The sequence below is a fragment of the Nicotiana attenuata genome, chromosome 1 (genome assembly GCF_001879085.1).
Source record: "Nicotiana attenuata strain UT chromosome 1, NIATTr2, whole genome shotgun sequence".
NCBI lineage: Eukaryota > Viridiplantae > Streptophyta > Magnoliopsida > Solanales > Solanaceae > Nicotiana > Nicotiana attenuata.
This window is the reverse complement of record NC_031989.1, coordinates 9,116,793-9,188,881: the sequence shown is the minus strand read 5'-3', so window position 1 is coordinate 9,188,881 and position 72,089 is coordinate 9,116,793. Positions and strand designations below refer to the sequence as shown.

General features: G+C 39.9%; 2 protein-coding genes across 2 annotated transcripts; one reads left to right on the top strand and one right to left on the bottom strand.

Moving 5' to 3' along the window:
- On the bottom strand, nucleotides 13,487-15,477 carry LOC109232860. The gene is made up of 4 exons (XM_019398546.1): nucleotides 15,344-15,477; nucleotides 15,015-15,253; nucleotides 14,616-14,855; nucleotides 13,487-14,514 (listed from the first exon to the last, which is right to left on the bottom strand). The coding sequence occupies exons 1-4, from the start codon at nucleotides 15,475-15,477 to the stop codon at nucleotides 13,487-13,489; spliced, it is 1,641 nt and encodes a 546-aa protein (XP_019254091.1).
- Nucleotides 31,730-40,281, top strand: LOC109235963. The gene is made up of 4 exons (XM_019402221.1): nucleotides 31,730-32,319; nucleotides 35,367-35,605; nucleotides 39,365-39,554; nucleotides 39,704-40,281. Exons 1-4 carry the CDS (start codon nucleotides 31,891-31,893, stop codon nucleotides 39,920-39,922), a joined length of 1,077 nt encoding a protein of 358 aa, XP_019257766.1. The 5' UTR covers nucleotides 31,730-31,890; the 3' UTR covers nucleotides 39,923-40,281.

Here is a 72,089-nt window from a genome sequence, read left to right as displayed (position 1 = left end):
TCAAATGATTCAAAACGAAGAAGTCACTTTTCTTTGATCATCATCATAAATAAATAAATCCAATGTAATAATGAAAGACATAATTGAATTCGCGTAAGAAGAAAAAATATTAAAGTGTGGCCAGCAATATATTATTACAAGGACGTCATAAAAGAAAAGAACGTGAGTAAGGTTAAAAATGTCCTTTCAATATACTCTTAATACTCTAAGTTTATCAAAACTGATTTTTTTTTAATTTTCATTAAAAATCCAGCAAACTTTGGTTGTAGGTTTGACGGCAACTATGATTTTTTTTAAAAATGCAATCATATTTGGAGGTGCATTTGTTGAAGTTTCAGCTAATTTTCTTTTTAGTCTAATGCAACTTTTTGAGATTCATGTTTACCCTCAAAATCGGATAACAATTAAATTTGTAAGTGGTTTTAAAGATACATGGATTAATTCAATACAAAGCGATAAATTGAATTAGACTGAACAAGTAAAGATATAGTAAATTTGAACCACGCGAGGAGAATGATCCTACCCTTAGCGTAACGTTCACCCTCGATCCGGGCTCATAGTGGCCAATATTGATGAACAAGAAAAAGAGCTTTGATAACAGTAAAGTAATAATGTATTGCTTTGAAATGTGTGTTACAACGTGTGTCATGAATTATCATATACCCCCTTTATATAGTAGGGGAGTCCTACTCCAGGTACAACTCTATAAATGGTAAAAAATCTTTTGATTAACCGATTACCGTTCTTCATTGATACGTGTCGAGATCCCCACCGTGATATCCGGCCGGTCACTGATATTACGACCTTCTGTTGGCCGTGCTTGGTTGCCCGACAATGTTCTTCGAAGTCGTTCAAGGCTAGGACTAATCCCCAATATTCTCGGGAGTGGGCGTCATGCCCCCGAATTCTGACTCAATGAGACCTTTGCCTTGATTTCGGTCCCTTGTCATCATGTCTCGAGTTTGGCTTACCTTGTCGGAGACCAGGGTGTACCATGAGCCCGGTTTTACTAGTATACAGATAGTCCCCTCGTTTCTCAGAGAGTAAATGACGATAAACGACATGAGCTCTCGATTCCTACTTCGATACGTCGTGACAGAAACGACAAAACGCTCGAAACGTCTCGTCAGTCATGTCATAATAGCATTAAATGCATGTCAGTCGCCGGTCGGTTGTCCCTAGAGGGGAAAGTCGTTGAACTCCTATAAATACCCCCTCTTTTGTTCTTTTTTCACTTCATGTAAACCTTCTACCCTCGTACCCTCAGGATTTCATTATTCTCTATCATTTTTACCTCCGTCACTCAAGGTTCTTCAGTACTTTGCACAAAATTTTACTCATCTCCTACTCAAGCCAACAAGTCTGATCCTTCAACTTTCAATCTTTCTCCATCTTTTCAAAGCTTTTCCTTCGTAAAAATGGCAAAAACCTCAAAATCTGTTCCTCAAAATGATGCTCCTTCTTCTTCGCGGCCGACCATTGAGGTCGAGGAGACCGCTCCTGAAGTGGTTGTTGAAGAACCGGCGGAAGATCCCCCTTTGAAAATGTTCATTCCCGGGGGTTGTTCGGTCACAGAGGACTTCAAGGTTGAGAAGCCTTCTTCGGTACAAGGTCAGGGTGAGGAGGCCTCTAGATATATTTGCTCAATTACCGAAGAGGTCCTCCCCTCGGTCCAAAAATACTGCAACTGGGCCGACAAGGACATAGTGGTCCCCGACTTCGAAGAGGCCATTACTACCCATGTCGCGGGATATCTAAGTGTTTACACTTATCCCTTTACATTGGGCCCGGTGGACCCGGTTATCTTAGACTTCTACAGAAGGTGTAACATATGCCTTGGCCAGATTCATCCATATCTTTGGAGGACTGTGATCCTACTCTGATTCTTTGTGAACAAAGTCGATTGGTGTTCGTTCACCATCGATCATCTACTCCACTTGTACAATCTCTGAATCTTCTGAGGGGGACTGATAAAGCTTGTACGCTGAGCCCGCAAAGCCCCATTTTCGAGCATCGACGAGGATCGGGATCGGGGCTGGCAAGGGCGCTTTATCCGAGTGAGGGCCTCCAACCTGGTACCTGCCGAGTGGAGGCTGTTCCCTGAAAGGTGGAACATATCACGTAAGTATGACTCCCTTTAAGCGTTAATTTCATTCTTTACCATCCCTTTTCTTATCGGTGTTTATTGTGGTGCAGCCCTTGCTCGGGTTCCAAATGTTATTCCTCGACTCAAGGAGTGGGTCGAGGGTATTGTGTCGCAGATGCCCTATTCCGAGCGCTCGTGGCACAAACTTTCTAAAGGCCGTTGGGAGGCCCGTTCCCATGGTAAGTTTCCTTTCTAGAGCGAGTCACATTGAACTTCTTCCCCTAGCATTGAGTTCTTACTTCTTTTATTTCCTTTTGTAGGTTTGCCTAAGACCGTCGAGCTTAGGCCTCTGGTTGGAGACGAGGGCTTGCTTGTTGAGTCTCCCGCTCCGAGACAGGCCGGAGAAAAGAAAAAGAGGAGCGCTCCAAGTTCCCCAGGCTTGGACAAAAAGAAAACAAAAAAGAGGATGGTCCGTAAACCAAAGGAAACCTCCAGCTCCGAGTGCTTGACTCGGACTCACTCCTCTAGCTCAGGGACGAGCCCGAGGAAGATGATCTCTTTCTGGCCCATGAGCCGTCTGTGCCCGAGGAATGGGCGACAGCCGAAGGGGAAACGACGGAGGCTAATCCCTCTCAATTTCGTGAGGTCGACGCAGCAGTTAGGGTCGAGAATCCTCAAGATGCCGGTTTTGCCCCGCTCGGTGTTATAGACATTACGAGATCGCCTTCATTCACAGAATCAATGTTTGATGAAGCCCGAACGACGAAGGAGTGATCTAACGATGGGGTCCATGGAGCGAATGTTCCCCTTTGAAGCTTTTTTGACGGCGTAGACTCATCCGCCCCTGAGGACTTTACTGGTTTGGGCGACTTAGAGGTAGCGAGGAAGAATCCATCCTCTGAGATCGGCGGGCCTGAGCTCGAGCTCGAGGTTGGTTAACCGATTTTCGGCACCGAGCACGGATTCCGATCGGAAGCGGTCCATCATTATCACCGTTTCGAAGGACGCTCAAATTCTTTTCTCCCCTGTTGGGGTAGCTAGTTACCTCCGGTGACTGGCAACCGACGAAGACCAGGAAAAAATGAACGAGGTGGATGCGCCTTGCATGTTCAACGAAGCACAACAGGCACTGAACCGGGTAAGGTGTTTCCAAACTTTTTATTTTTCAGCTTTAGTTCTTGATGATTCTAATATTTCTACTCATATTTGCAGGCTTCAGTTCTTCAACATGAAACCTTCCTCCGGTATCGGGATGAACTGAGCCAGCTTGAGGCCGAAGCCAAAGAGCTTGCTGAGAAGAGAGTCATGTACAAACTTCTCAACGAGCAACGTGAAGGAGAGGTCAAGAGCCTTCAAGCCGAGTTGGATGCGGCTTAGAAAGAACACGCCGACCTGCTGAAATAGGTAAAAATCTTTAAAGTTAGTGATGAGGAGCTAGACACGGTGACTAATGGTCAGAACCCGCAGGTCCAATAGAAGATTGACCAGATCAACCAACTACGAGCCGAGATGGACGTGATCAAGGTCGAGGCCGAGAAGTGGAAAGGCAAGATGGACCGTCTGGCCTCGGAAAAGGAGACTACCCAAGAGCAACTGGCCTCGGCTGAGGCCCAACTTCGAGCGCTGAGGGAGAAAGCTGAGGCCCGATCCCAAAAAGTCGAGGACCTCCAGTCTTAATTAGGCTCGGCTATTGCCGATTGGGATACCCTTGCCAAGGAGTTTAAAGCACCCAAGTCAGTGGCTGACATAACCAGGGCTGATGCCGATGAGATGGTGGCCCAGTACAAAGCTGATGCTGAGGCAGCCCAGGATTGCCTGAAAGACATCGTTGAATATGTGAAGTGGCAGTCCCAAAGGGAGGCCCTCGAGCAGGTTCATGCCCTGGGGTTTGATTTATCGGTCGAGATCGAAATTGCTAAGGGGCTCGAGGCCGAGGCCAAGAAGTTGGCATATCCCGAGGACGAAGAGGACTCCGAGGGTTCCGGCGGATCCGGGGGAGGAAAGGACCCCGATGGTCCTGGTGATGAGGCGGGCTCCGGCAAGGACCAGGCTGCTTAAGTGCTTTGTTTTTTGAACTTCAGTATTTTTTGTTGAGGCCGTTTGGCCTTTGTAAAGATCTTTTGATATATATACAAGGCTTTTTTCCTTCGACAAATTTCAAGATTTTTTGCTTTTTTCTTTATGCTCGCAAAGATTTTGAATGCCTTAGCGCGTAATAATTAGGTCTTGTTCGGAGGTTCAAACAAGGCTCGCTCTCGATATTATTTCGCTCAAGATACGTGGGGGCTTGGTATGACCGGAAGCTTTCCCTGAAGTATTTACTTAGAATTATTAGATTATAATTTTGCCGAAAGTAGCCTTTGAACCGATTTAGAAATTTTTAAAGGCCTTATGTTTTGGTTACGGGTCTCAGACGTCTCCGAGCCGTTCTAGGACGACCGTAGCCTTTCAAGTTCAGGTGTTGCCCGATGGGCTTCTTACCCCGTGTCATCCGGGCTTGCCAAGGACAATAGTCCCCAAATGGGGATGGTCGTAGCCTTTAAAGTTCGGGCATTTCCCAATAGATTTTGTGCTCCCGGGCTTCGATAGCCTAGGCCGTCCGAAAGCCTTGGATCCCTTGGATCCGGATAGAGGTGGTCCTTGGGCTTAGTGTCTTTTAGGGAACAGAATGTAGTACATTTTAGAGACAAAATATTTATCTGCATGGTAAGAACTTTCTTTTATTTCTGTGCGCAATATACAAGGTTGCAAACATGTACAAACTTCGTCTTATGGCTTGGGTGGTCTATATGGGCACAGTTCATTTAACCTTTTGACCCTAACAGTAAATCCTATCCATCGAGACTAAACTTGTTCGAGTACAAAGTTTCTTTCCGTACTAAAATCATTATCTAAGGGTGATGGCGCCCAGTATTCGAGGCTGATCGCAGAGAGAGCTCGGATACTGTTGATGTGATCCTCGACTCCGGTTCATAACCGGTATTCAATCCTAAGTTAGCGTGATCCACTGTTGCCTCGTTAAAAACCTTGCTGGAAAACCCATTTAGGACAAAACCGTTTCAAAGGAAAAAGAGTGCAACGCGTGCCTTCAACCTAAAAGTCGTAACGTTCCTTGATTGTTACCTGTAAGTGTTAGTCCAATATGTAAAGAAAAGAAATGAATGGGGTCGTACCTCTGCAGTAGTATCATTTTAAGTGGGTCACGTAGTAGTTGTTCGGTAGTCGATCATCGTTAATTGCTTCGAGTTTGTACGATCCTTTGCCGGTGATCTCGATAATTCGATATGGACCTTCCCAATTCGGCCCCAGTTTTCCTTCGTTCGGGTTCCGGGTGTTCAATGTCACCTTCCTTAGTACCAAGTCCCTAATGCTGAAGTGTCGGAGGTTGGCTCTCCGATTGTAATACCTTTTGATCTGTTGCTTTTGGGAGGCCATCTGGACGAAGGCGGCCTCGCGCCTTTCGTCTAACAGCTCCAAGCTCGTATTCATGGCCTCATCGTTTAACTCTTCGGTCGCATTTCGAAACCTAAGACTCGGTTCTCCTACTTCGACTGGTATTAGAGCTTCGGCGCCGTAAACCAACGAGAACGGGGTGGCCCCGGTACTGGATTTTGAGGTCGTACGATATGCCCATAGGACTTCGGGCAAGATTTCCTTCCATTTTTCTTTGGTGTCGGTCAACCTCTTTTTGAGGTTTGGAGTATAGTTTTGTTCGTGGAATCCGCTTGCCCGTTCGCACTAGGGTGATAGGATCCTTTTGATCTTATGGTCCTCGAAAAACTTGCTCACTTTGCTGCCGATGAACTGCTTCCTATTGTCGCATACGATCTCGGCTGGCATTCCGAACCGGCATATTATATGGTCCCAAATGAAATCAATAACTTCCTTCTCCCTGACTTTCTCAAATGCTTAGGATTCCACCCATTTAGAAAAATAGTCAGTCATAAATAATATAAATTGAGCCTTACGGGGTGCCCATGGCAGGGGGCCGACAATGTCCATCCCCCATTTCATGAACAGCCAGGGTGACAAGATCGAATGCAGCAGCTCCCCGGGTTGATGAATCATCGGAGCATGCATCTGACATCCGTCGCATTTTCGTACAAACTCCTTAGCGTCCCTTTCTATGTCAATTCAGTAGTAGCCGACTCTGATTACTTTTCGAACTATGATTCGGTGCCCGAATGATTTCTACAGGTTCCTTTGTGGACTTCCCTCTGAACATACTCGGTATCTCCCGGTCCTAGAATATTGCGAGTGGGCCATCGAATGTTCTCCTGAATAGGGTATCGTCTTCAGACAAGCTGAATAGGGCCGCCTTTGTATGCAGAGCCCTCGATTCTTTAGGATTCGAGGGCAGTTTTCTGGTTTTCAGATACTCTATATATTTGTTTCTCCAGTCCAGGTCAAGCTTGTTGAGTTTATCTCGGCGTGACCTTGTTCTACTACCGATCACATGAGTTGTACGACCGTCCCCGAGTTGAATTCATCGTCATCGACCAAAGATCCTAAATTAGCAAGAGCATCGGCCTCGCTGTTTTGTTCTTGAGGTACATGCTGCAGAGTCCACTCCTTGACTTCAAATGCTCCATTGAATTGGTTCACCATAAGGAGAGAGTCGCATTTAGCTTCGATCACATCTGCCCCTAGGCTTTTAGCCAGTTCGAGACCTGCAATCATGGCCTCATACTCGGCCTCGTTGTTATTCAATTTTACAGTCCTAATAGATTGTCTAACTACATTACTTGTCGGTGGTTTCAACATGATGCCAAGTCCGGACCCCTTTGCGTTCGAGGCACCGTCCGTAAAGAAGGTCCAGATTCCCGAGGAAGTACTCGAGTTTAACAACAACTCCTTTTCGACCTCGGGTATCAGGGTCGGTGTGAAGTTGGCCACAAAGTCCACAAAAATTTAAGATTTGATGGCGGTTCGGGGTCGATATCGATATCGTACCCGCTAATTTCCACATCCCATTTGGCAAATCATCCCGAGAGCTCGGGTTTTGCATTATGTTTCTTAACGGGTAAGTAGTCATGACACATATGGGATGGCATTAAAAATACGGTTTTAGTTTCCTACAGGCGCTTAGCAAAGCGAGCACCAATTTTTCTAAGTGAGGATACCTAGTTTCGACCTCTCCTAGAGTTCTACTAACATAATAGATAGGAAATTGTATACCTTCTTCTTCCCGGACCAGGACTCCACTTACCGCCACCTCGGATACTGCTAAGTACAGGTACAATTATTTGTCTGCCTTCGGAGAATGAAGCAAAGGTGGGCTCAAGAGGTGCTTCTTGAGTTCCTCCAGGGCTTGTTGGCACTCGGGGTCCATGAGAAGTTATTCTTCTTCTTCAACAGTGATAAGAATCGATGGCTTTTGTCGGAGGACCTCGAGATGAACTGACCCAAAGCGGCTATGCGTCCGGTTAACCTTTGTACGGCCTTGACATTTTCCACTACGGTAATATCCTCTATGGCCTTGATTTTATCAGGATTGATCTCGATCCCCCAGTTGGACACCATGAATCCGAGAAATTTTCTGGATTCGACTCCGAATGCATATTTTTCCAGGTTCAGCTTCATATTGTACTTCTTCAATATGTTGAAGGTTTCCTGCAAATGCTTCAAATGGTCCTCTGCTCGCGGGGACTTAACCAACATATTGTCAATATAAACCTCCATCGATTTTCCTATCTGTTCTTCGAACATCCGATTTACTAGGCGTTGGTAAGTGGCACCATATTTTTTAGTCCGAATGGCATTACGTTTTAGCAGTAGGTGCCATACTTAGTGATGAAGGACATTTTTTCCTTTTTGCCCGGGTCCATCCGAATTTGGTTGTACTTGAAATAGGTGTCGAAAAAACTGAGGATCTCGTGGCCGGTCGTCGCATCGATCATGCGATCAATGTTGGGAAAAGGGAGAGAGTCCTTGGGACATGACTTATTCAAATCCTTATAGTCTACACACATTCTTAATTTATTCCCTTTTTAGGGACTACCACTACATTTGCTCACCAATCTGGGTACTTAACCTTCCGTATGGACCCTATTTTAAGGAGTTCAGATACCTCGTCTTTGATGAATGCATGCTTGACTTCGGACTGAGGTCTCCTTTTTTTGTTTGATTGGATGGAACTTCGGGTCCAGGCTCAGCTTGTGAGTGGTTATTTTCGGGGGGATCCCTGTCATATCAAGGTGGGACCAAGCGAAATAATCTACATTAGCTATAAGGAATTTAATGAGCTTTTTCCTGAGCTCGAGACAACCCCGGGCCCAGGTATACCTTATGATCGGGAAAATGCTCGATCAATATGACCTGCTCCAGTTCTTCGACCGTTGATTTGGTGGCGTCAGAGTCATCGGGGGCTATAAAAGACCTAGGAACCCCGTAGTCGTCGTCTTTACCGTCCCCTGCTTCTCCAGTTGGGTCGGGGCCGGTGTTCGTAAATGCTATTTGGCTTTTTCCTTGGCCCCGAACCCAGACCTTTTGTTGTTGAAAGTGCGGATATCGAGATCACCTCTTCGACCGCGAATATTTCCTTTATGGCCGGTTGTTCTCCATAGATTGTTTTAATCCCTCTTGGCATTGGGAATTTCAACACATGGTGTAGAGTTAAGGGTACTGCCTCATGTTGTGGATCCACGGCCTCCCGACAGAGAATTGTACCTCATATCTCCTTCGATCACATAGAACTTGGTTTCTTGAATGGTTCGGGTGGCCTTCATCAGTAATGTTATCTCCCCTTTAGTAGTCTCACATTCCAAGTTGAATCCATTTAGAACTCAAACTGTAGGCACGATTTTATCTTGTAGACCGAGTTGTTCCATGACCCTCGATCTGATGATGTTGGCCGAGCTACCTGGATCAATTAACACACGCTTAACTCGAGATTTATTTATGAGTACAGATATTACCAATGCATCATTGTGGGGTTGCACGATGCCTTCAGCGTCCTCGTCGTTGAAAGACAAGGTTCCCTCTGGCACGTAATCTCGAGTCCTTTTTTCCCTTGTGATGGATACTTTGGTGCGCTTTAGCATAGGCCCCTGGGGAACGTCGACCCCACCGATAATCATGTTAATGACGTGCTGAGGTTCCTCCTACACGATCTATTTATTAGAATCCCTATTCATGAAATGATTCTTGGCTCAATCGCTTAGGAAATCTCGGAGATGTTTGTTGTAACACCTCCTTTTTTCGAGGAATAAGGGAGTTTTTCCAATTAAAGTGATATTGTTCGAAATAGAATTATTTATTTAATTAGAGTCACCACTTAGGATAATTATTTTGATGTCCCAAGGCACCGGTTTATTTTAAAATTCCAAATCGAGGAAATGGACTCTATTTTTACGGTTCGCGAACACAGAAGACCGGGTAAGGAATTCTGTTAACGCGAGAGAAGGTGTGAGGCACTCCGAGTTTCGTGGTTTTAGCACGGTCGCTTAACTATTAATAATTGGCCCAATTATGTGATTTAATACATATTTAAAACCTATTGTGCATTTTACGTTTTAATCGCTTTTAATTATATATTTAACCGCCTTTAGTATGGCAATTTATTTGAAAAAGTCATGATGCCGCGCACTTATTTGTTCTTGTACATATTGTGAATCGCATCACGTGAAACGCACCTGCGATTTATAACATATTTATTTTATTATTATTTGAAGTTATGATCGACTCACGTGAAACGCGCACTCGTATTGGGGATTATGTATCATGACAATGCCACGGAGCCGTACCTATAGTCACGATAATTTATTATAGTGCGCCTAAAGCATGGTACAAATGTTTATAAGTTGTTTATTCCCTAATTTGGAGATTGTGTGTGTGAAAGGCCCGTGATTATGAAGTACTTTACCTAAAGAGAATTAATGCTCATGTTCTGCATATCTAATAGTAACTAAGGCAAGAATTTGATAAGGTACTTGTATTTTATTAGCCTACTCCTAAAGTGCACATTGGATTTGGATAATTTTGGACTTGTTGCACTAATTAGGGAAGGAAAAATATTTGTGTCTAAGATTGAATTAGTTCTAAGGATTCCAATAAATATAACGTGCAGAAAGGTATTATTCGAGCTACCCGTTACAGTGACGAGTCTAGTGAGCTGGCCCAATTATTTTCAGGCCTGCAATAGATGGATTTAAAATCCAAAGTCGATAAAGACCTTCTTAATTGGGCCAGTTCATGACCAGGTCCAAAACCAGAAGAAAATACTTGCAAACATCAGCTATACAAAAACTAAACTTGCAGATTTTGAATAATGTTGGAAGATAAGCATTATTACAAACAAAAAAAAAAACAAATTCGACTGAATCATCATGTCACCATTTTAGTGTTACAAGATACATCTCAATTATAAACAAGACAAACTAATTTCAATTAATTCGAAAACTGCACGAAAAAGTTACTTTCATGCTGATCTTAACTTCAAAAAGAAGAAATCTGAGCCTTGTGTAAATGCCCAGAAATACAGTATTTAACCAGAATGAACTATTACATAAATAGCCATTTTTTGCTCCTTGAAACCCATGAATCACGCCTATTATCAGTCAGGATTCGACGCTCAACATCAATGCCTCCCAATATTTAACTCCTAAAAGTGAAAACCATGCGTACAAATCATACAATATTTCGGTTCTTGATTCATTATTTCATAGTTAAACAGCATTTTAGGATCTGGGCATGAAGACCGCAAGCATGTCATGTTATTTAAGTCCGCATTATTAGAATTGAAAAGAAAAAGATAAGAAAATAGTAAGATCAGGAAAAAAGGGAGACATCTATTGACGATGAAATATTAATTCCATTTCATTTAATTGAAGATATGAGGGTTTACATAAAGATCAAATACAATAAAGTAAACACATTCAAGTTACACCTTGGAATAACTCGTAATGTATAAGAGATGGCAAGACTGAACTACCGTGCCTCCCGTCCGACAGGGAATGGGGTAGCTTTCCAATTCTAAAGCTTATCATCCGGTCCGATATATAACACCCCAGCATTGCTCGTGCCTTCCCCTAGCTGGACCGTGTGAGACTCATACAGCATTTGTTTCATGTCTGCACAAATATCATCAATCTCTTCGGCCATGAAGGCCTCTTATTCTTCTTCCACATATTTGTGTTTGACAAATGATCGGGCGAGATGTGGAATGGGCTGGGGCAAGACCCACCCTTTTTCTTTGCGCTCTTTAGCCCATGTTCGGTCGGCCTTTGTAGACCTGAAACCCACACCGAAAAACTTTTCATTGGCAATTGAAGTAATAGGCTCTGTGATGCCTTGTAGAGATACTCTGAGCCCCTTTCCGGGATTGTACCCATGTCTAATCATTTGAGTGGCGACCATGACCGAGGCATTAGGCAATCAAGGTTGAGGTAATAGGGCCCCTTCTTCGCATTGTTCAGCAACCACAATCTCGAAGGCCTGGTAGACAATATGCTCAATGTCTTCCCTAGCTTCAAGGCACGGGACTGAAGGTTCCCTGTAAATGGATTGGTCATCTTCCCCATGTACGACAATCTCTTGGTTTTCATAGTCAAATTTAACCATTTTTTTTATCAAAGTCCACTAGGCCTTATGTCTAGGGTTAGTTTTCATAAATATAAAGTAAAGTACAACAATGGAGGGGACATAAACCTTACCTCCCAAAGGTTGGATGTACACTTGATCATCCAAAATGACAACCAAATGGACCTAAAATTCTATATGAAGTTAGACCTATGGAGAAACTCCAGTTGCCTATCCAACATTGATAGACTACTGGGTATACAAAAACATGGTAAAGGAAACCTAGGTCAACTGTACAAAAATGCACAAGTGATCCTAATTCTACTAAACAAATGAGTTGGAAGTTCATCTTCCATATACAACAAGATCTACATCTTCTAAAGAGTAGAGACTTTCTATGGAGTATGACAAAAAAGTGATCATGGTCCAGACATTCTTCAACTTTGCTTTGACAGTGAGACTAAAGAAAGCCTAGTTGAAGAAGGTTAACAAAAAGGACCTAAGTAGGTGGCCATACATGCTGATTCTGCCTGGAGCTTCCGACAGAAAAGAGTGAGCATTTTCCTGCTGCCATCATCCAAGAAATCTTGGAAGTTACAGGATGTGCAAGTGGTTTATGGCTTCTTGGATTGTTGCTGCAGCATGTGAGCTTCTTTTGCTGGAAACTGGTGGCTTTATTCTGTTGAGTACATAGGTCTGGACCCCTATTATTGCCCTATGGAAGCTCTGCATAAATGGCAGCCGACTACATGTGAAGCTGCTGCTGATGACTATACTGAGTGATGAAACCTTGGGTGTGTGCTTGCTTAGTTTCTGAGTTGTCTAACCTTGACCTTCATTGTTGTTCCTGTTGTTGTTGTTGTGTCTAAAGGCTTGTGACCCCTGATGAAGCTTGTGAGTCCTGTGTGTCATGTGTGGTTGTAGGTGAGCCAGGTTAAAAGTGCCCTTATGATAGGCCCAGGAGAATTGTTGCATGATGCTAATACCACACCTTGTAACTGCAACAATACTCTGAACCTATCCATAGTATCTGCAAAAAGAAACAAACTTGTTAGTGAAAAGGAATCTACTCTCAGGTTCTTGTGTGTTCTGAGAGTAGTGTGAGAAGTTAGTTTCAGGATGATGAAGGTGTGTTGGTAGTTAGAAAGAGAAATCTGTAGGTTAGCATTTTGGAGAGCTGGTGGATTCTGGCAGTATTTCAGTTCTTGTGTGGCAGTGAGCATGGAGAATGTACTGCCATTCAAGGCCATTGTTTCCCTCACCTATTTGAGCTTGAAAGGTAGTACTGCCCCCCCCCCCCCAGGTTCTTGTGGGTTCTGGGTGATAGTTGTGTTGATTGTGGGAGGTGAAGTATAGCTCCTGCTGTGTGATGATTTTGGAGGTGGTAGTATAGATCATGGATGTAGTGATGTTCCTGCTTCTTCTGCTTTTGTTTATAAGGTTCAAAGTGGTGAATTGGTTGAGGCAATTAGTATATTTCCAGTAGGATGAACACCATAAGTATTGATACCACCCACTGAAGGTATGTCAATTAGCTTAACAAGCCTTCACCGGAAGTACCTGCAAAAAAGAAACCAAAGTTAGGGAAAAGCTAGGTGTCCCTGCTTCTGTAATTGCAATGGTGTTTTGGATTAGTGGGAAGAAGGAAAGGCATTTTGTGAATGGGTGGTGTCATGTGGTGTATGGTGTGAGGGTAGGAAAGCTGGAAGTTTTTATGGTGAGGGAGGTTGGGAAATTGCTGGTGGAATGATGGTTGTGTGTTTTGGAGAGGTTGGTGTAGTGTTGGCCGGTTCTGGGAATTTTCTGTGTGAGGTGTTTGATCTATGTTGTGTGTGTGATGGGGTTGTGATGGGTTGTGTGGGATTCTATGCTGGAGTGAAATCAGGAAAGGGTTCCTGCAAAACTGTTGTTGTAGACTGTTGCTGGAGTGAAGTCAGAAAAGAGGTGGTTATTGGTGTAGACTGCTGCTGTAATATTCTCCTTCATGGTGACAGATTGGTGCTCTATCATGTTCATAGTGTTCTTAACTTGGACTAATGGACTGTTTGACTGTTGGGAAGGTTGTAGTGGACTCCTGAATTTAGCCATAGCCATTAAAGGAATTGGATGTGGAAGCATTATAAGTGGACATTTGGAGCCTATTTGTGGTTTTGTGCCTGAAAGCAGGGTATCTAACTGATCAAGTCTGATCTGCCCTCTAATGTGTGGTGGCAGTTCCTGCACACAGTTGAAGTGTGACATGTGTTCAAGTTCATGGCTCAGTTTTGATAATGAATCAGCTGGGAAATTGGCTTCCCTATAGACATGAGAGCATTTGAATTCCTCAAAGTGCTGACTGAGATCCTTCAACTTTTGTATGAACATCTGAAGAGACCAAGGAGGTTCAGAAGTGCTATTGATCCAAGTAATCAACAATGCAGAATCAACTTCTAAATGTTCTTTGGTATAACCATTTTCCAAACACCACTGGACACCAATAATTGCAGCTTCAGTTTCTGCTTGATTATTAGTTCCTTCACCAAGGGGGGTGGCCATAGCATGAATGAAGTTACCATGTTGATCCCTTATGATGGTGCCAGCTCTAATTTTCCCCAGATTACTGAGAGCAGTACCATCACTAGTGATTTTCACAAAGTTGTCCTGCGGTGTCCTCCATACTACCTTGGTAATAGAGATGGTTTGCTGCAGATTTTTAGTCATTGAATAGAGACCAATCCACTTAGATGGCCAGTTGAAGTGAGGATAGCAGGACCTTAGCAGGAGATGAATATCAGAGTCAATGGAATACAGGACTCTGATCATAGAAGAGGCTCTACCACCATATTTGGCATTACATCTGTTCTTCCATAGATTCCAATAGATGATGGTAGGAGTTGTATCTAGGAGCAGTTGCTGCACTACATTCTTGCCTTTATGTAGACACCATTTCATAAGAACAAGGTGTAGAGGAAGTTGGTCAAAATGGAGGCCTGTGATGCCAATATTTCTTCCAAATAGCTCGCAAAGTGACCTGTGCTAAAAATATGATTAACAGTTTCAGCTTGAGGCCTACTGCAACATGCACATCTTGTGACTGTAGGATTGCCAAAGGCAACAACCCTATCATCAGTTGGTATTTTATTTCTGATGGCTCTCCAAAGACAGAAGGACCATTTGAAAGGAAGCTTTTTATGCCATGTCTTCTTGTTAGAGAGCAGATGTTGTTTCTTTCTTCTTATGGTTTCCCAGGCTGAGGCACAGGTGAAATTTCCTGAAACATTGGGGGTCCAAATGGCTTTATCAGGAATCTGTGGGTTATGGTAAATGGGGATTTGCAGAATGTGGGCTATCATGTGTGATGGAGCTGTTTCATTAAGTTTTTGAACATTTCATTGCCATGTATCCCAAAATTGTGAGACTTTGATCTTGCCAGGTTTGCCTCCTTCAGTTCTATGAGCAGTTAAAGGTGCAGTACCTAGCCAATTATCCCACCAGAAGCTCACCTCACCAGAATGAAGCCTCCACCTGATGTGTTGTTCTGCCTCCTTTTTGTTTGTCATGAGGCTTTTCCAAGCCTGTGATTGGCCAGTATCCCACTTTTTAGAGATTGGGTGGGATCTCTGATAGTACTTGGCCATAAGAAAGTTGCTCCACGATGAAGGTTTGCACCTAAAGTTCCACCATTGTTTGTATTCCATGGACTTGCAGACATCTTGAATAGATCTTACCCCAATGCCACCTTAATTAAATGGATATGACAGCTTACCCCAGGATGCCCAATGATATTTGTGTTTGTCCTTCTCCAAACCCCAAAAGAAATTAGCAGCCAACTTCTCAATCTGTTTCATTACTGTCTTAGGAGGGGAGACAGCAGAAAGTAAGTGAACAGGCATTGATTGCAGAACATACTTTACCAAATTGACTTTTCACCATAGGATAGGAGTCTTCCTTGCCAACCTCTGATTCTGCTGACCACTTTTGATATGAGACCATTGAAGTGGATGATTCTTTTCCTACCTATGTAGAGAGGGCAACCAAGATAGGTAAGAGGAGAATTTTTTTCTCGTGAATCCTGTGATTCTGGTAACATTGTAGTGGAAGACACAAGAGGGAACCACGAAATGGCTTTTGCTGCTGTTAATCTTCTGGCCAGAGGTATCTTCATAGTCTCTAAGAATGGTCATTATTCTATTGAGGGAATTCTTTGTACCAGATGTGAAAATGATTACATCATCAGCAAATCTAAGATGGTTGATTTGAGGACCCCTTCTTTCCATGTAGAATCCATTGAATAGCTCATCATGTGTTAAGTTATTCAGCATTCTGGATAACAATTCAGCACCCAGAATGAAGAGAGCAGGAGACAGGGGATCACCTTGTTTAAGAACCCTTGTGGATTTGAAAAAACCTTGTCTGGTACCATTCACAATCACAGAGTACTAGTTGTTGGACATAATTCTCCAAATCATACCAATGATGACTTCACAGAATCCCATTCTTCTGAGCATAATACAGGTGTATTTGGTGGAGAGTTGAAAGAACATCTCCGGTAGCATGAATCCATGGCCTTCCCAAGAGGAAATTTTATGAAGTGTCCATGTCCAAAACCTGGAAAGTCACCTCTAAGTCCGCCGGGCCAATAGTCAAAATCAGATCGATTTCCCCTATTGTGTTTCTCTTGACCCCATCAAAGGCCCGTACACAGATGTTGTTAGCTTAGATTCTTTCCGTCCCAAATTCCATTCTTTGAGTGTTGAGAGAGGGCAAATATCGACCCCGGAACCACCATCTAGCATGACTCTCTTCACATAATAGCCCTCACATTTGATGGTCATGTGAAGGGATTTGTTGTGGGTGGCTCCCTTTGGGGCAAATCATCGCGGCTGAAATAAATCCTATTGACCTCAAAGAATCGCTTAGCCATTCTCTCCAATTGTTCAACTGAAGTGTCCACTAGGACATATGCTTCATTCAAAGTTTTCAAGAGTACCTTCTGGTGTTCATTCGAACTTAGCAATAGAGATAAAAGCGAGACCTTGGAAGGAGTCTTCTGGAGTTGGTCAACTATTGCATATTCTGAAGTTTTCATTTTTCGAAAAAATTCTTCTGCTTCCTCATCGCTCACAGGCTTCTTAGGTGGAAACCGTTTATCCTTATTCAGTTTTGACTTCTTTAACTCTTCTGGGTTGTGGTACTTCCCATATCGATTCATTTCATTCACTTCTCCCATAATCTCTTTCCCTTGTAGGTAACCACTGTTCTGTTGTAATTCCAGGGGACTGCGGTGGGGTCTCTCATAGGGCTCTGTGGTGCGCAATTGATAACCACGGGCTTAGTCAGCCTTGGTGGAATTACCGGCCCCCGCGCCACATAAGTCCCTTTTGGCATATACAATCACGGCACATTCAGCGTAGGCTTCTTTTGCTTGAATTTTTTGGGAGTGTTCAAAATGAGCTGTTCTTTTCTTGGGGCCTTAGGAACATAGAGAATCACGTTCTTAGCAGGTGCTGCCCTAGTCTTTGTTTTTATAGATTGAGGAACCAGACTGATTTTCTTCTCAGTTTTGACTTATTTTACCGCTGCTTTGGGTCTTGCCTCAAAATCGGCGATGGCGATGATGTCTTTCAATGCTGGATTAAATTCCTTTTTGTCACAATTAATTCCAATGACTTGCCCATTTTTGTGAGCTGGTAATGGATTGTTAGTCACATTTGGGACTTCCTCGTCCCTTAGAACAACTCTTTTTTGTTCTATCAAGCTTTCAACCGCCCTTTTGAGGGTCCAACAGTCCTCTGTATCATGACCCTCTGCTCTCGAATGGTAAGCACGCCTGGTACTGGGCCGGTATGATGGGGATTCAGGATTTTGCCGGTTGGGGGGTACAAGTTGCAACAGACCCAGTTGGATTAGCTTTAGGAACATGCTGGAGTAGGATTCACCAATATGGGTGAAATTGTTTCTCCTAGGAGGCTCACGGGGGCGTGGATTATGTTGGTGGTTGTTTTGTGGTGGACGGGGGTTATACGGAGCTTGGTAGGGAGGGTTATTTCTGGGAGGTGGAGCTCGGGCTTGGTTGTAGTGATATTGCGATCGCGTGTAGGGATGGGCATTTATCACCGCATAGTGAGGCAGTGCTACAGCATGGGCTACATCTTGGTGTGGATAGTAGTTGTCGCGCCCCCTTTTTTCCCCTCCTCTCGGAGGGAGGTCCGGGTTTCGACATTTTCATGGGGTGTGATAACTCGTTTCCTTTTGGGAATTGGGTATTTGAAGAGTTGCCACCTAACGGATTACGGTGCGTTAGGCACCTAGAGTGATTAACTCTTGGATTGGTTTACATTACCAGAGATTAGGTTAAGGGCTCGAAATAACCTCGAGGGGAAGGTGTTAGGCACCCCTCTTGGTCCATAACTGTGGGTCCCGACCGAACTTATATTCACAAATTAGTCCATATAAATAAATAGTTGAATCAAATAGGTTACAAGTAAAGCATGTTGGGTAACTCACATAATAGGATAAAGATTTTTGAATAAGTTGTAAACAAAGGTTTTGAATAGAAAAAGACTTTCGGTAAAGGAGGAGTCCTAGGTTGGTTAGCCTATAGGATCATCCCACACAATGTCCGGTAAACACTCCTCGATGAGGGGCTACACGTGACATTAGCGTGTAGTCTTCATATCCCATATCTACCCTTCCCATCCTCTTAGGGGTCATGCAAAGCGAGTGTTTGGTCAGCGATCTCTATTGCGTGTTGTTACACGTCCCTTCTTAATGATCTTGGAGGGATTTAAGACCTCTACCTACAGGTGACTCTAGACAGACCCCTAAGGTTTAAAAGGTAAAAATACTAAGGCGACAAGTAATAACACATAGGACTCTTAGCATGCAGGAACAGGAAGGAGCAAATAAGAGGCTCAGTTTACCTCCACAGGTAAGGCATGTAAACAGCACGACTCAAACACAAATAAGGGCCTTTTGTTAAACAGTATCCTAAGGCCGGATGTCTAAATGAGTAAGCAGAAGACAAGTAGTTTATTTTTTTTATTAAACTCAGAAGTAAAACCCTGTCAGTTACCTACTGATTTTAAAAGCCTGTTAGGATCAGAAAAAAAACATTAAGTCATAGAAAACAGTTTCAGGATTGCAGGTTTTGGAAACGCGCTACAGGCTTGCCTATACGCGGAGCACTGATTAGTACATTTATATAGTGAAACAAAGCAGGTTTTGAAACGGATTTCTGTAATACTTATAGGCATGATATCTAATGATAGATTGAGGCAGTTTTAAAGAACTTGTTTCAGGAAATATGAAATACTTAATTAAACCAATCTAGAAATGACTAGACGTGGATTAAATCGATTTATTTAGACTAGTTTAGGTTGACAGGCAGAATTTTGAGTATGGTTCCCTATAGGCATCATATCTAAGTTTAATACTGATTTCAGAAACTTTGCAGGCATGAAAAGACATGTAAACACTTATTATAACAGAGGCTAGGTTAAATTAGATCCTATAGGCATGGCATCTACTTGTGAAACTGATTTTAAGACTTATAAACATGATTTCTATTAAGAATCACTTGAAACCTATAGGCATGATTTCTAACATGGTGAGACAAACATAACAAGATGTGAAAATCCTATAGGCATGTTTTCTACTTGGCAAGGCAATCATATCAAAATGTAAAGTCCTATAAGCATGGTTTCTACCCGTATTACCCCACAAACATGTAACTACCCACCTCTTTTCACTAATTACCCCAATATTTGTTTACAAATTATTACAGACCATATGAATGAATTACATAAGTAAATAAGAAAATAAGAAGCTATTCTATAGGGAGCCTTCAGTCAGGCCCAGATTTCCAAATCCTCCAATAGCCTCAATGCCTCAATTCCATAGACAATGACATAGCCCAGGTGCATCAAAGTTCTCTAAGGATCTCAAGGATCCCGGGCAGTGCTTACACCTAGACTTGGTAACCAAAAATTGAACAAGTGCAGTGTGGAAGGGCCAGCCTCAGTATACCAGAGTTCAGAAGGTTCTCAAGAGGATCCCAAGGCAGTACACATACTGGAGGGCCAGAACTTATTGACTTAGGAGTAGAGTGAAAGTGATTGACACAAGTTGAAAGGTTTTAGTGAAAAAACTGTATTAAAACAGAAGTCTATTTGAAAGTAATTTAGTAAAACAACAGAGATTGTTTGAAAAGAGATTGAAGAAATGAACAGAAGTCCAAACACAACACCTTAGGACAGGTTTATACATGGTTAGTAGTCACAGAACCAAAGTAAATTCAGTAGTCACAAACAGGGGTTAAGGGGTTTGGGATTCATGGAACACTTGATTGCAAACACATAATCAAGCAAAGGTCTAGGAATTGGTATAGACGGGCTCAGGAACAGCTGACCAGGCAAAGTCACAGAACCAGACATGAAGAACAAAATCACATACAGGGGTGATAGGGATTTGGGATTCATAGAGCATATGGTGGTAAGCACACAACAAGTAAGAGATAATTGGTATAGACATGCTCAGAAACAAACAGAGGGGTAATATACTGATCTTAAGGAAGGGGAGTACATAATAATGTAAACATCAACTGCAAGTTTCACAACAAAACCACAAATAGAAGCAAACTAGAAACAGGATGAACTAAAACAATAAGAGAATCATATTGTTGTGGAACTTTGAATTGAAACTAGAACATACCAGTAAAAAGGACAATAAGCAGAGTGAAAGAACAGGAGAACACAATGATTAGCCTTGGCTTGCAGCCAGCTAACTTAGAGTAGTAGCAAGTAGTACAAAAGATAGCAGAAAGTTTAGGTGTGAGAAATAGTTTTTGAACCAAGAGTTCGTGTCTTGTGTTAATGAAAGACTAGGGTATTTATAGTTTGAAAGCAGGTAGTAAATAAGGTAAAAATCAAAGTCCATTAGTAATTAAGGAACTCAGAATCAATCAGTCAAAAAATCAAGGTAAGTACTCCCTTTATTTGAGGAATTAACCTCAAACGGTAATAGACATATAACAAATAAGGAAGGAAATCGTATAAGGCTGATCATGCCAATTAAGGAAATATTTTCTGCATAGTACAAGTACACAATATATAATAGAGGCTAGGTTCAGCTCACTTCAATCAAGGAAAGACTTGAGCAATCAATTAATAGCATAATTGACCATGGAATAAGGTTGGAAAACATTCTACCAGGTAAAAGTCAGTAGAAATAACATGCGGAATCAGTGAAAAATCAATCAAAAAGATTCAAGGATGCAAGAATAGGAGATAACACTAATTTAACACCACTCTATAAGAACAAGCACATGGTAAGCAAAAATTAGAACCCTAAGAGGTCAAGTAGGACAAGAATCACATATAAAATTAGGGATTCATGTAGAGCATAGTCTGAATTAGTAGGCTGAGCATGATACAGGTAGGAGAAGTGAAGAATCAGATACTTCGGTGAACAAAAAAATAGAGCAAAATCACACAATAGGCAAGGATAACCACAATTAGGAAACCTAACAAGCAAACATAGGGCAAAAATCACAGAATCATAGGAACATATAGATTAACTGAACATATTATCAAAACGACACTCAGAAACCCAAGGTTGGGACTAAGAAATTAGGGTTTTCAATATAGGCGAGTTGAAAAAGGAGTAAAATCATAGAATCAGTTGAAATATGCAAGAGATAGAAGTTTTAAACATGAAGAATCGGTTTAACGAAGTGTAAAAGAAGTTCCGAAAAACCCTAACTTCAAAAGAAGGTAAAAACAACTTGAAATCGATGATTTTTGCAAAAGAGGTTCAAGAACAGTGTAAAACATAAAAGGAACGGACTCGAATCGTTTAAAAATAGCACATATCTAAGAGATGCAAACAAAAATTAAGGTTTCAAAGAAACCCAAATAGAGATGGAAGAACCTGTTTAGAAACTTCAAAGATCGTAATAAATACAGTGTGATTTTGCTCGAAATCACACCGGAGTAGCCATGAACAGTTAAAACAGCAAACCCTAGATACAAGTTGGCGTGGCCCAGGGCCCTTGAAGGCCTCAAAGAAGATGAGCAAGGCAATGGAGGAGCCATTGGAGGCTTGGGGTTGAAGGGTGGTCACCGGAGAAGACCGGAGAAGAGAGGCGGTTGAAAAGGGGTTAGGGTTAGGTTGAGAGAAGAGAGGAGACGAGAGGATACAGAGGCGGCGACCTTTTGGAAATGAGGCTAGGCTTAGGGTCTTAGGAATTAAAAAGGGAAAGAAGTAATACGGGTCGTTGATCTGGGAGATCAACGGCCAGGATTTAATGGATTCCGGGTCGGGTAAGTGTGTATAGGGTTTGGGTCGGGTATTTTAATAGGAAATTGGGCTGGGATTGGGTTCAATTTAGGTTGTAGTTGAAATGCCAATCTGACTATAAATTAAATAGCCAATTTTCCCCTATTTAATTTATAATAAATAATAAACAATTTTTGAAAGATAATTTATGTACCAAAATAATTTAAAATATATATATATATATATATATATATATCATTTTAAAAATGTGGGGACCAATTTTACGCATATAAAATGTAATTATACGTTAAACGGGCTAATATTGCAATTATATACAATTTAGCTTAAAAATACCAAATGCAATTATAAAAATACATAAAAAATATATTAACCATACTTTGGCATAAGTATAGAAATTAAATGACTAAATCACCATAACAATAATTTGGGGAATAATTATTGGGGATTTTATGAATAAAAAGGAAAGAAATAAATCAATTTAAATCCCTAAAATTATGGAAAAAATTAGAAAAACCTTGTGCATGCTTATATATGCATGTATATGCTATTTTGAAGGTATTTATGTATATAAAAATATATAGGGAAAAATTGGGTATCAACAGCTACCCCTCTTTACCCGGGAAGGATGAAAGAGTTTTCAGGTAAAGAAATGATGGACAATTTTGACCAAGCGAAACGGTTTGAGAGATTAGGCCGCACCCTAGCTTCTGAGCTGCCTACATATCCCTGGCTTTACAGGAATCAGGCCATGTGTAGTTTCGGATTCGTCGACGAAGTATACCGATGAAGTCATTTCAAGGACGGACGCAACATCTAGGGCTGGATAAACGAACGGTTTTATGGAAGAGGTTAGGTTTGGATATGGTCGGGAGAACTGGAGCGAGATTGTTCTTGCTGGTGTAGCCGTTGCTCGCCGAGTTACCTGCAAATAAGAATAACGCAAGTGTATATTGTGCATAAATTTAAAACATGATGCAAGTTCCCGTTGGACTATGAATGTTGTCTTTGGACGGTTAAGGATGATGTCCTTAGACCATGACGTCCTGGGCCATGGATTGTTTTATGAGAGATTCGCAGGCCATGAAATGATATTCTCGGGCCATGAGGATGGTGCCTCCGAACCATGACGCCTTTAAATAATGATATGCAAAATTGAGAGAGATCCTCAGGCCATGGCATGGTGTCTTCTGGCTATGAGGATGATGCCTTTTAGACTATGACGCCTTTGGATAGATTGGCGATATTTCATCCCATGATATGTTAACAAGACAACGCTTAGTCTTGTGAAATAGAGGGCAGAGCTTAGCCCGATCAAAAAGCAAAATAAATAGTACTAAAAATAGAGCAATATTTTTGCAAAGAGGGACATTGCTTGGTTCCATACAGACGACGAGGCAAAGATTAGCCTCATACAAATACGGAGGCAGGGATTAGCCTCATGGAGATAAGGATTGGACTCATGCAAAATAGGGAGTCAGGGATTAGACTTGTGCAAGTCGGAGAGGCAAGGATTAGCCTCATGCAAATATGGAGTCAAGGATTAGATGCATGCAAATATGGAGGTAGGGATTAGCCTCATGCAGATGTGGAGTCAAGGATTAGACTCATGCAAATATAGAGGCAAGGATTAGCCTCATGCAAGTATGGAGGCAGGGATTAGCCTCATGCAAATCGGGAGGCAAGGATTAGCCTCATGCAGGATGGAGTCAAGGATTAGACTCATGCAAATAGGAGGCAAGGATTAGCCTTATGCAGGATGGAGTCAAGGATTAGACTCATGTAAATAGGAGGCAAGGATTAGCCTCGTGCAAATATGCGGGACAGGGATTAGTCCCATGCAAGGAGCAAGAAGCAAATAGGAGTAGCATATGTCTTAGCTGGAGATGTATTCGGTGTCTGATGGCCTGATTGATAGCGATCTTGCTACGTGGATGTTACCGTTACGTCAGATGTGCCTGCGTCCAAAGAAAAATTGTAAGTTTTGTAGGGGAAGGTTGGTTCGCGCTTCTGTTGGCTGGCTTTGCTTTTGCTCCATTCTGAAAGCCTTTCGAGTTCCCCTAGGTGAAACTTGGCTGTAATGGAAATAGAGTTTTCGAAAATATGCAATTATTGATGAAAATAGAGTTATTATTAAAAAACACAGTGAAATATCACGTTATTTTGGACGAACTATAGACTGTAACACATTTTAGAGGCATTGCGACTCTCTCATATTGGAATTTTGAGGGTCCTCCTCAAAATTCTGCCTTAGTTTGGTAGATGATCTTTTGACTGTTTGTAGACAATAGGCCTTGCTGAATCCCTTCTGAATTTTGAGAATCCTTCTCAAAATTCTGCCCCAGTTTCTTAACCGATTTCTGACTGTCTGACATATGTGGGCGTTGGCTGGACTTGCTCTGGAATTTTGAGGGTCCTCAAAATTCTGCCCCAATTTCTGATCTTGGGGGGAGGGGGGGGGGAAATGAAAATTTTATTATGATATGACCGAACCCATAAGGCTGCCTACGTATCCCCTCTTAAACGGGAATCAGGTCAAGCGTAGTTCAATTACATCAGATGAGGAAATATAAGATAATCTAAGCATAGTATCTTTTGACTGCGTCTGAATTGATTGGCTTTGGCCAGATTTCTCCATCCATTTCTGCAAGTATGAGTGCTCCTCCTGTTAGCACCCTATGGACCATGTACGGACCTTGCCAGTTAGGAGAGAATTTCCCTTTGGCTTCATCTTGATGTGGGAAGATTTTCTTCAATACCAACTGTCCTGGTGCGAACTGCCTTGGTTTGACTCTTTTGTTGAAAGCTCTGGACATTCTGTTCTGATAAAGTTGGCCATGACACACTGTTTCACGCAATATCAAATCAGTAAACAATGCCATGTAGCACATTAGGCTCAAACACGTAAAAAAAATAGATAATAAATAAAAAGCCAAGTATAACAGTTATTCTAAGCTCGAATTCTGAACCCTGAACTAGAGATTCTGGGTTCGATCCCAGCAGAGTCGCCAAAGCTGTCACACCTCCTTTTTCAGAGGAATAAGGTAGTTTTTCCAATTAAAGTAGCATTGTTCGAAAGTCGCCACTTGGGATAATTATTTTGGTGTCCCAAGTCACCGGTTTATTTTAAAATTCCAAATCAAAGAAATTGACTCTATTTTTACGATCCGCGATGCGAACATAGAAGACCGGGTAAGGAATTTTGTTAATCCGGGAGAAGGTGTGAGGCACTCCCGAGTTTCGTAGTTTTAGAACGGTCGCTAAACTATTAATAATTAGCCTAATTATCTGAAAATACATATTTAAAACCTATTATGCATTTTTACTTTTTAATCGCTTTTAGTTATTTATTTAACCGCCTTTAGTATTTATGAAATTTATTTGAACAAGTCGCAATGTCGCGCAATCGCGTCACGTGAAACGCACCCGCGATTTATAACATGTTTATTTTATTATTATTTGAAGTTATGGTCGAGTCACGTGAAACGCGCACTTGAATTGGGGATTATGTATCATGACTATGCCACATGAGCCGTACCCATAGTCACGATAATTTATTATAGTGCGCCTAAAGCATGCTACGAATGTTTATAAGTTATTTATTCCCTAATTGGGAGATTGTGTGTGTGAAAGGTCTGTGATTATGAAGTACTTTACTAAAAGAGAATTAATGCTCATGTTCTGCATATCTAATAGTAACTAATGTAAGAATTTGATAAGGCAATTGTATTTTATTAGCCTACATCTAAAGTGCACATTGGATATGGATAATTCTGGACTTGTTGCACTAATTAGGGAAGGACAAATGTTTGTATCCAAGATTGAATTAGTTCTAAGGATTCCAATAAATATAACGTGCAGAAAGGTATTATTCGAGCTAGCCGTTACAGTGACGAGTCTAGTGAGCTGGCCAATTATTTTCAGGCCTGCAATAGATGGATTTGAAATCCAAAGTCGATAAAGACATTCTTAAGTGGGCCATTCATGACCAGGCCCAAAACTAGAAGAAAATATTTGCAAACTTCAGCTATACCAAAAACTAAACTTGCAGACTTTAAACAATGTTGGAAGATAATCATTATTACAACAAAAAAAACCAAATTCGACTGAATCATCACGTCACCATTTTAATATTACAAGATACATCTTAATTCTAAACAAAACAAACTAACTTCAATTAATTCAAAAACTATACCAAAGAGTCACTTTCATGCTGATTTTAGCTTCAAAAAGAAGAAATCTAAGCCTTGTGTATAAGCCCAGAAATACAATATTTAACCAGAATGAACTATTACATAAATAGCCATTTTTTGCTCCTTGAAACCCATGAATCACGCCTATTATTAGTCAGGATTTGAAGCCCAACATCAATGCCTCCCAATATTTAACTCCTAACAATAAAAATCGTGCGTACAAACCACACAATCATTCCAGTTATCTTTATATATTCTACTGTGATTTGAAATTTCATCAGATTTAAAATGATGGCTCTATGAAATGTTTCAGCTAATTTAGAGTTATAATCAACATGTGAAGGCCATTCAGTCAAAACAACATACATACACAAACAATAACTGATAAACAAATGTACACAGATTGTAGAGCACCGCGAACTTCAAACATCAATTTCATTAGTAGAAGATTGAGATGAGTACCTTTATCAACAAAATAAACGAGAAATAAAATAAATCTCTGAAATGAAAAATGGAAGGAGCAGCAGCAAGGAACCACGCAGCAACAGAAAAACCGATACACAAGAGCTTTAAATCTCAAACCAGAAATCCAGAACTAAACCAAGACCAATGAAAAAATATTGACGATTGATGATTCTCATTTTCAGAAGTCTTTTTGAGAAAGAAAATGAATGTAGGTTCTGTGTTGGATGCAAACAATGACAGTGTTTAAGAATGCATAATATTATCAGCGTAAAATCAGTATGAAATTCTAGAGAAAATTCTGAATTCTCAGAGAATTAAAGTCCATCCTTTTTGCAGGGATTTTTTTTCTCTTTTATACAGTATAAAAAAAGGGAATCCTATAGGAGGAAAAAGGGGAATATAGGGAATATCAACTGAATTTTAGGAGATAAGGGCACCTGTTGTAACTGAAAATAAACAGTTGTCCTTTAGCCGATTTTTCTGATTTTTCCAGCCCCTTTTCTTTCTGAAATACTATATTTTAAACCCCTTCTAGAGTTTTCCATCAGCCAAAAGAAAGATTCCCTAATTTTTTCCATCTCATTTAACCCTTAAAGTTCCAATTGATACCAACTAAAGCCTTTACCTCAATCTACTGTCCTCTTTTATCTCACAGAATCAATAATTACTAACAAATAACTAATTAAATTGAAATTAAGCTATCAAGTAAAAGTTAATCACAATTAGCAAACTAGTTGACCTATCAATTAAGCAAATGCGTAATTAAAACCACAAGCTAATTAATAGATTAAACCTCAAATATCACTAGATAAGATAATTAACCAGAAAACTGAAACATTTTTAATTAGCCTAAATATGTGTCAAACAAACTAAAATATAAAATTATTGACTCTAAGAATGAAGAAGAGGGGTAGAGGATTACCAATATATTCAGAGAAATCCAGTCAGCACATAGAACTCCGGCGAACCATCGAGGCATCGTGAATTCTAGTCGGTCAAAGATGGACTAACCAAGACTCAGTGGTTTCGGAATGAATAAAAACCAACGTCAATCGATTGTTCTTGTCAAGAACAATCGACAGACGTAGGTTCTCGGTCAAAACGAGTTGAAAGTACCACAAAAATCGAAAAAGGGACAGATTAGTTCTTGGAAAAATCTTAGATCTACTAGAGATAGAGTTTGAGATAGGTTTAGGGAAAACGGGTAAGGGATTTGGAAAAGAGGAGGGATGGGAATTGTATGGTGTTAGATTGGGATCGTTTGGTGCCGCCTGTCGGTGAGTGGGGTTTGGGAATCCTAGGGCGGCTAGGGTTTAGGATACAGAGATGAAAGAAGTGAGAGGTCTTTAGGGCTTTTGGGGGTGGGTTTCGGACACTCTTAACGGTTTAGGATAGAGATATGAGAGATCAACTATGACCAAAACAGGGTCAATTTGGTCATTGGGGAGGCTGAACAGGATTTTTAAAGGTTTGGGCTGGGGGTTGGTTTGGATTTAATCGAAATGGGCTCAGACTGGCCCAATTTGAGATAATGAAGCTAAAAAAACCAATGCTTCTCTTTCTTTTTTAAATGTCACTTTTAGCCATTAATTAGACTATCATAATGTGTAAACTAAAATTGTAAAATTAACCCCTTACTACTCTATTTAACAATTAGTTAACTAATTACACTAACAATACAAACTAAAGAAGATAATTATTAATGTAAAACCAAAAGCTAAAATGTAAAATGACAACGGTATTTTTTATAATTTCATTTATCAATTATGTAATTAATATGTGATTAAATCTTAAAATACAACTAAATCTAAAATACTATGCAATGAGGAATTGAACATTTTTATGGTACTTTCTATTATTTTGAAACATTAAATATGCACAAATATGTAACTAAATGCAAGCAAACAATTAAAAAGAAATTCCTAAAATTTTATAAAATTAAAAATAATTAGAAAAATTTATTTTTGTGGATTTCGTAGGAGTATTTTCGTAGGAAAAAAATTACGTGCTCACCTTCGTTGTTGAATAGCCGGGTTACTTTCTCTCTTAATTGTCGGCAATCCTCTGTTCTGTGGCCGTGAGTGCCATGATATTTGCACATTAGGTTAGGATCCCTTTGGGCTGTATCAGACTATAGAGGTCGGAGTACAACTTTAACATCGATACCGCCGCCATTGTATCTGCCATCGGACGCATCAAAGACACCAAATGGCCTCATAACCTTGGCGCTTCCTTAGGCCCAATGGGCCTGCCGAAACTGTTTTTTCTCATGAGTCCCCGGTTGTTTTGACCTCGATCGCTCCTCCTTTCACTTCTCACATGGTTTCCCTAGACCCATTACCACTTCGGTCTCCATTGTATGGCTGATACCGATCCTTGTTTGATCTTGGTTCATGATCAACGTCTCTCTTTACTCTATCGACAGCTCTGACGGGATAAATGGACCCGGAAGGGGCCCCAAGCTGATCATCTTCGACCCTGATTTTTGATTGATACTAGTTATGTACGTCGGCCCAAGTAACAACCGTATATTCTACTAGATTTTGTTTCAACTGCTGTAAAGCCAACGAGCTTCGAACATTGAGTCCTTGGGTGGAGTCCTGAACGGCCCAATCGTCCACGACCGGAGGCAGGTCCATCCGTTCCATTTGAAACTGGGACATGAATTCTCTGAGCATCTCATTATCCCTCTATTTCACTTTGAAAAGGTCTGACTTCCTGGTCTCGACCTTGATAACCCCGGCATTTGCTTTTACGGAGGAATCTTTAAGCATAGCAAACGAGTCAATAGAATTAGGAGGTAGGTTGTGATACCATATCGTAGCTCCCTTTGATAGAGTTTCCTCAAACTTTTTCAGCACGACAGACTCGATCTCATCATCCTCCAAGTCGTTCCCTTTAATGGCGCACGTGTAGGAGGTCACATGCTCATTTGGGTTGGTTGTTCCGTTGTACTAAGGAATCTCGGGCATGCGGAACTTTTTAGGGATGAACTTCGAAGATGCGCTCGTAGGAAAAGGTTTTTGAACAAACTTCTTGGAATCCAGGACTTTTAATATCGATGGTGATCCTGGGATTTGGTCGACCCTGGAATTATAGGTTTCCATCTTTTGTCATTAGCTTTGATTTTCTTCTTTCCCGATTCTACGCGTTTTGTCAGCTCCTTGAGCATTTTTATGATCTCGGGGTTGGTCCCTAATTCATTTTCATTCGGCCTCTCCATGACCGGTTCATTTCTGCGGGTGACTTCCCGGGATGGCTCGGCTCAATTCTGCTCGGCGCGTGGCTTTGGTTCTGTAATTGGGCTATCGCTGCTTGTTGAGCCTGTAATGTTTCGAAGATCACCCGTAAATTGATCCCATCACCTTCACTGTTGTGCGTATTTTGGGCAATCGATAGGACTTCCCTGTGGACCCTGTTCTCAGGATCGGTAGGGAAATTTACATTGATGACCACATACGAGCTAGCATCGATTGGGTCTACGGCTGGAACTCCGTTGAGACCGACTGGGGCACCTCGTTACCGGGTGTAACATTGTTGTTCTTGCCATGGTGGCCGGATTCAGCATCCACGTTTAGAGGGCCAGGCTGGGAGTTCGACATTCCAAACTTTAACTTGAAATCAAAGATACTCCAAAGAACAAGTGTAAAATAGGGTGTGTTATGGGAATTTGTGTCAAACAGCCGCTATTATCCTTAGCCCTACGGTGGGCGCCAAACTGTTTACCCTCAAAATCGGATAACAATTAAATTTGTAAATGGTTTTAAAGATACTCAGATTAATTTGATACAAAACGATAAATTAAATTAGAATGAACAAGTAAAGATATAGTAAATTCGAACCACACGAGAAGAATGATCATAGCCTTAGTGTAACGTTCACCCTCGATCTGGGCTCATAGTGTCCTGTACTGATGAACAAGAAAAAGAGCTTTGATAACAGTAAAATAATAATGTATTGCTTTGAAATGTGTGTTACAACGTGTGTCATGAATTATCAGACCCCTTTTATATAGTAGGGGAGTCCTACTCTAGGTACAACTCTATAACAGGTAAAAAAATCTTCTGATTAACTGATTGCCGGTTCTTCATCGATACATGCCGAGATCCCCGCAGTGATATCCGGCCGGTCACGGATATTACGGCCTTCTGTTGGCCGTGCTTGGTTGCCCGACAATGTTCTTCGAAGTCGTTCAAGGCTAGGACCGATCCCGAACCATGACCCCGATATTCTCGAGGGTGGGCGTCATTCCCCCGAATTCTGACTCGATGAGACCTTTGCCTCGATTTCGGTCTTTTGTCATCATGTCTCGAGCTTGGCTTACCTTGTCGGAGCCGGATGTACCATGAGCCCGATTTTACCCGTATACAATTCAAATTCCATTATTTTTTAATTTGTTTTTGGTGTCTGGTGCAATTTTTGAAGTTGGTTAAATAGTTTTTCTCACACCAATTTTGTTAACTATTCGATAGAGTCAAAATTGCTCACTTTTAAATCTCAGGGGTGGTTTGGTTTGAAGACAAGTTATGCTGCGATTAGTTATACTGAGATTAGTTATGCTAGGATTAATTATCTTGGTATTATTTCATATTGACTGTTTGTTATGTTATATTAATCTCAGAATTGTCTATTTTACAGCTTTATCTTGGGATAACTTATCCGGATTATTATTCCACCCTCTGGCAGGTATAAGTTATCAAAGTACTATTTTTTAATCATGGAATAACTTATCCAGGACTACTGGATTAGTAATCAAACAAGGGATAAAGTGGTAGAAATGACACCAAGTAGCCACTCTAAAGGGCTGCTATTTAGTAATTAGCTAGTGTTTTCAGCTTTTCAGCTCAAATTTTCAGGACAAAATGTCTTAAAATTATGTAGAAGTTAAGATTTTCAGTTTAAAATTTTAGGACAAAATAAATACTGGTTAATCTCTAAATAGTATCCTTGAGAATAACTATCCGTGCACTTGCCCCGATTAAATGGTAACTAAATTTTTATCCAGGATTATATTTGCTTATCCATCCTACCAAACGACCCCTTAGTCACAAAAATTGCTTAAATTATATTTATGGACCATTTTGAATTTACGCCAAACATAATAGACCCCCTTTAAAAAAATAAATAAATCATTTTCTGTCTTTTTTTCTTTCTCCACCCTTTTTTCTAAACCCAATCAATCGTGAAAAAGAAAAAAAAAGTAAAATAATGAGGGGAATCCCTTAAACCCTTCACTTCTCTAACTTCTTCCTTTCTCTCGCCCGAACACTCAAAAAAACAGAATACTACCATATAGTAGCTTCGTTAACTCACTGAGTTCATCTTTAGGGTTTTATTTTACAGGATTCAGAAATGCGAGCTCTTCAACGAATCTTAACAAACTTGTCGCAAAACCCAATTCCTAAACCCTTAAAAAACTTCAACTTTATCAAACCCTTTTCTACTGGCAATAATGATTGGAGTTCCAATTTCGGAGGCACCGGATCATCTACAGAAGATTTGGGTTGGGATGTGGGTTCAAACTCATGGTCTACTGGTTTAACAAAGGAGCATTTTGATGGAGAAGTTGTGGGCCGACAAATGGGTTCGGGTCCGGTTCCGGGTCCGGCCCCCATAAATGTACCATCTGGCGGCCCATCTGTTGGGGGATTCAGTTCAGCTAGGTGGACTGATGAAGAAATGGATAAAGTGAAGGAGCTTCAAGCCGAGAATCGAAAAGGGAAAGCTTTTGTTGATGGATGGGATTCGCGGATGAAGGATATCAGTGTTTTGATGAAGCAGGTCACAAAAATAAAAATTCCCTATTTTTGAATTTGATTAATATGCATTGCTGAGTAAAGATTTTTTTTTTTAACTACATTGGTCTAGCATAAATTTTAGGTTATTAAACCCGTGTTTAGTGTAGACACTTACCTGATATCTTAAATGATAAAAAACAGCAAATAGAAGCTTCCCTTGTTTTTTAATTTATCTTGTATACATTGCAGTGTAAAGATTTTTTTTAAACATCCGTTAGGACAGGTTAGTACCATAGTTTTTAGGTTATCATTCCATGTTCAGTGTGAACAATTCCTTGATAATGCACTCTTAACTGATTAAATATTGCAAACATTTGTCTAAGCCTTGTGGGCAGAGTTACCCGGTACCTGCGTGATAGCAGCTAGCAGGTACTCAGTGCAATAGTCAAGGTGCAGGCAAGCTAGCCTGGACACATCTGTCATTAAAAAAGATACTGCAAAAATTTGATTTAGTTAATTTTTTGCACTGCGAGATTTAAAAAGTAAAACTCTTTTTTTCTTTAATGCTTTTATTTTTTGGATTTTAATTGTTTGTAGTTTTAATTAGAAACGATGTTGGTATGAGTAAGAATAGTGTAGGCTTATTAGAATTTATAGGTTTATGCCTTACTTACTAGCAGTGATGGGCTAATAAGCTCAATGAATGTTGGAAACTTATACTGCGCAAATAGGGAACTTTAAATATATGAGTTTTTGAATCCCCTTGACATAAGGGAGCTTTAAAACTAGTGGTAAGAGGGTTCAAAAATTGTTTTTAGGTCATAAGTTGAATCCTAGGTGTGGCATTTTTTTATTTTTTGAATCCCCTTGTTAGGATTTCTGATCTACCACTGTTTACTAGGATGGGTGTTTGAGCATATAGGGTTGAATTGTCTAATTTTGGGTTGATCCAGAATTAGTTTTCTTGAATTTTTTGTGTATTAAGTTTGCGTACTTAGAAACTATACAAAAAGTAAGGTGAACTTTTATAGTTTGAATCAGAATTTTGATAATTCTGGAAGTATGTATGGTCTAGATTGATTAGAGATAGTGTATGGTACTTGCTTTGTTCCCAAAATTCGTTATGTGGTTCGTTGTACAAGGGTCAGATTGTTTAGTTTCCATTCACTAGCTAATTTTGAAGTTTATTTCTCCCTACGTTTCAATTATGTAAACCTATTTGACTGTGCATAGAGTTTTAGAAAAACAGAAAGACTTTTGAAACATGTGGTTGTAAACATGCCATAACATTTGTGTGGCTAGAAATTTTTTAAAACTTGTAGTGTAAAAACATATGATACCATCTAAGACTAAGGGGAAACCCACTAGAGCTCAAGTACTCAAACATGTGGCTACTGAAGTTATTTATTCAATTTGTAAAGAGAGAAACAACAGAGTTTTCAACAAAGAAGAAAGAAGTGCAGACAACATAGCCTAGGAAATAGTTTGTGTCTGTCACATTAGAGCCTCTGTAGTGTCTAGGAGATTTTTGCAAAAAATTGTCTTTTAGAGTAAGCCGAGGGTCTATTGGAAACAACCTCTCTACCTTCATTAGGTAGGGGTAAGGTCTGCGTACAGTCTACTCTCCCCGGACTCCACCTTGGGAATATACTGGGTATGTTGTTGTTGTTGTTCTTGTTTTTAGAGTGGTTGGATAAATTCAATTTGATTTTGTGCTTCTGCTATTTTAGGTAAAAGGGTAAGAAGAAATCCTCCCTAGGAGGTGTGCTTCTTCGCTCTTATTATTAGCAGAGGGTTTCTTTTGTTTTGATATTAGTGTTGTCAAAGGCTCATTTAAGGCGTGCTTAAGACTTGAAGCTCAGAAAAGTTTGGGGAGGACGTTTTGCCTCGCTTAAGCTGCGCTCCAGTGTAGGCAAGGCACTAAGGCATACGTACACATTGTCCATGAGTTTTATCTTGAATTGAGCGGTACTAAACAACAAATATAATCAGCAAAAAAGTGTATTAGTTGTTAAGGAAAACGTTATGAATGAATTTGTTATTTTTTTCTTAAATTACATGTATATTTTTAGATTTTCCTTTATTGAACCATTTTTTACTAAATCTCACACTTAATTACGCTTTGGGCTTAAAGCCCCAACATGCCTAGATCGCGTTTTAGAGCTTTTCGCCTTTGATTACACTGTTTGAGATACTGATTGACAGCAAGCTGAGATGGCTTGGCTGTGGGTTTGTATATATTCACTTGGTTATTAATTAAATTCTTAATTACCAAAAAATGAAAGCTTCTCAGTAAGGTAATAATGGAATCCTATAATTAAGAGTTTTCTTATTAGGTGGGTTCATTCGAATAAAAAGGAAATAGGTTCACATTAATTGAAAGGAAGGGAGTATTAATTACTAAGGGCTCGTTTGGTACGAGGGATAAGGGATAATTAATCCCTGGATTAAATTTGAGATGAGTTTATCTCACGTTTGGTTTGGATAAAATCGCGATATAACTAGTTCCTGGATTAGTTATCCTGTGATTGTAGTGTTATTTTTATCCTTATGGGAGGGTGAGGTAACAATCCCGGGATAATTAATCCTGGGATAACTTGTTTCCCGACCAAACGACCCCTAAGTGTTTATTATGACTTCTCTGTTCCAAAGGCCATTATACCAGGCGACACTAACTTTGATCACCAAACCAAGTACACTGTCGCACACTGATCTATAATGGCCTTTGGAAAAGGGAAAAGACCATAATAAATACTTTGTAATTATACTCTCCTGCCTCTATACCTTTTTTTGGGGGAAAAAAAAAATACTCTCCTCCTTTTGAAAATAAAGTAACGTATTAAGAAATTGCATATGGCGTAATATTGCAAATCAAACTTAAAAAGTGTTCAAATATGTATTGAAAAACTGTAGTCATCATAGTCAAGGAATCTCTTTTTCATTAGCTTATAAAATGGGATAGGGAGAAATTAAATTTCCTGTTGTTGGTTATGTTACAACATTAAGAACTCGATGAAGAAATAAGGGTATGAATTGGTAGTATCCTTCCCAACTATGATGGATTATTAAAATTTGGTGTTATTGGAGCAGGTAATGGAGCCAGGTGCAAGGGGGTCTTATTTGAAGGATTCAGAGAAGACAGAAATGTACAAGAAGCATAAGGAGAATCCAGAGTTGTATACTGTTGAGCGCTTAGCAAAAGATTACAGGATCATGAGGCAGAGGGTTCATGCAATTCTGTGGCTTAAGGAACTTGAGGAGGAGGAAGAGAAGAAGCTTGGACGTCCATTAGATGACTCTGTAGAGCTCTTGCTTGATACATGCCCAGAGTAAGTCATTCCTCCGAATCATTCGAGCTTTTGTCGTTGCGTATTACTTTTGTCCAAGTTTAATCTGTTCTTTTGTACCTTTTTTGTACCATCTTGGTACCTTTTAATAAAATTTTACCTTATAAAAAAAGTACTAATAATGCGGTTTTGTTACACCAGCATTGGTATTAGTGCCGTATATGATTGTTAGTCCAATGTCTATGCAAATTGGCTTCAGTAGTGGCTTATTGCTGATTGAGTGAAGCTGAGGCTGAAAACTTTTAGAATTCATATTATGTAGTTGGGTTTGTCACTGGCTGTATCTATATAATTCTGTTATTTGTTTCTTTTAGGGCATTCAGAATATTAAAAGAGCATGCGTTCGATATATTTTCTCAGGTATCAGTGACATAATTATTGGCTGACCACAATGTGACAATGAGATTGGTGGGAAATAGTTTGAAGTAACAAAATAGTCTTGAACTTGTCTTAGCAACACTGGTAACATAACTAGTTACAGCTTTAGTCCCTAGTTCTCCTGGTAAGACCATCTTCACAGCACCCTGAATTTCATTTGACGACAACATTGTTTGTCGTATGTACCTTGACAACGTTGCTGCTGCCGCTGCAATTCTCTCAAACATGTCTCCCATCAGATTGTCTAATATAGCCATAGATTTTGATGATATTTCCATATCTGGATGCTTGTTTCATTACCTATATAAATATTGGTCTTGCTAACATACTACATGAAGGTAGTATGTTAGCAGTGTACCCATTTTTGAGTTCACCAAAATATAGTTCACCAAAACAGGGACCTTTTCGTCTTTCGCCTGAAATTCTCTATTTACAATTTCCCAAACCCATCTCCGATTTCCTCCGTATAGAAAAGTTCTTGTCCGAAGCTGGCTATGCAATTTCTCATTTGTTTTTGAGGAATTTTGCCATAACTGCACTTTCTTCTGCAATTCTCACTTATCTTATCAGGAATTTTTATAGAACTACAATTTCTACTTCAACTATCGAATCCATAAATTACAACAACAACAACAACAACAACAACAACATACCCAGTAAAATCCACTAGTGGGGTCTGGGGAGGGTAGAGTGTACGCAGACCTTACCCCTACCCCGGAAGGGTAGAGAGGCTGTTTCCGGGAGTCCCTCGGCTCAACAGAAAGTCCATAAATTAGTTAGCAGAAACAAAAAGATTGTAGTTAAACTTTTTAGCAAGAAGCAATAAATTCTTAAGAGGAAAGAGGTCAGGGAGCTCTAATGGAGGCAACCTCAAATTTCAAAATGAAGAATTCTATAAGGAGAAAGGAATAGCTTTGAAAAAAGTAGCAGACTAGCAGTAATGAGCAATGGCAAAAAGGCTTTTGTTTTTGCCATTATGGTTGAACTTAATGGAAGTAAAGAGCCACCCATAACAGACTGCTTGTTTAATGGAGGAAAGAGGATTCTGAGGAGCACTGTGTCGGAGGCATTGGGGAGAAGAAATGGGTGTGAGGAGTGAAAATTGTAGAGAAGAATTGGGGTATGTGATTGAAAGGACAAAAAAGTCCCTACATGTAATGTGCTGGCAATAAATAATAAGGGTATTTTGGTGAACTCAAAAATAGGTACATTGCTAACATAGTGCCTTCATGTAGTATGTTAGCAGGACTTGTGCGTATGTGTGTGTGTGTGTGTATATATATATATATATATATATATATATATATATATATATATGGAGGGCTTACTCCACACAACCTGCGGAGCCCCAGCTTATGTGATGGTGCCAAAGCTGACATCTGGTGTTATGGGGTGATCTTATTTGTCTGGTTGGTCGGTTATCTCCCATTCCATGACTCAAATCTTATGGAGATGCATAGGGAGATCAAGAGGGCTGAGTTCAAATGCCCTAATCGGTTCCCACTAGAAGTGCGGAAATTCCTTTCTAGGATCCTTGACCCAAACCTCATACAAGGATTTCCATTGACAAAAAAGTAAAAGCTCCTGGTTTAGAAAAGGTTGGATTCAAGCAATGCGGGAACCAAATTAGAAGATAAGTAAAAGTTTAGCTTAGATGCCAATGCTATTATCGGTGCCTGTACGAATAACAATATCTCTTCCTCTGTGTTGAAACTAGAGTTTGCCAAAACCTACAAATCTAAATGCATTTTACATCATCTTTGCCAAAACCTACAAATCTAAATGCATTTTACATCATCTCTTTTTTAACTGGGTTTGACTTGTCTGGTTGGTTCCTAGGAAATGATTAGAAGGAGAAGTGCAGCTCACTTCAATGAAGCCCCCTTCTTCTATCATGTCCAAACTTGAGAAAGTTTGCCCGAAACTAAAGCTGGAAGTAGTGAAGAAAGAAGCTGGATTTATAAGATTAGGGGATTGAATGAGTCCATTGATGTGGAAATATTTGAAATTACTCCGTCCTTCAACTTGGTTGAGCTGAAAAGATCATATGGTGATACAGTGGAGTACCAAAAGATTCTGAGACAAGTTATAAAGGCTTGCTGTGGAGGAAATTGTTTGGGTTTGGGAAAGTATGCAGCCAATTAATAGTTAGACTTAGTAGAGACACTAAAAAGAGCTTCTGATCTCCTATATCCACTCTCTAAGTTGTTCTCACTTTAGTATCAGTATCTAAAGTACTAACTGTGTGTTTGGTTCTAGTCCTAATAGTCAATTTTACTCTGTGTCAGCTTGTTTTAGCCACTTGTCGAAGCATATTACAGACAACTTATCTTTAAATGTCTTTTTGAACAAAAAAGTTTTTAGGAGTGTCAACTTCAAGTAGACCATGGGAAAAGCCTTGCTCCACTTTATGTTTTTCCATAGCGAATCATCACTCTAGATTCATAACTGTTATTGGATTTGATTGTTCACTTTCGTGGTTCTTTATTTGCTGGATGGATAAACACACATATTCTCATTATTACATGGTTAAATTTCATTTATGCCACTATGAAAGAATTGTTTAGGACTAACCTAGAAGGTATGTGTTCGGAAGCTAAATAAATTCTGGAAAATCCACCAATCTTACTTCGAAGAAGTTAAACTTTAACGGATGTGGTTAAAGACTTCATTGTCAAACCGTATGCAACAGCACTTCTCTCACAACTTTTGTCGGACACAAGCTGTATGATGTATAATATGGACGGTCAAGAAAGTGGAACCAACTATCATATATCCTGTCGATGTTATTTTGTAGCTTAGAGGAGGAAATAAACTCATACAGTGGAAGTTGTTGTGTGGGAACATGTAATGTATGCACATCTTTAGTATAAAATGCTTGTATTGCATTTGTTTTAGGTTCCTTCTAAGTGGCAATGTGTGTGCGCTCTAGCGCTATTCCTGTTGCTAAAACAACTTATATTGTTCCACTCATGAAGACCAGTTTATTTATTCTGAAAAATACAGTATTAATTGACCTCATTTGAATGCAGCAACTTTGCCTTGAGATGTTTTGGTGAGTGGTAGAAATAACCTCTTCGTATTGTTGTCTTATGTAATCTCAATATTTTTTACTATAGATCTTCTCTAGCAATGTTCAACTTTATCTATCTTGAAAAATACTTTATAATTCTACTTCATTTTCTCATGGCATCTTTTTCTTCAGCAATATCATGGTGAAAGCCCTACTGTTGGGCCCGTGCTGAGCACGGGCATGCTTGCGATAGTCTAGCAATATGTTTGTGCTGGTCGCCTGGACACTGTTATGAAAATGATCACTTTATTAACCAAACCTGTGATGACAATAATATCTTCCTTGTGCAGATTTTTCAATTCTCATGACAGGGAATTTCATGTTGCAACTCTTCCTTATAAACCTGACTTCAAGGTCATGCCTGAGGGTTGGGATGGGACTACCAGGGATCCTGACGAGGTGCACTATGAAATATCAATGAAGGAAGATGAGATGCTGTATCAAGAGTTTGTCCAAAGGATGAACTTCAACAAGATGAAGGTTAGCATGTCTAAGGAACCAAATGAAACAATAAGTTGTAACTGTAATGATGTGAATTATTGTTGCAGCAAATTAAGGTTTTGATCTGTTATGTGTACTATTTTTCTTTTTTACTAACTCTGGGCTACGCGGTTTTGCTTTGGTTTTAGATGGCGAATAAAGTGAAATGCCACAAGTATAGCCGCAGGCGTCCTTCAAATGGCTGGAATTTCACTGTTGAGAAGCTAGGATCTCGTGGCAAGCGTGGGAATGGTGGTGGTTGGAAGTTCATTAGTCAACCTGATGGTTCCAGTCGACCCCTTGATGAGTTCGAGAAGATGTTTGTCAAAAGAGAGACCCCACGTCGACGGAAAAAAATTCTCCCATGATTTTTCTGGCATAAGGCAAGGTAGATTCCAGTTAAAAGACATGCTCTTAAATTGCTAGATTTTCTCATAAGCGACACATTTCATGTGCTTTGGAAGGTTTTTTTTTTGTTGTCGTTCGCCAGAGCCAGTATCCTATATGTTATAAAATGTCTTTGCAGATTGATCACAAGTACTTCTTACGGCTCCTGTATCCTCTCATCAAATTGGTTAAGTCAAAAGTTATTGTGGATTATTTCTACCTCCATAATTTCACATCGTTTTGTGAAAGATTACTACATCTGATTTTGTATGCTGTCTTTGCTATTTCACTTTAGATACTCTTCACATGTTTTTAAAGATTTTACCAGCATTGAAGTTCAGTATTTGCAAATAATGAAATATTATTTTGGCCAAACATCTCCGTGCTTTAATTGTATCTGCTCTCTACTTCCTTTTCTTCTAATCCTTTAAATCTTTTATGCTTTTGGAAGGGAATTGTGTGAGCATTTAAACAATAACATACCCAGTATAATCCCACAAGTGGGGTCTGGGGAGGGTAGTGTGTACGCAGACCTTACTCGTATCTGGCGAGGTAGAGAGGCTGTTTTCGATAGACATTCGTCAAAGGTTAAAAATCTGACAATGAGCATAAAGGAGTATATGAACAATGACAATATACTCCCTCCGGTCCAAAATAAGTGATTTTTTGGCCTTTTTCTTGTGGTCCAAAATAAGTGATTTTCCAGATTTCAAGAATGAATTAATTATTTTTTTCTTACATTGTCCTTGGAGTAAATAGTGGTGGAATATGTGTTAGAAGTGTTTATGTGAGATACTAAAGGTTAATATGGTCAATTCCATTGCTAATTAATGCTAAAAGGTGGATTTCTTAATCTGTGTGAAAACATCCAAAAAATCACTTTTTTGGACCGGAGGGAGTACCCAATAATATCCCATACCGTGGGTCTGAGGAGGTTAATTTGTACGTAGATTTTACCCCTACTTTGTGGGTAAGGACCATAAGAATCAGATTTAAAAGAGGAAATATGCCACTGAAGCCTAGCTACTCCTAGAAAACATAATATTCTATTGATTGGTAATAGCTTCCTGCTTTGAGATGTCATCAGTCAAAATATTCTAATAGAGGATAAGTCTCTGGGAACCTTAAATATTTATTTTGTTATTTGTATTTTAGGATAAAGTGGGGCAATGCAGATGCTACCTACGATATTGAATCCTCCGTATATAAAAAAGATGTCACGTTTCTTTTATCATCATCACTTTGTAAAAAAAGCAAATCCATTGTCATAATGAAAGACCAAGAGTTGAGACTCACTTGAGAAGATAAAAAATGAAAACATAGAAAGTCAAAAAGTGTGGCCACAAATATGATTACAAGCACTTAATAAAAGAAAGAAAAATGGGAGGGAAGCCAACTAGATGACATTTGCTAGTGTGTCGAAGTCTTTCTTAATAGGAGGATTTTTATTTCATAATTAGCGATTTATTTATGGACATGTATTGAGTTTCAAGTGTCAACATTTACTTTTAAGAATAAATCTACAGTTGGTTGAGATTAAAAAAATAATAATATAAATCGCAATATTTCAGCTAAAAACATAGTACCACTAAAGATTGAATGATGAAAGTTGCCAAAGTTATAAGAAATCAAGGCCCCTCTTCTCGGCCAATTCAAGAGTGCTTTTTTACTTTCAATATTCCAAAGTAAAATTCATGTACTTGGGGATTCCTACTGTAGAATGGGGTCAAAAACTGAGGGCGTAGACAATAGAAAATGTCTTTTTTGGGACATTTGAATATTGGAAGAGATTATTCCAAAATGTTATAAGTATGATGATTATGTTCTTATACATGCACAACTAGTTTGAGTAGAACAGACTCAAGTTCTTCTAAACTGATGCTTTACTTGTATCTTGTCTCAATTCAATGTTTAGAATTTTTTTTATACTTCTTACTTTATCTTTATAAAATGATTTATAATCAAACAAATATCTATGACTTGTTTTAGATACATATTTTAAAAGGTTTTCGTACTTAGTCATAGTACATGTGATGACCCAAAAGGTCATCACTCGTTTTGAAAGTCAATTTTGTGTTCCGAGGCCTTAAAAACCTCCTTTTGTCTTACCTCGATTTGTGTGCGCAGTCCAGCGTACATCCGGAAGGTTTTTATGTGAAAATTTGAGGAAAATGCTAATTTTGCCTTTAAAATTGAATTTAAGTTGACTTCGGTCAATATTTCGGAAAAATATGGGACTTGGGCGTATGCCCGGGATTGAATTCCGAGGTCCCAAGCTCGAGAAATGAATTTTTGAAAGAAATTGTTTAACTGAAAATATAAGAGTTTATCGAAATTTAAAGATGTTTGAATTTTATGGTATCGGGCCCGTATTTTGGTTCCGGAGCCCGGCACAGGTTTAAAATAATAATTAAGTCGAATCTGTGAAGTTCGGTAACAATCGGAGTTCGTTTGGTATAAATCGGACCTTTAGTTAAGAAAATGAGAATTTCAATGTTCTTGAGTAATTTTATGAATTTGAGGTTGAATTCATAGTTGTTGAAGTTATTTTGATGATTTGATCGCACGAGCAAGTCCGTATGATGTTTTTAGACTTGCGTGCATGATTGGTTTGGAGCCCCGAGGGCTCGGGTGAGTTTCGGATAGGCCACAGAGTGAAATTGGACTTATGGAAATTGCTAGTATGTTGCAGCTGCGTAACAGGCCTAATTGCGAGATCAGGCCTCGAATATGCGAGCTGCTCAGGGTTGGGAATTGCGATCCCAGTGTCGCAAATGCGAACCAAGCCTGGGCAGGCCCTCTTCGCAAATGCGAGCCCTGGGTGGGAATTGCGAAGCCTGCCCATCGCAAATGCGATGATTTCCTTCGCAATTGCGAAGATGACAGGATTCCAAAGGGGTTTGCAATTGCGAACCCTTGTCGCAATTGCAAATTCTGGTCGCAATTGCGACATTTGAGACCTGCTAAATGAGATTTTGACGGGATTTCATCCATTTTTCAAACTCTTTCAAACCCTAAACTCTCTTCGGCGATTTTCCAAAGAAAGATTCTTCTCCAAATCATTACTAAATAATTTCTAACTTATTTTCTTCAATCCATAGCATCTTTTTACATGATTTCATTTCAAAATCAAGGGGTTTTCACGGGAAATTGGGTGATTTTGGGTAGAACTTAGGATTTTCAAATTTTGGGGATTTGGACCTCAATTTGAGGTCCTATTTTAAAACAAATTATATATTTGAGTTCGTGGGTGAATGGGTGATCGGGTTTTAGTTCGAACTTCGGATTTTGACCAAGCGGGCCCGGGGGCGATTTTTGACTTTTTGGGGAAATCATTAGAAAACCTATTTTCATGCATTAGAATTGGTTTATTTAGCATTTATTGATATAGTTAAGTAAATTGTAACTAGATACAAGCGAATTGGAAGTGGAATCGAGAGGTAAAGCGGTAGTTGAGGCTTGATTGTGTTCATGGCATTGAGGTAAGTGTTTGGTCTAACCTTAGCTTGATGGAATAGGAGTTGTGGTCTTATTTGCTATGTGTTAAGTGTTGAGTACGACGTATAGGTGCGGTGACGAGTATCTATACGTTGGTGTCAAGCATGCCCGTGAGTCTTATACTATGATTGTTGTGACTCTGTTATGTATTGTTCATGCTTAATATGATGATTATAAATGTTGAACAAGGCTTATGAAAGTATTCTTGGTAATTGACCATTGTTGAGCATTGGCTCAAGTTGAGACTTATGTTGTGAAGTGATTGTGGAAACGAGATGAGTTATGATATTGTTTCCCTTGCCGGGATGTTATTGTTTATGATATTGTTTCCCTTGCCAGGATGTTATTGCTTATGATATTGTTTCCCTTGTCGGGATATTTTAGTTATACTATTGTTCCCTTGCCGGGATTCATTTGTGATTGAGTTGATTCGTATATTGAGATCGGGTTGCACGCCGCAACATTATTATATGATTGGATCGGGTTGCACGGCGCAACATTATTATGTGATTGGGATCGGGTTGCATGCCGAAACAGTATTATATGATTGGGATCGGGTTGCACGCCGCAACAAGAAAGAATAAAAGTGAATATTGATTCTTATGATGAGAACGAGAGTAAAAGCACGAAGGGTGATGCAGTGCACTTGTTACTGTTTTCCTTATTCTTGCTGATATGGAATTATGGTGTTCTTTATGCTTCTCTACTGAAATTCTGTTAGTACTTGATATTCCCGCAGCATGTTCACCCTTCCCATCTTGAACTGCTAGTTTCTGTTATCATTATTTGCCGTATATGATTTAATTGCACAGGTTTATTTGGTAGTCTTGTCCTAGCCTCGTCACTACTTCGCCGAGGTTAGGCTCGACACTTACCAGCACATGGGGTCGGTTGTGCTGATACTACACTCTGCACTGTGTGCAGATCCCGGTGCTGGAGTATTTGGACCACTGTGAGGTTGCTGCCTTTAGTCCAGCGGAGACCCGAGGTAGTCCTGCAGACGTCCGCAGGCCTTGGCGTCCCCTTCTATCCTATTTCCTTCAATTCTTACTTATTTCAGAGAGAGACATGTATTTTTCTTTGTTCAGACCCTATTTGTAGTATTCTTAGATAGTCCGTGAGATTGTGACACCAGTCCTGGGTGGATTATTGTTATGGAATCGTATTTGTATTAAGTTAAACTATTAAATTTCGTCTTCCACATTTTTATTCCGCTGTGTTAACTCGTAATTGTTAAAGGGTTGAGGAAAAGGGGTAATAAAATCTGTAGCACTCGGCTTGCCTAGCTTTCACGAGTAGGCGCCATCACGACTCCCGAGGGTGGGAAATCCGGATCGTGACAGTACATCACATATATTGGGACAGAGAAAGTACAATTGTGAAAATCGTTCATACCCCTTAACTTTACTTTAAAAATCAACCCCTCTCAACTTTAAACAATTATCATTCTCCTCCTCCCCTCTCATCCTACACAATATCTATTTTGCCCTTGTCGTTTTCAGTTCCTCCTCTATGTCATATTCTTTTTTATTTTATATATTATTTTTATGATTTTACTTATAATTTAAATTATGTTATACCTTATTATATGTTATAATTCAAATTTATAAAATTATAAATAGAATAGCTCTTTTATAAATTACCACAAAATCTACAATACTTTTATGATTTTTATTTTAGTATAACATGCATTAAGTATATATTTAAGTTACATTTTCTCGATGGTAAATAGATAATCTTTTAGGAGTCTGTTATAAGATCTTTCTTTACTTTTAATAATTATAAATTTTTATTACATGCATTGAATATATATTTATAAGGTTTTCACCGTCTTTTATTCTTGATTGCCTAAATAGATTATTAATGTTTGATTGCTATTGATGAAATTATTCATAAGAGTAAGTTATTGTATTTTAATGTTTATTCTACTCATTCTTTTCATTATTCAACACCATTTTATTATATTCTTGATTATCATTTTTTTTCATTTGAAAATAAAATTTAATCATTATATAGGTAAGTTCAGCGCGTAGATATTAGAAAAGAGAAAAATATCATGATACTAAAAAGGTAAAAAAAACAAAAAAATTTAGAGAAATAAATGCTAATATTATAGAAAATTAGGCATTTTGAAGAGTCATTTAAAAAAGAGAGAGAGAATGACAAATGTTCAACATAGAGGAAGGATTTTGATTTTAAAAGAATCGATTCGGGGGTATAAATGATTTTCACTTATTTTTAATAACAAGTAAATTTTAGAGAAACTTTAGAGTTATATAATTACTAAAGGGGATTTTTTTCTTCAAGCCAATCAATAGTATTTTGAAGAAGCACTGAAGTATTTATGGTTCGTTGTTAGAAAAAATAATAGTTAGAGTTGAAACTTTAAATCTACGCATAAGGGATAATCTAATAGGGAGAATTACATCCCTTGTTACTTGGCCCAACAACCCATAAGAAAATGGCCCATGTTTGAAGCCCTTACCCAATATAGCCCAGGTTGTACATAATCTGAAAATTAATTTTCACCAGTTAGCCCACTCCTTATTTCTTTCTTCCCCTTTTTTCTTCGTTCCCCTTATTTCTTCGTTCTTCTTCTCCTTCCCATGTTAGCCTTTGCACCACAAAATTTCTCTACTATTGTTATTCTCCTTCAATTCTTTTCCGAATTTCAGTGGTTAACTAAGGATTTGAAAAATAAAAGACAAGATTCGATTTCAAAAATTAAGTTTTCCGATTTGTTAGTTGTTAGGAATGGGTGTTGTCTCAATTGATTGGAATCATCAAGATGAGTTCAAAACTTAAATTTCAAGTGATTTGGGTCCAGCTTTAGGAGCCAATTTCCTTTCCTTTTTTGTTTATTAAAACGTTTGAGGACCTCCTGCATAATGATGGCATTATCACTGGGTCTTCTATGTTTCACAAAGCTAGTTTGGTGTTCACTAACCATTCTACTTAGTAAAGGCTTAAGCCTATTAGCAATTATTTTGGTAATTACTTTATAAAGGGTGTTACAAAGACTGATAGGTCTAAAGTTTTGTAGTTTGTTAGCATTGTTGAATTTTTGGATTAAACAAACATATGTCTTGTTAAGCTCGCTCGGAATTTTTCTCGAGCTGAAAATCCCGTGACATAGTTTAATGACTTTATGACCTAGAGTAGGCCAGAATTTTTGAAAAAAAAGGAGGTGTAGCCCATCAGGGCCAGGTGCCTTGGTGGGGTTGAAAGAGAATATAGCTCTTCTCACATCATAATTTCTAAGGGGTTTGTCAAGGCAAGATAAGTCTAATTTGCTAAAATTAGAACTAGTATCATTTAACTACTTCCAGCTAGTGACTTCATGGGAAGTAGTAAAGATGTTTTGGAAATAATTGGTCACATGATCCATGATAGCCTTTTGGTTTTCAATCCAGCAACCATTATTATCTTTAAAGAAAACAGTGTTGTTCTTTCTTCTCCGGTTTGTGGCTTGTGTATGAAAATATTTCGTATTAGCATCTCCTTCATTTAGCCAATTTACCCTAGAACGAAGTTTCCAATAATCCTCCTCTATTTTGAGAATAGAGTCATAATCATTTATGAGAGTAATTTCTAGGTCCCTAAGAAATTGACTATATTGGTATTTAGGAGAGTTTTGTATTCCTGTTATACATTTTAAAAGGTTTCTTTTTTTTTTTGCAAAAAATATTCCCAAATGTCTCCTGTTTCCATTCCAAGACATTTTTTTGGAAGTCCACTGTACCTTCTAAAATATCCTTATTAGCCCAACTTTCTGCAGCTAACCTAGGGAAATCAGGATGAGAGCACCAATTGGTTTCCGTTCTAAAGGGTCTAGAGTTATTGTTGTTAATATTGTTACTAATATTAACTAGTATAGGATTATGGTCAGAGTGTAATTTAGGAAGGTGGGTGACAGTAACTTTATTGAACTCTTGTATTGTGATTAGCATAAACCCTATCTAATCTTTCCATAATCAAGCCCCTATTTTTNCAAATTTTCATAAACTAAATCAACTCTAAATATAATTAGAAAATACAGAAACGAGCCCAAGCATCAGGGTGTCACTAAGTCATGAGCGTCTAAAACTATGAACTAAGATATATAACTGTCTAACTGTCTAAAAGAAGAAATGACAAAAAGAGTAACGAGGTCCTGCGGACGCTGGCAGCTACCTTGCAATCTCCAACTAAGATAGTCGGCCTGAACTTAACGATCGCCGCGCTCTAACTCACCTGGATCTGCACATAAAAGTGCAGGGTGTATTATGAGTACAACCACCTCAGTAGTAACAGAAATAACTAAGGAACTGAGCAGTAGTGACGAGCTGAGCAAAATAGTCCAATTATTTATTTTTCACAATTTTAAAAATAACAGGAATAAACAGGTAAATTCCATAACTCAGTAAATGCCACAAAGAAATTTAACAGATAAATGCAGCAACAGCTAAAAGTAAATGCAACCTCACAACAATGTCACTCCATCACTCAGCACTCGCACTCAGCACTCAACACTCAATACACTCAACACTCTGCGTTCACTGGGGGTGTGTACAGACTCCGGAGGGGCTCCCAAAGCCCAAGCGCTAAGCACGGACAACTCACGTGCTACCATATCAATACCTGGATCCGCACGGTCAACTCACGTGCTACGCGGAAAACTCACGCGCTATGGTATCAATACCTGGACCCGCACGGTCAACTCACGTGCTACGCGGACAACTCACGCGCTATGGTATTAATATCCTCACAACCAGGCCCTCAGCCTCACTCAGTTATTGTACCTCACTAGCCTCACCATCATCAACAAATAAGGGAACACAACCCACATCAAGTATCACAGCATATTAGCAAATAATAGAGACTGAGGTAAACATGTACAATAATTTCTATCACTGAGTACAAATAATGTGAGCATGAATAAAACCTAAACAGGATCTCTAACATGAAGGCAAACAAGTTCAACAACAAGTAAACACATAACCACAGATAATAGCTTTTAGGCCTGGCCTCACGGGACGGACCAAGTCTCAATCCCTCGAGGTGCACACCCACACGCCCGTCACCTAGCGTGGGTATCACCACCAAACAATCACATGATATCAATTTCTCCGGGTTTATACCCTCAAAGCCAGAGTTAAAACTGTTACTTACCTCAACAGCGTAAAATCCTACTCCGGGATGCCCTCGTCCCTCGACTCGTTCTACAAAAGCTTCAAATCTAACCATAATCAGAATAATACTATCAACATAGTCTAAAGAATCGAATTACACAATAAAAATTACATAAACATGCCAAAAATCTGAAATCGGCCAAAACTCGGCCCCTGGGCCCACGTCTCGGAATCAGTAAAAAATGGCAGAATAATAATCCTCGTCCTCTCCCGAGTCTAACCATATAAAATTTGTCAAAATCGGTCTCCGTTTGGTCCCTCAAATCCTCACTTAAAACTCTCCAAAACTCAAACCCTAACTCCCTCAATTTCACTTTGAAATCATCAATCAAATCCCAAAAACGAAGATGGATTCATAAATTATAATAAAAATCGAGTAGATAACACTTACCGCAATCCATATGGTGAAAATGGCCTCCAAAATCGCTCAAATCCGAGCTCCCCAACTCAAAATATGACCGAATGAACAAACCCTAGTTTTGTATATTTTTCTACCAGCTATTCTGCCTCGTTTCTCGAACCAAACGATCCCGAAACTCGTATTTTATGCCTCCAATGGATTCCTTGTGAAATTCTAGTCAAGTTAGGCTTTTGAATCACTCAATTTGACCTTATAACGAAGGAGATATGTATGTTTTAATATTTGCAAATAGTGCGGATTTTTAAATACGCTGCTAGTGGCAATTTCGTAATTAATCTGAAAAATCTGGCAACCTAATTCTTAGTAAAATGACCATAAAATCCTCATACGATGTCCAAATTCGACGATTCTTTTTGCTACGGGTCCGTAATTATGATACGGATCTAATGCTTCAATCAAAAAAGAAATTGTTACTCATTTGTTCAATATGATATCATTTATGCTTGAAGAAATGACGTCGAAACATAAGAAAAATTAACGAGCGCAACACAACCCAAACCTATCCGAAACTCACCCGAGGCCCTCGCGACCTCAACCAATAATTCCAACAAGTCATATATCACTACTCGAACTTAGTCGAACCTTCGGAACACCCAAAATAACACCAAAACACCAAATCAACCTGGAATTCAAGCCTAAGAACTTCTAAACTTCCAACTTTCGCCAATTCAAGCCTAATTCTACCACGGACCTCCAAGTTATATTCCGGACACACTCCTAAGTCTAAAATCACCCAACAAAGCTAATCGAATCATAAAAATCCAAATCCGAATTCTTTTACTCATAAGTCAACTTCTGGTTGACTTTTCTAACTTAGCTTTCTAACTAAGAGACTAAGTGTTCATTTCACTCTAAAACTACTCCGAACCAAACTTACCAACTTGATACAACTCAACACAGCTAAAACCACACATAAAGAAATAGAAATGGGGGAAACTGGGCTATAACTCTCAGAACGACTGACCGGGTCGTTACAATTGTATAAAAGTGTATAAGCATCGCTGACGAAATTTTTGTACGATTTTCACTTGCAATTCTTGTATAAAACTATTCCAAATCTCCAGCAAATAACTTCAAAGTTTGTATACAACCTACTTAGACTATCTCTAATAAGTTCAAACAATACCGACTCCAAATTTCTCACAAAATCATAATCGAAATTTAACAAGATTAACATTAAAAGGGATGAGATTTTAGGTTTCTCACGTCTGTTTTTGCATTTTGCAGTTGTGATAGGTATGTATAAACCCGAAGATATACAAATTTTAAAAAAAACAGAGAAGTATTAGTTATGGAAGAAGGCACGAATGAGTGTTGACTGAATGGGGAACTGATTTTTCTTTTCAGTTTTGTTTGCATATGATTCTTTTTCATTAACTAAATTAAATATTTATGGGTGAAAAATGAGGAGAGAGAAACAATAGGGTTAGGTAGGAATAAATGAGGTTGTTATAATTAGAGGGAATATGAAAAGAAAAGATCTTATCGATATTTGGCTACACATTTGCAAACTTGTTGTTGGCCCAAGAATAGGTGAAGTTTTGAAGATTGACAAAACAACTCAGTCATGGACCAGGTCCATCTTGTGAAGCAAACTCATGATCAATCTATACATGTGAGATGCACGTGAAAGAGATAAGGACTACTGATCAAGCAGCAATATCTCCTGATCTGATCGAAAAGGTTGCATATTTGATAAGTGAAGAAAGTCTCCTTATATGAAGATAACACAATCCAGGATGAAGATAGTGTTAGAGTTTGAGAACATCATGAACTCTTCTACAATAGAAGAGCAGCAATTGAGTCCTAATCAAACTCTGATCACGAACCTATTAAATGACAGTCTCTTTTACAGGTATTGCACATACGCAGAAGTTAAACTAAATTGAGAGCAAAAGAGCAAGGTGATTTTGCCAGCAATTTATGTGTGATTTAAGTGTGCACTCCTGAAGCTACTTGAACGAGATAGAAGAACCAGTTACATTGTGTTTATCTTTTATTCTAGTTCAATTGTAGTAGGTGGTTTAAAATTGTACCTTTCAGCTTTCATAGAAGCAATTGTATTAGGTACCTAGAGTGTTCAAGTTATAGCTAACTTGAAGTTGTCGCAACAGTTGAGGTTGTGTACTACAATGGGATTAGAGTTAATCCTTAGGTTTACAAGAGTTTTGTAAATGCTGTTTTGGCTCAGTGATTTTAGTGGAAGTTTGGAAAAATCCTACTGAGTAGTAGGTCGTGGTTTTTTCACCTTTTGAGCCAGGTGTTTTCCACGTAAAAAATCTCTATGTTCTTTATTTTCAGTATTTATTATTCCGCAAATAGTAGTAGTTGGAACACCTAGAAGAACCAGGTTCTTCTATAGAGTAGTTAAGCGAAAATTGGGTACCACACAAATCACCCCCCTCTTGTGTGGTAATGACGCTTAAACATCAATTGGTATCAGAGTAGGTTATCCTTGAAGAGGCTAACACCTTAGGGAAAGATCAAAATGAGTGAACCACCTGGAAACTGGGAAGGGCAATCCACTGCTAGGCCTCCACTCTTTAATGGTCAGTACTATTCTTGGTGGAAGAACAGGATGCGAGATCACATCATAGAAGAAGACTATGAACTCTGGGACATAGTCACCGATGGTCCTCTAGCAACTACAAAGAAGAATGCTGAAGGAATGGATGTGCCAAAGACAAGAGCTAACTGCACTGCTGAAGATTTGAAGAAATGGGAGAAGAATGCCAAAGCCAAGAAATGGCTTGTGTGTGGACTGGGTCCAGACGAGTACAGCAGGATTCAAAGCTGTACTTCTGCAAAGGAAATATGGGACACTTTACAAGTGGCTCATGAAGGAACTCCTCAAGTAAAGAGATCAAGAGGAACACTACTTTATTCTCAATATGAGAATTTTAGTATGAAGGAAGGAGAATCTATCCAGGAGATGTACACAAGGTTCACAACACTAACAAATGAACTTAAATCTCTTGGGACAATTATCCTTGAAGAAGGTAAGGTTGAAAAAATCTTGACAAGAGTCTTACATGTGACTTGGGAAAGCAAAATCACTGCTATTCAGGAATCAAAGAACATTGCTACTCTCAAGCTGGATGAACTGATTGGAAACCTCACTGCCTATGAACTGAGAAGGCAAACCATGAAAATGGATACGCCCAAGAAGGAAAGAAGTCTGGCTCTCAGAATAGCTGAAGGTTCAGATCTGGAGGATGATGAAATGGCCATGATCACAAGAGATTTCAAAAAGTACCTGATGAGAGGAAAGGGTTCTTCAAGAGGTACAACCTTCAACAAACCAATGGTTCCTGAGAAACAGACCAACGAGGGTTGCTACAAATGTGGTAAGACTGATCACATGATCAAGAACTGTCCTCAATGGGAAATTGAGTGGAAGAAGGAAAGGGCTGAACGAAGGAACAGGAAGAAGGAACAGGACCAACCCAAAAGGAACAAAGGATCAACAAAGGCTATGGTTGCTGCTTGGGGAGAAACATCAGATGAGGAATCAGAAGATGAAGCCGGAGATGAACAAGCATTTATAGCTATCAGAGAATCAGATGATGAACAAGAGGTAAGTGTCCTTCATCGCAAAGACAAGATTAAATTCCTGTCTAAAGAAAGATTTTCTGAAATATTGCTAGACTTCATTGATGAGTCTGAGATAATTAACAATGAGAAGGAAGATCTGTCTAGGGAATGTGTGATCCTAAAAGCCAAGTGCAAAAATCTAGAATCTAGGGCTAATGAGAGTGATAGTAAAAATGCTGAGTTGAAGAACCAGGTTCTTGAAATTGACACCAGTGTCCTAGAACTTAGGTCTGAGAACTTAAAACTAAAACTAGGAACAGGTAAAAAGAAAGCTGATCACACTCAACTCACCCTAGAAGAAAACTTAGGAAAAATGAAGGATGAGTTGTATAGGAAGGATGAGCAGATAAGAGTCTTAAAAGAAGATCTAGGGAAGGTAAAACATGAACTAGACAGAACTTGCAAATGGAACAAGGCTTCTGATGCACTTTCCTGGCTACAAGAACATCACAGTAGCAACAAAAGAGGACTTGGCTATGGGACTCAAGCACCTAAGTGGGATCCTAAAAGCAAGTACCTCACTCTTCCTGAGAACAAAATCTGCACACACTGTGGGAAGACTGGCCATTACAAAAATGAATGTAATGCAAAAGAAAAGGCCAGTCAAATGAACAAAGCTTTTGTTCAAAAGAAAAATAGGCTGCCTGGATGGGCTAAAAGAAATTTGATTTACCCCTTTGCCTATAGAAAGGAACCCAAACTAGTTTGGGTTCCTAAGACTAACCCTTGATTTTTTTTTGCAGGTCCAAGTGAAGGGAAGTAGCCAAATATGGTACATGGATAGTGGCTGCTCAAAACATATGACTGGAAGCAAGAACCAGTTCCTTTCACTTGAGGACTTAAATGGAGGTAATGTCTCCTTTGGTAATGGGAAGAAAGGTGAGATTATTGGGGTTGGAAAGGTAGGTAAGACAGACTCACACTCCATTGAGAATGTCTACTTAATAGATGGCTTGAAATACAGCCTGATCAGTGTGTCACAACTGTGTGACAGAGGTAACCTTGTAGCATTCACCTCTACCAAATGCTTTGTGATTAACCTTACCACTGACAAGATTGTTTTGCAGGGAAAAAGAGTTAACAATATTTACATTGTAGATTTGTCTACTCTTTCAGAAAATGAACTCACCTGCCTAAGTGTGTTGGATAATGATCCCCTCCTGTGGCACAAAAGACTTGGTCATGCCAGTCTGAATCAGCTAAACAAATTAGTCTCTAAGGACTTGGTGATAGGGCTACCTAACATCAAGTTCAAGGAAGACAAAATTTGTGAGGCCTGTGCAAGGGGGAAGCAGGTAAGATCATCCTTCAAAAGCAAGAAAATGGTAAGCACAACCAAGACGTTGGAACTGGTTCATATGGATCTCTGTGGTCCAATGAGAACCTTGAGCAGAGGTGGAAAGAAATATGTGATGGTACTTGTTGATGGTTATTCTAGATTTACCTGGGTACTATTTCTAACATCTAAAGATGAATCATTTGACATGTTTACTGCTTTTGTTAGAAAAATTCAGAAACAACTAGGTAATCAACTTGCATCCATTAGGTCTGATCATGGAACTGAATTTGAAAATGTTAAGTTTGCTGAATTCTGTGATGAGCATGGTATAGATCATAACTTCTCTGCCCCTAGGACTCCCCAACAAAATAGAGTAGTTAAAAGAAAGAACAGGACTCTTGAAGACATGGCTAGGACTATGCTTATTTCTAGTAAACTGCCCCACAGCTTTTGGGCAGAGGGTGTAAACACTGCATGTTACATTATCAATAGATGCATGACTAGACCTCTTGTAGAGAAGACTCCCTATGAGTTACTTAAAGGGAGAAAACCAAATATATCCCATCATAGGGCATTTGGATGCAAGTGCTTTATGCACAATAATGGAAAAGACTCCCTAGGTAAGTTTGATCCCAGAAGTGATGAGGGAGTATTCTTGGGATATTCTTCACATAGCAAAGCATATAAAGTGTTCAATAAAAGAACTTTGTGTGTAGAAGAAAGTGTGCTAGTAGTGTTTGATGAAACTAACATTCTTTTTGAGAGACAGGAACATGAAGATAAAGCCATTGGACTGGTAAAGGACTTAACTGAAGTCTCAGCACAAGTTAAAGTGGCACCAAAAGAAGGAACAAGTGATGGAACAGGTTCTTCCATCCAAGGCAACCTGACAGGGGGAACTAATCAAAGAGGAATGGAAACTAATTCCCTCAAAGAACCTGTTCATGACCCTGTTCCTTAGCAACAGAACATGGGAGAAACATCTAGCAGAAATCAGTTGGTTGTAAAACCTCACAAGTATCAAAGTTCTCATCCTATTAAGAACATAATCACTGATCCAACATCTGGAGTCAAAACTAGATCACAATTAAAGAATCTGTGTGCTTTTGATGCCTTCCTATCTATTATTGAACCTAAAAATATTGTTGAGGCTTTGCAAGATGCAGATTGGGTGAATGCAATGCAAGATGAACTCAATCAGTTCGAAAGAAGTCAAGTTTAGCATTTAGTTCCAAGACCCAAGGACAAATCAGTCATTAGCACAAAATGGGTCTTCAAAACAAGCTTGATGAAGATGGAACAATTACAAGAAACAAGGCAAGACTGGTGGTCCAAGGTTACAACCAAGAGGAGGGTATAGATTATGATGAGACCTTTGCTCCAGTTGCAAGACTAGAGGCAATAAGACTCCTCATAGCCTTTGCAGCACACATGGAATTCACTCTCCATCAGATGGATGTCAAAAGTGCCTTCCTGAATGGCTACCTAAAAGAAGAAGTGTTTGTGAAATAACCTCCAGGGTTTGAGTGCAAGGAATGTCCTGAGCATGTGTACAAATTAGACAAGGCTCTCTATGGACTCAAGTAGGCTCCTAGAGCATGGTATGAACGATTGTCCAAATTCCTGCTTGAACATGGCTATAAAAGAGGTAAAATTGACAGTACCCTATTCTTAAGGGAAAAAGGTAAGGATCTCCTTGTGGTACAAATATATGTTGATGACATAATCTTTGGGACCACCACTGATAAACTAAGCAAGGATTTTGCAAAATTAATGGGGAGTGAGTTTGAAATGAGTATGATGGGTGAGCTTAATTTTTTCTTAGGCTTACAGATCAAAACAAAGCCCAAATGGAACCATGATCCATCAACAGAAGTATGCAAAAGAGCTGATTAAAAAGTTTAAAATGGATGAATCAAAGGAAATAGACACCCCCATTGCAACTGCCACTAAATTAGACATTGATGAACCTGGTTCATCAGTTGATCAGAAGTTATATAGGGGTATGATTGGTTCACTCTTGTATCTTACTGCTAGCAGACCTGACATTGTTTTCAGTGTAGGGCTTTGTGCTCGCTTTCAGGCTAATCCAAAAGAGTCTCACTTGACTGCTGTCAAGAGGATACTAAGATATTTGAAAGGCACCACTGATCTGTGTCTTTGGTATCCCAAAGGGAGTAATTTCAATCTAGTAGGATATGTTGATGCTGATTATGCAGGTTTCCTTGTGGATAGGAAAAGCACCTCAGGTATGGCTCACTTTCTTGGTTCATGTCTTGTATCATGGGCCACTAAAAAGCAAAATTCAGTGGCCTTATCCACTGCTGAGGCTGAGTATGTTGCTGCTGCATCTTGTTGTGCTCAATTGCTATGGATCAAACAGCAGCTGGTAGATTTTGGTATTGAAATTGGTTGCATTCCTATATTCTGTGATAACACTAGTGCTATAAGTATGACAAAGAACCCTGTTCATCATAAGAAGACTAAGCACATAGATGTTAGACACCACTTCTTGAGAGATAACTATGAGAAAGGATTGATCTCCATAGAATTTTGTGCTACTGATAAATAAATTGTTGACATCTTTACTAAAGCACTGAGTAGAGAAAACTTTGAGAGGAACAGGTTGGAATTAGGGATGATTAAGATCACCTAATAGGTCCAGCTCAGAATGCACAATGAAAAAAAATGAAAAAAAATGAAAAATGAAAAAAAAAATTGGCTAGGAACTTTGAACTTGTGTAAATATCTAGATTAATTCTTACTCAGCTTCATACTTTAATTAGTATACTCCTGTGACATGTGTTTATATGACTCACTGATCTCTTACAAAAATTTTCTATTATGGCATTTGAGGCATGTTCAAGAGAGTTCTAAATGAAGAACCTGGTTCATCAGTATGGGTTCATATGAAAGCTAAGGTATGTTTTCTATACTCTGCACAATTAGAAAGATTAATATTTCAATCATGAGCAGAAGTCCTATAAATGTTCAATTCCTAGAAAAATCTATCTGTTAGCATTGAACCAGTTTCATCCGCCTAGAACTCTAAACCGTAAATTTTGCCTAATATCTAGGGAAGCCAAATCGATCATTCAAAATCTGGAATTTCAGGTTGATTAGACCTCTAATTGACCACTGCAAAAGGCTGTCGTTACTTATTAAATGTGTAATTTTCTTTAAATACACATCACTTCTCCTGCCTTCATCATAAGTTCAAACCGTCAAAAACTCTTCTTCACCTTCACTTACCCTCTTCTCCAAAATTCCCAAATTCTCTCAAGAAACCAACGATCATGTCTAACCCACAAGACAATCCTGGAACTCCTCCACCACCATCTCCCTCAAATTCATCCTCAACCACTCCACCCAGTGAATCTCCAAAACCTAGACTACGTAGGGTGAAAATGCTGGCTCGAAAGACTGTAGCATCTGGGCCTCTGAGGAAGGCATTAAATGAAAGGTTGAAAGCAAGCCAAGTGAAAGCAAGCCAAGCTCAAAACTCAGATTCCAGTTCTGATTCTGAATCCTATCAATCCGCTACTGAGGGGGAAGGACATGGGTCTTCTGACTCTGAAAAGACCCAAGAATCCCTTTCTAAGGTAGGTTCATCTGTGACTGAAAACTTAGAGACTAGGTTTGTTCTGGTTGGACCCATTAGGGATGTAGAATTGCCTGAGAAACGAAGGAGTGGAGGTAAAAAGAAATTTGAAAAAGAAAAAGAGAGAGAGGGTGCATGTGGTGAAGAGAGGGGAATTGGGAAAGGAGTAGTACCTGCTATCTGTGGGGTTGAACAGGAAAGGGTAGAAGAGAGTGGCATGAAGTCAGGGGGAAGTGGTTCTGGGGAAGCTGCTGAGGGGTTGGTTCATCTGAGCACACAAAGAGATGAACCTGTTTCATCTGCTGAAGAAACCCTAGCAGACCTGCTGAAAAAGGTTGAGGCAAGCTATGACCCAAAGAAACGAAAAACTTCCACAACAAAAGCCCCAAATGTTCCCAAGCCTTCCAAGAAAAGAAAAGTTTCATCCCCAACACCTACTGTCTCTTCATTGCCTAAGGGTAGAGCCACAAGAAGTAGGGTGAAACAGAGTGAAGCTGAGTTACAAAGGGCTTTAGATGCAAGTAAGAAAAAGAAAATGGATAAAGGAAAGGGAAAGATTGCAGAATCCTCAGAGGCTGTTGAGGAAGAGGAGATGGAACTGGTCCATCAAGAAAGGGGTACTTCAGTAGAGGTTCCTACCCCCAAGCCCAAAAAGCCCAAGACTTCCTCCAAGAAGTCTTCTACTGTGTCTGAGGCTGTTGAACCTACACTAGCCAGAAGGACAAGATCTGCAGTGAAAACCAAACAATCAAAGATTTCTGATGATGATGACTGGAGTGGAGAAGAAGAAGAAAATTATTCTGAGAAGGAACAGGATAAGCTTGCCATGTTTGGCAGAAGAAATTTTTTAAAGGGTAGGCTGTTGAAGGACCTGGTGGAACCAGGAATGATAAGATTGGTGGATGCTTTAGCTGCTCAGGGATGGAAGGACATGGTCCTTCAGATGGATGGTAGGCTAGCCAGGAATGAGCTGATTGAATTTATGGCAAATGCTGTGGTCAAGAAAGGCATTGTTAGCAGCCTGGTGAAAGGAGTCCAAGTGCAGTTTGATGCACAGAAATTGGGAGAAATTCTGGACATACCCTCTGAAGGGTTTGATGACTATACAAGGCAAATGTGGCTATGCCTGGACTCCCTCCCTACTGCTCTTGAGATCACCAGGAGGTTTTGTGATTCAGAAGATGTGAATGAAGCCAGGGCTGTGCAGAAAATGAAATGAGGCCTGAGCACAAGGTTGTGTTTGAATTTGTCAACAAGTGCTTATTGCCCAGACAGGAGAGAAAGCACACTGCAAACTACATGGATCTGGTTCTTATGGAGTGTCTGGAAAGAGGAAAGCAAATCAACTGGCCTGCCTTCATTATCAAGCTGCTAGATAGGGTCATAAATGGCTCTAAGGCTCATGCTACTCCATATGGCTTTATTCTAACCACAGTTCTGGACAGGCTCAATGTGCCTCTGAAGAAATGGGAAATGTCCTCGAGCAAGGAATATTTTGGCATCAACACTCTTCTTGCTTGTGACTATCCTGTCAATGCCATCCCAAATGAACCTGGTTCATCCCAAAAGACACCCATCAACGGCAAAGTTAGGGCTTTGATTCAGGAATGTGCAGCCAAGGATGCTGAAATTGCTAGGCTCAAGGCTCATGTGGTTGAAGTGGAAACTGAGAGGGATGGTCTCAGATCTAAGCTTGCCAAAGAAAAGGAAAAGAATGATGGAATTCTTCAAAACATGCTGAATCTTCTCCAAACCCAAACCCCACCCTCCAATTCCTCCAAACCTTAGGATTCCTAGCTCCTGTCTCCTGAACTTGCCTAGTACCTCAGTGACCCAGATTAGGGATTTTTCTATCTTTTTGTTTTTGCTCATGGTTTGAATGTTTTTCTTTATTTATGTGGATTTTAGGTGGCAACATATCTCTACCAATGATAACTACTATTTTTTTCTCTTGTTCATTGATTAATTGTCCTTGATAGTTTAAATATGTTTTTTTGATTACTGATGATTGCACCATGATTGCACTTGCAATTGCCCCAGTGGCGATGAGTACTTATTAAAATCTGAAATTCACACTTTGTATGCAACTTTTCGATGATGCCAAAAGGGGAAAGAGATATTGTGCTTTACACATTCTGAAATAAGTGATATTTATAACCTAATTAACCTGGGCCTTGATGATAAGTGAATTTTCTAAAGATTAATATTGATGGTTAAGTTGAGTTCTTACAGGTTCCACATCAGTAATAAGCACAGAGTTTGTCATCATCAAAAAGGGGGAATTTGTTGGCCCAAGAATAGGTGAAGTTTTGAAGATTGACAAAAGAACTCAGTCATGGACCAGGTCCATCTTGTGAAGCACAGTCATGATCAATCTATACATGTAAGATGCACGTGAAGGAGATAAGGACTACTGATCAAGCAGCAATATCTCCTGATCTGATCGAAAAGGTTGCATATTAGATAAGGGGAGAAAGTCTCCTTATATGAAGAGAACACAATCCAGGATGAAGATATTGTTAAGAGTTTGAGAATATCATGAACTCTTCTACAATAGAAGAGCAGCAATTGAGTCCTAATCAAACTCTGATTACTAACCTATTAAATGACAGTTATTGTTCTCTTTTACAGGTATTGCACATACACAGAAGTTAAACTAAATTGAGAGCAAAAGAGCAACGCGATTTAGCAAGCAATTTATGTGTGATTTAAGTGTGCACTCCTGAAGCTACTTGAACGAGATAGAAGAACCAGTTACATTGTGTTTATCTTTTATTCTAGTTCAATTGTAGTAGATGGTTTAAAATTGTACGTTTCAGCTTTCATAGAAGCAATTGTATTAGGTACCTAGAGTGTTCAAGTTGTAGCTAACTTGAAGTTATCGCAACAGTTAAGGTTGTGTGTTACAATGAGATTAGAGTTAATCCTTAGGTTTACAAGAGTTTTGTAAATGCTGTTTTGGCTTAGTGATTTTAGTGGAAGTCTGGGAAACTCCTACTGAGTAGTAGGTCGTGATTTTTTCACCTTTTGAGCCAGGTGTTTTTCACGTAAAAAATCTCTGTGTTCTTTATTTTCAGTATCTATTATTCCGCAAACAATAGTAGTTGGAACGCCTAGAAGAACTAGGTTCTTCTATAGAGTAGTTAAGCGAAAATTGGGTACCACATAAATCACCCCCCTCTTGTGTGGTATTGACGCTTAAACATCAATTGGTATCAGAGCAGGTTATCCTTGAAGAGGCTAACACCTTAGGGAAAGATCAAAATGAGTGCACCACCTAGATATATCTATCTATCTATCTATCTATATTATTGTAAAAGCACGAATGTTTCATGCTAAATATTGAACGACAAAAATATCCCCAAAATATTAATCGCCTATTATGCCCTTCAATAATTAAATTATATCTTAAACATTAATGCCTAAAAATGTAAAAGTGATTCAAATATTATAGAGTCCAAGTCAACATGACATTCTTAGAGTCATATTAGTAAAGGAAACATACTCGTTCATTGATTATTTGAATGGAAATCAAATTCTATATTTATTATTTGAAGTTCTATGCTATAAATATTAGATAATCAGAAAGTTGATTGTGGAACCAAAACAAGTCAAATATTAGACATGTTTCAATTCTTCTCTTCGGAACCGAGTCTAAAAATTACCACAAATATTAGTGTTTATGCCTCATGTCATGTGAATTCTCTTTTTTTTTCTTCAGCAAATTATTCTCTACTTGAATCTCGATTAAATTGCGCCTTTAACTTCTTATTTTTCATCCTTTAAATCTTTCTGGAATAAAGTAATCCAGATAAACACTTTAAATATTTTCTTATTTTTTCTGGTATATTTTTAATGAATGTGTGTCTTTGTCGGTAAAGATTAGATTTTGGAGACCTGGAATTTATTTGTGGAATTTCTGAGTTTTAAATATATTAGATGTTTTACTATTTTTATAGTTAGATGTCAGTTTTTGATTTTTCTATTTCGTGTTGAAAGATTAGATGAAAGTGATAGTTTAGATCACCCAGAGAGGAGTAGCAGTTATGGTAACTTCAAGAGTGGCAGATGCAATTTGTAACGACCCGAACGGCCGTTTTGAGCCCTAGCGCGCTGTTCAGCAGTTTGAGCCTTTGAGGCCATGAGCAGCTCCATTTCAGGTATTACGACTTGTACACGTGGTCGGAATTGAATTTCGGAAAGTTCGGGGTTGATTCGGAAGGAGGATTTTCATTTCGGAAGCTTTAAGTTGAAAGAATCAACTAGGATTAGATTTTTGAGTAAACGACCTCGGAATTAGGATTCGAAGGCTCCAGTAGGTTCGCATGATGATTTTGGACTTGGGCGTATGCCCGGATCGGGTTTTGGATGACTCGGGAGCGTTTTGGCGCCTATTTTGGAAGAAATTTCATAAGTTTGGGTTGAAGTGCATTTATGTGTTATCGACGTCCGTTTGGGAATCCGAGTCTGGGAGTAGCTCCGTATGGTGATTCTGGTGTTGGGAGCGTGATCGAAAGTGAATTCGGAGGTCCGTGGGTCATTTTGGAGTCATTTGGCTAACGATAGAAATTTGAAGGTTTTTGAGAAGTTTGACCGGAAGGGACTTTTTGATATCGGGGTCGGAATTTGATTCCGAAAGCTGGAGTATGACCGTAATGTCGAATATGACTTGTGTGCAAAATTTGAGGTCAATTGGACGTGATTTGCTAGGTTTAAACATCAAAAGTAGAAGTTTGAAGTTCTAAAGTTCATAAAGCTTAGATTGGAGGTCGATTCGTGATTTTAGCGTTGTTTGATATGATTTGAGGCCTCGAGCAAGTCCGTTATGTGTTTTGAGACTGGTTGGTATGATTGTTTGGGGTCCCAGGGGCCTCGGTTGGATTCCGGATGGTTAACAGATCGAATTTGGAGTTTAAAGAGGAGCTGAAGTTGCTGGTGTAACCGCACCTGCGAGACTAGGGCCGCAGGTGCGGAGCCGCAGAAGCGGCCCTGTGGTCGCAGATGCGGTATTGGCGGGGGAGAGCTGGGACCGCAGACGCGGTCATCTCGCCGCAGAAGCAAGACCGCATATGCGAAGGAGAGGATGTAGAAGCGGATTAGGCTAGGAGCCCTGGAACCGCAGAAGCGGCGTTTGGTCCGCACCTGCGGAACTGTAGAAGCGGTCAAGAGACCGCAGGTGCGGAAGGTGGTGGAGGCAGTGAGTGTTTTAAAAATCGGGATTTGGCCATTTTCTCTCATATTTCTTGGCTTGGGCGATTCTTGGAGGGTTTCAAGAGGGGATTTTCATCATCAACGATAAGGTAAGCCAATCCCACCTATCTTGAGTTAAATATATTGATTATGTATGGATTTTAGCATGTAAATTGGTAGAAGTTTGGGGGTTTGAGGAAAACCTAGAAAATTGATATTCTTGGAATTTGACCACGATTTTGGGTATGAAATTGAGGGTAAATTATATATTTGAGTTCGTGAGGCAATGGGTAAACTTATTCTTCAAAAATTTGGGAAATCCGGGCACATGGGCCCGAGGGCGTTTTTGTCAACTTTTCGATCGGGGTTAGGAATTGTTATAAATTGGATTGTAATGAGTAATTGAGCATATATTAATGGATTTGCGTAATTATTGGCTAGCTTTGGAGCATTTTGCATCGATTCGAGTCTTCGGAAGGACGTGGAGTGCTGGTTATGGATCATCGGAGCGAGGTGAGTCTCCTTTCTAACCTTGTAAGAGGGAATTGTCCCCATAGATGAAATAATTGGTTATGTGCTCCTCTTTGTGGGGGCTACAATACACACGAGGTGACGAGAGTCCGTGCGCAGCTACTAATATGTGTAAGTCCGGGTAGTCTAGGACCCAAAAAGCATGCTATACTTGGAATATCTGTGATCTTATTGCCAGTTTAATTTCTTAAATATTATCGAATTTATAAATGAATTTCTAAGAGGATTAAATTTCATTTTCTTAAAGCATTAAAAGAGAACTGGCTTTTATTTGGATAAATGTTCCCCGATAAATTCTTAATTTGCTGTTTGAGCATGTATTTCTATGTGAACCTGCGTCGCATGTATGATTCGCGAGCAGGGTGATTGTTTAGTTAAATTTGACCGCGTCGCATGTGTGATTCGCAAGCGGGGTAATAGATGCATCTATGATTCGTGCCGCTCGACCCTCGACAGTGGACAATTTACATTTCTGTTGGATCGGGCCGTACGACCTCGGCATGAATTGCGCATGCTTGTATTGCTTGCCTTGAGATTTATTGATATTGCTGTCTGCTCTCCCGACTTGAGATAATTGTTAATTAATGGATTATGAATTCGGAGACTTTAAATAAAAAAGAACTTTCACCTGTTTAGTGACTCATTTGAGTTTTACTGTTGTTCTTAATAAATCCATGAGTCATCGCATTAATAATATTATTACCGGACCTTTAGTAAATGTCGAAGTTGCCATCTCATCTCTATTTCTTCGAGATTAGGCGGGATACTTACTGACACGTTGTTTTCGTACTCATACTACACTTGCTGTGCATTTTGTTGCACAGGTACAGGTACTTCTCCTAGCCTATTGGGCGTAGCAGCACGAGCAACTCGGAGACTAAGCGAGCTGTATTTCCTCGAGGCGACCCACAACTAGTGTAGTCTCTCTCAAAGTTTTATTTACTTTCTATCCAATTTGTGTTCCGGACAGCTGTTGTACTCTATTCAATTTCTTAGAAATTGCTCATGCACTTGTGACACCGGGTTCTGGGATGGTTATAAAGTATTTTGTATCAACCGCTTATCATTTAATTTGATTTGAGACGATTATTTTTTTAAATTGATAAATTTGAAGAAAAATCATAGATTTCAAGAGTATTAAAACGAGAATTTAATTAAGTATTTGGTTGGCTTGCCTGACAGTGGTGTCCGGCGCCATCATGATCCTTAGTGGATTTTGGGTCGTGACAACATGGTATCAGCGCACTAGGTTCCCGTAGGTCTCACGAGTCATGAGCAAGTCTAGTAGAGTCTCATGGATCGGTACGGAGACGTCTGTACTTATCTTCGGGAGGCTGCAGGACTGCTAGGAGTACTTCCCTTCTTGATTCTTCATCGTGCGATTTGATTCCTTGAGGCTTATGCCCCTGTTTCCTTCCTACTCAATCCCACGCAACGCGAACCGCCTGTTATAAATCGAGAATTGAAGAATTATAATGGTACTACCGATGTGGTGCGGAATATTTCTTCCTGCATAGTTGTCTGAGCTATAATCGTTGCCTTGTGAAAGGATATTCTGTCGTTTCGGCTCAGTAGTGGTGCTTCTAAGAGCTCTGAGGCTAGGCACAAGATGCCATGATGCTATGAATGATTGCTCCGCAGTATTGATATGATGGTAGGATGTTTGCCTACGTGTCGGGATAGTGAATGATTTGAAGGGAGGTTTACTTAGTGCACGATCTAGAGGTCCGGTATTTTATTCCCGGCAGGGGAAGGGCAATCGGACTAAGAATGATCAGATGTGGGCTGATGGAGTAACGAGACTTGGTATTTGCAAGCGTGGTGGAGTTTTCTTATATGATAAGGTGTCATTGTCCTAATTGAACGTACTAAGTTCGCCGGTGTTATGATCTTCTACAATTCGCCTTTGGGGTAAGATATTGTGAAATAGTATTGAAGATGCGACTATTAGATATCGCGAGGTGCGGTAGTGTAGGATTGAATCAGTGTTCCTAATGTCGACGGTTTGAGGAAGATGATCTTCGGAAAGGTTTAAAGTTAGCAGCAATTGTGGGTTCAAGTGCCACGAAGGCAGATTTTATTTAAGACAACAACTGAATAGCAAAGGATGAGGAAGGACATGTGGGGAGTGTCAGGCGGTGATTAAAATTTCTAGAAGGCTAGGTATAAGAAGCAAAGGTCGAGTAGTCGACTAGAGGGATGAGTTTTGCCAAAGTGGGAGAGTTTGGGGTGATTTGGGAATTTTAGTGATTGGTGATTTGGGAATACGGATTAATTTGGAGTATGGGCTATTAGCGGCAGGAGATTTGATATAACGGAAAGGATCTGCTTGAAATGAAGAAGGATAACACCTAACTTTGAATTGGAAGGATGTTGCCGCGCACTTAATTAATGTCCACGAGAGGTGAATAGACTCGTGCAGCTAGAGAGTGAGCTTGGACTCAGGATGGGTCATTAATGTCGTGGGGATTGCACCCCGTGTAGCAGCGTTGGAAGACGTCGGCACGTAAATCCCACAGGTGGGTTATCTCCAGTGAGCGGATCGGCAGTTGCATGGTTGGCGAAGCTTCTGCAGAAATTCTATTGGTTATACAGCAAGGAGATCGGTCGAGCAAATGTGGTTGATGATTCAGAGTATAAAAAGGGGTTTTACAGAAAGATTCCGAGAATTTTGGCGGTCGATTGTGCAAGGTTATGTCAATAAGAAATCATGGATCCTGGTGAAGTCCAGAGTTATGTAATAATGGCTTCAAGCTAAGTGGGAGAGTCCCACCGCCTATGATTAGGGTTGCATGGTTAACTACTTGTGAGGTTTCTGGTTATTAGCATATTGATGGGTCATTTCAGCTATGGAAAGGACATAAGCGGTGATTTGAGCAAAGGAATTGTTAAAGGTGTGCTATGGTTGGCCTTATTGGCCCATGTTCAGACTTGGGGAAGGATTCGGGATTTATGCCTTGTATAGATACGGGTTTCAAGGGAAGTGATTCTGTCGGGTGCTTCGTCGAGAGGGTTTTCACGTGCTAGAGGATTTATGGAGTTGATTATATTCGGGGCCAAGTCAGAGCGGGTGGCTCTCAACAAAGGTCCTAGTGGATTCAAAGGGGTAAAGTGTGGTGCCTAATGGCTTCGAGCCTATAGATACAGTTAAGAATCAAGCCTTGTAGCAACTTATGAGGAGGTGCCCAAAAGGTTCTATGATGTTTTGACCTGCAGGGTAGCAATTGGGAGGTATGAAATGGTTCGTGGGATTTGAGACAGCATGGTCTCGTGAGTCAAGGTCACTCGAGATGAGTGCGGATGGAGTATGCTATGTGTTGAATGGAGTTATTATTATTTCTAAGGCAATCGAGGATAAATTGGAAGAAGATAGATTGATTAGCCATAGTTGAATTGGCATATTGGTGGCAATGATCGGTTCCTTCAGTGCGATCAAGTTATGCAAGTGATTTGTGGCGGTACATGTGAGTCTTGTCGGCCGCCGTAATAGATGTTATTCAGAAGTATTCTACTGTTATGGCCTGTCATGTGTAGGCAGGTCCCGAAAGGGCTATGGTGGCTTAAGACCACTACTTAGAGATTTGGCGTATTCTACGGTTATGAGAATTCACTTGTGTGTCGCAATGGTTCTCCTGAAGTGAGTTAAGTGAAAAGTTTTTATACGATGAAGTGTTAAACTACTAGTGGTTCCAGAGTTATGATGAAAATCGTGCTCTATCGTATATTGGCGTGTTGGGTGCAGTGAGTGGTATGGAATTTGAAGTGAGGATCAAGGTTACAGTTTGGTGTTGATGAGAATGTCACGAGCTCGGATGTGCAGGAAAGTAGCTTCGATGTTTAGAGTGAGTTGGTATTGTCTTCAGCGTCACCTGAAATCGGTGTTTGTGAAAAAGGTTTTGCATCCTGGTTAAGGATTCTTGATCGCTTTTTAGCGTTAGCGCGGCCGGTGAGTTGGATGTACAGATCTGTTATCTTCTACGGAAGGTTGTGGGAGCGTGCCCATGGAAAGGTTGTATTAGTGTGGCATGTAGCCACTTGATCGATTGAAGAGTTAAATCAAGTATGAAATTGTAGTGATGTCGTTAAATTAAGAATTGATGCCTGGAGGGCACACGCTTTATTGGGTTGTGGACTGTGGAGGATTACTCCGGTTATGGTGGTTGTCCTTATGCGTTATGAGGAGCAAGGGGAGTATTTATGGACTTAGCCTAGTTCGGTGCGATCAGAACCAGCTTGAGGTCTGTGGAGGGATTTAAATGTGAATATGGGCTCTATATCAGGCTAGATGTGTTCATTTCAGTAATGCGCTCCTTATGGAAGAGCAGTCAGGGTGTTATTTCATCGTTAGTTATTTCATGTAATGATATATTGTATCGTGAGAGTTGTAAGACGGCTTGGTGAATTGCTTATGTGTTGAGGTTCCGTGTAGAGATGAGGTTATATGAGCAAAATGACTCTTGAGATTCAGATCGTATATCGCACCTCGGTTATGCTTGGGTTTTGTAGCTTATAGCTCTATATGTCTCCCCAGGGACGGTATTATGCACTTAGCGTGCTTGTGACAGATATTCGATATTTTGTTGTAATGAGCAACTTAGCTCGATGTATATCTCCTGATGTGAATTTTATGTGTGGATCGGGTGGCACGCCGCCATGGGTATGTTGTTTGGATCGGGTTACGCACCGCAACAGTGTGATGTTCAGTACAGTTCCCGTATCTGTTCCTATGTGTTTTGTTTCTTCTTTTCCTGAGAAAAACTTATATAAGTTGTGTGCCCGCGTCGCATGTATGATTCGCGAGCGGGGTGTCTGTTTAAATATGATGACCGCGTCGCATGTATGATTCGCGAGCGGGGTAATTGGATTACCTTTTCAGAGTTCGTTTTCCTTTTGTATCGCATTTGAATTGGTAGCCCATTAGCACATTGTGGCATCATATGAGACTTTTGATCGTGTCTGGGGTGGCTTATTGCCTGAGCGGTTCGTACTGGGTGAGACGAGATCATTGGATTTAGGATCAGTGCCATCTGATTATATGAAGTATGTTGAGGAGCTAAGACCATTATTTCGTTCAAGATAAGGTGATGGTTCTTGACAGGAGCATATACCCAATGATTTGTTGATTCGGCAGTTGGTTATGAATTTTTACACATCTCTTCCGTCGTGGCAGTATTGTAAGAGTTAGAGCAAGACCAATGTAGGTCATGAGGTGCAATGGGAGCATCAGATTCGTGGAATTTCGATTTATTCGATCAGAGAATGCCATTGTGGTCATGTGAGTAAAGCGGTGCAAGGTGTGAATTCAGCTAAGATATGCAGTTGTGTTTTGGTGCTGCGTGTAGTTATTGATACGGCGAGCGTATGTTAGAACAGGCCTGGCAGAGAATTTCGATTGATGGAATTGGGCTCTAAGGCTTATTTTCTTCAGTGAAAAAGGATATCTTCAGATTGACCGAGCTAGGGCGGCCAGCTGAGTTGTGGTAGCACGGGTAGGTGCTCGAGGTGTTAAACAGTGATTTCAGACAACCCCAGTACAGTTCCTAGCACGTTCGAGGACGAACGTATGTTTAAGTGGGAAAGGATGCAATGACCCGACCGGACGTTTTGAGCCCTAGCGCGCCGTTCAGCAGTTTGAGGCCATGAGCAGCTCCATTTGAGGTATTACGACTTGTATGCATGGTTGGAATTGAATTTCGGAAAGTTCGGGGTTGATTCGGAAGGAGGATTTTCATTTCGGAAGCTTTAAGTTGAAAGAATCAACCAGGATTGGATTTTTGAGTAAATGACCTCGGAATTGGGATTTGAAGGCTCTAGTAGGTTCGTATGATGATTTCCGACTTGGGCGTATGCCCAGATCGAGTTTTGGATGACCCGGGAGCGTTTTGGCGCCTATCTTGGAAGTTAGCATTTTGGAAGAAATTTCATAAGTTTGGGTTGAAGTGCATTTCTATGTTATCGACGTCCGTTTGGGAATCCGAGTATGGGAGTAGCTCCGTATGGTGATTCTGGTGTTGGGAGCGCGATCGGAAGTGAATTCGGAGGTTCGTGGGTCATTTTGGAGTCATTTGGCTAAAGATAGAAATTTGAAGGTTTTTGAGAAGTTTGACCGGAAGTGGACTTTTTGATATCGGGGTCGGAATTCGATTTCGAAAGCTGGAGTAGGTCTGTTATGTCGAATATGACTTGTCTGCAAAATTTGAGGTCAATCGGACGTGATTTGCTAGGTTTAAACATCGAAAGTAGAAGTTTGAAGTTCTAAAGTTCATAAAGCTTGGATTGGAGGTCAATTCGTGAGTTTAGCATTGTTTGATATGATTTGAGGCCTCGAGCAAGTCCGTAATGTGTTTTGAGACTGGTTGGTATGATTGTTTGGGGTCCCGGGGGCCTCGGTTGGATTCCGGGTGGTTAACGGATTGAATTTGGAGTTTAAAGAGGAGCTGAAGTTGCTGGTTGCTGGTGTAACCGCACCTGCGAGACTAGGGCCGCAGGTGCGGAGCCGCAGAAGCGGCCCTGTGGTCGCAGATGCGGTATTGGCGGGGGAGAGCTGGGATTGCAGATGCGGTCATCTCGCCGCAGAAGTGAGACCGCATCCGCGGATGAGAGGACGCAGAAGCGGATTAGGCTAGGAGCCCTGGAACCACAGAAGCGGCGTTTGGTCGGCACCTGCGGAACCGCAGAAGCGGTCAAGAGACCGCAGGTGCGAAAAGTGCTGGAGGCAGTGAGTGTTTTAAAAATCGGGATTTGGCCATTTTCTCTCATATTTTCTTGGCTTGGGCGATTCTTGGAGGGTTTCAAGAGGGGATTTTCATCATCAACGATAAGGTAAGCCAATCCCACCTATCTTGAGTTAAATATATCGATTATGTATGGATTTTAGTATGTAAATTGGTAGAAGTTTGGGGGTTTGTGGAAAACCTAGAAAATTGATATTCTTGGAATTTTACCACGATTTTATGTATGAAATTGAGGGTAAATTATATATTTGAGTTCGTGAGGCAGTGAGTAAACTTATTCTTCGAAAATTTTGGAAATCCGGGCATGTGGGTCCGAGGGCATTTTTGTCAACTTTTCGATCGGGGTTAGGAATTGTTATAAATTGGATTGTAATGAGTAATTGAGCATATATTAATGGATTTGCGTAATTATTGGCTTGCTTTGGAGCATTTAGCATCGATTCGAGTCTTTGGAAGGGTATGGAATGCCGGTTATGGATCTTCGGAGCGAGGTGAGTCTCCTTTCTAACCTTGTAAGAGGGAATTGTCCCCATAGGTGAAATAATTGGTTATGTGCTCCTATTTGTGGGGGCTACGTACGCACGAGGTGACGAGAGTCCGTGCGTAGCTACTAATATGTGCAAGTCCGGGTAGTCTAGGACCCAAAAAGCATGCTATACTTGGAATATCTGTGATCTTATTGACAGTTGAATTTCTTAAATCTTATCGAATTGATAAATGAATTTCTAAGAGGATTAAACTTCATTTTCTTAAATCATTAAAAGAGAATTGGCTTTTATTTGGATAAATATTCCCCGATAAATTCTTAATTTGTTGTTTGAGCATGTATTTCTATGTGTACCTGCGTCGCATGTATGATTCGCGAGCAGGGTGATTGTTTAGTTAAATTTGACCGCGTCGCATGTGTGATTTGCGAGCGGGATAATAGATGCATCTATGGTTCGTGCCGCTCGACCCTCGGCAGTGCACAATTAACATTTCTGTTGGATCGGACTGTACGACCTCGGCATGAATCGCGCATGCTTGTATTGCTTGCCTTGAGATTTATTGATATTGTTGTCTGCTCTCCCGACTTGAGATAATTGTTAATTAATGGATTATGAATCCGGAGACTTTAAATAAAAATATCACCTGTTCAGTGACTCATTTGAATTTTACTGTTGTTCTTAATAAATCCGTGAGTCATCGCATTAATAATATTATTATTGGACCTTTAGTAAGTGTCGAAGTTGCCATCTCGTCTCTACTTCTTCGAGATTAGGCGGGATACTTACTGAGTTGTCACAACCCAAACCCCGATTCGGTCGTGATGGCGCCTCTCGTGAAGACAAGGCCAGCCAACCAACCCATTTCGTCTTTTCAGAATAGTTAAATATTGATTCACAGTTTTAACATAATTAAATAACCACAGTCTAAACAGAGATTTCTATATTAAGTGCGGAATACAACCCAAACACAACCCAAATTGGGGTGTCACAAGTCACGAGCATCTATTCGAGTATAAATACGACAACAAGACCCGTAATATACAAAATAGGACAGATATACAAAAGGGAGAAATGCGGTGCTGCGAACGCTGGCAGTCACCTCGCTAAACTCTAATAACATAGCCTCCGATCAACTCAGAACTCGCTACCAGGGGAACAAATACCTGCATCTGCACGCTAGGTGCAGGGAGTAAAGTGAGTACTCCAACTCAGTGAGTAATAAAGGTAAATAATAACTGAGCAATAAGAAATCACGTAAGGAAAACCATCATGCTGTACAGAGCAGTGTAAAACCTTTTGAGAAAAACAATGAAGCTGTGAAATCTTAGAAAAACGCCTTAGCTCAGTTTAAGACTCTTTTGGAAATGACTTTTTGAACAGTTATGCAGATGAATGCAAAACAAATAGTGCAGATAAGCACAAAAATCCGCCCCTCGGGCACAACACTCTCTCAACAGATAATGCCAGACAATCGGGTAGATACCACGTGAAGTAACATAGACAACAGATAATGACAGGAAAATGAAGCAATGTAAACACATAGTTCAATATCATATAGTAACCGCTGCGGCGTGCAACCGATCCATATATCGCTGCAACGTGCAGCCCGATCCATATATTTCGTCGACGGCGCTCACTGGG

Coding starts and splice junctions, on each gene's coding strand:
- LOC109235963 (XM_019402221.1), top strand. CDS start 31,891: ATGCGAGCTCTTCAACGAATCTTAACAAACTTGTCGCAAAACCCAATT. Junction 32,320..35,366: donor TCAGTGTTTTGATGAAGCAG/GTCACAAAAATA, acceptor TTATTGGAGCAG/GTAATGGAGCCAGGTGCAAG. Junction 39,555..39,703: donor TGAACTTCAACAAGATGAAG/GTTAGCATGTCT, acceptor CTTTGGTTTTAG/ATGGCGAATAAAGTGAAATG.
- LOC109232860 (XM_019398546.1), bottom strand. CDS start 15,477: ATGCCTGTTCACTTACTTTCTGCTGTCTCCCCTCCTAAGACAGTAATG. Junction 15,254..15,343: donor TGGGCATCCTGGGGTAAGCT/GTCATATCCATT, acceptor GTGGAACTTTAG/GTGCAAACCTTCATCGTGGA. Junction 14,856..15,014: donor AACTGAAGGAGGCAAACCTG/GCAAGATCAAAG, acceptor CCAATGTTTCAG/GAAATTTCACCTGTGCCTCA.